The sequence below is a fragment of the Apodemus sylvaticus genome, chromosome X, assembly GCF_947179515.1.
Source record: "Apodemus sylvaticus chromosome X, mApoSyl1.1, whole genome shotgun sequence".
Taxonomy (NCBI): Eukaryota; Metazoa; Chordata; class Mammalia; order Rodentia; family Muridae; genus Apodemus; species Apodemus sylvaticus.
Window position 1 is genome coordinate 92,082,165 of NC_067495.1, and position 72,089 is coordinate 92,154,253.

General features: G+C 37.3%; 1 protein-coding gene across 2 annotated transcripts; it reads right to left on the reverse strand.

Moving 5' to 3' along the window:
* Positions 1–21,262: 21,262 nt before the first annotated feature.
* On the reverse strand, positions 21,263–58,753 carry Zmat1 (zinc finger matrin-type 1). 2 transcript variants are annotated; one of them, XM_052171552.1, is made up of 8 exons: positions 58,462–58,753; positions 44,598–44,704; positions 43,447–43,548; positions 43,186–43,360; positions 41,656–41,721; positions 28,471–28,570; positions 24,222–24,449; positions 21,263–23,835 (listed from the first exon to the last, which is right to left on the reverse strand). In XM_052171552.1, exons 1-8 carry the CDS (start codon positions 58,523–58,525, stop codon positions 22,512–22,514), a joined length of 2,166 nt encoding a protein of 721 aa, XP_052027512.1. In that variant the 5' UTR covers positions 58,526–58,753; the 3' UTR covers positions 21,263–22,511. The 2 variants fall into 2 exon arrangements, with proteins under 2 accessions (XP_052027512.1, XP_052027513.1); XM_052171553.1 differs by lacking the exon at positions 24,222–24,449.
* Between the last annotated feature and the right edge of the window lie 13,336 nt (positions 58,754–72,089).

The following is a 72,089-nucleotide window of genomic DNA, read 5'->3' on the forward strand; positions in this document are numbered from 1 at the left end:
ACCAACATCCTAAGCATGTCTAAACAAGAGAGAGGTAAATAGCAATTGTTCTGTCCCCCAAACTGCCAAATGAGATACTGTGAACAAGGGAACTTTATACCTAAGCATATCACCCTACTGATATGGGACTTAAATGTTAGTTCAATTGGGCATGCCTTTTACCCTGGATTTCATTTTTTCCTCTTAGCAAAAGCCAATTCCAGGGTCCAGGTCCTAACCACCCACATTCCTTGATTAGATGAGGCTGTCAGATACTCTGTCATCAAACTTACAGCTTTGAAAATTTTCCTCACAATATCCAAGCCATGTCTTTGGAAGCATTGTTAGATGCTCCTATAAAAATGACTCAAAATGATCCTATTTCCCTTTTGAATTGTCAATAAGATGCAGAGTTTTAACTGAATTCCTTTTCAAAACTTTCAAGTGCTTGTTTCTTATGCAGGAGTCTGACAGCTAGTTGCCTTATTCTTCTATAGAATTTGTGGTACTTGGTCAAGCCACTTTTACAATTGCACTTGACCATACTAAACAAAATTTATTTAATTTCGTGGTAAAATTTTCCTCATTGACTTTGACTTTTGTCAAATGTTTCCTACAAGATTGTACTGGTTTGTGTTCTGGACCTTTGGCATTTTCTACTAGCCCCTTGGCTTGACCCTTGTCTGAGGCACTCTACCTTCTGCCTTCTTTTATATTGCTTGTTTTGTTAGCTGGAAGCAGTTAGGCGAGATGGATGGCTCTAAACCCTTGAAAGCAGTTAGGGTGACCTCTGCTCAAAGACACAAGGACCAGACAAAAGTTCAGCTACAGGCCGTCTCCTATGTATGGGCTTCTGTGTCCCCCAGGCCCCACCCTGACTCAGGTTCCTCCCCTTGATCACTTCTTTAGTCCTTATTATCCTCACATTTAATATATCTATCCTGTCTTTTAGAGGTTTTACTTACTGAACTTCCCCCTATGCCCAAACAAAATAGTCTGTGTAAGCTCTCTTAATGGTTTTCCCAGCTCCACTTGTTCATTTGTCCCTGGTATGTCTGAAAAACAGAAGACCCTTTAGGATCAGTGGAGAAATTCTGGCTACCAGGGACTTGTTTCTCCTTCACCAGGGCTAGATACAATTTTTCTTTTTCTTTTTCTTTTTTTAATTAATAATGTGTAACGGCCCTCAGTTACATCAAACAGGTTACCTGGAAGGGAAGCTGGGGAGGTATGGGAAGGCAGCAAAAAGAGATGGAGACCCAAATAACACCTGCTATTCAAGGTTTCGAAGTTTAATGGAGAACTCCAAATATATATGCAGAAGAAAAAAAACCCTTTCTCCAAAGTTTGGAAACATCTCCACAGAACCAGTTCAGTTACTCCATAGGTAGCTAGTGTTTCTCAGGAAACTGCAGGTCCTTGAAGAACAATGGGCTTCATCTTGGTCTGAGCACTCCACCCTAGGTGGAGGGGATTATGGCTAACACAGGAGTTCCCAATCAAAGGCTGGGAGAGGAACGTCATATTGGTCAATGTCAACTTCCTGCCAGGTGGCATGGCAACTCAATAAGGCTCTCTACAATAACGAATAATTTTATTTTTTTCATTTTTCACACCAGATTTTATTCCACTCCTGGTCTACCCTCTAACTATTCTACATCCCATACCGCCTCCCAAACCCCTGTCTCCATGAGGATATCCCAACCCCATAAACCCTGTACTGGCTGGTTTTGAGTGTCAACTTGACACAGACTGGAGTTATCACAGAGAAAGGAGCTTCAGTTGGGGAAGTGCCTTCATGAGATCCAACTGTGAGGCATTTTCTCAATTAGTGATCAGGTGGGGAGGGCCCCTTTTGGGTGGTACCATCTCTGGGCTGTATTCTTGGGTTCTATAAGAGAATAGGCTGAGCAAGCCAATAAGAAACATCCCTCCATGGCCTCTGCATCAGCTCCCGCTTCCTGACCTGCTTGAGTTCCAGTCTTGACTTCCTTTAGTGATGAACTGCAACGTGGAAGTGTAAGCTGAATAAACCCTTTCCTCCCCAACTTGCTTCTTGGTCATGATGTTTGTGCAAGAATAGAAACCCTGACTAAGACAAACCCCAACCCCACCTGACCTCTAAACTCCCTGGGGCCACCAGTCTCTTGAGGGTTAGGTGCATCATCTCTGAATGAACATAGACCAGGCAGTCCTCTACTGTATATGTGTTGGGGGCCTCATATCAGCTGGTGTATGCTCTCTGTTTGGTGGCCCAGGGTTTAAGAGATCTCAGGGGTACAGATTAATTGAGACAGCTGGTCCTCCTACAGGGTTGCCCTCCTCCTCAGCTTCTTCCAGCTTTTCCCTAATTCACAGGTGTCAGTCACTTTTGTCCATTAGTTGGGTGCAAATATCTGCATCTGACTCTTTCAGCTGCTTGTTGGGTCTTTCAGAGGGCAGTCATGCTAAGTTCCTTTTTGTGAATGCTCCATAACCTCAGTAATAGTGTCAGACCTCCGAGCCTCCCCTTGAGCTGGATCCCACTTTGAGATTGTTGATGCACCTTCATTTCCTCAGGCTCCTCTTCATTTCCATCCCTGCATTTCTTTCAGGCAGGAACAATTCTGGGTCAGAGTTTTGACTATGGGGTAGCAACTCCATCCTTCATGCCCTGTCTTTCTGATGGAGGTGGGCGCTACAAGTTCCCTCTGCCCATCTAGGGTCCCTCCCTTTCTTTTATTTTTTCTTATTTTCTTTTTACTTTGTTATTAGATATATTCTTCATTTACATTTTAAATGTTCTCCCCTTTCCTGGAATCTTATTCCGAAAATCCCATAACCCAACTCCCCTCCCCCTGTTCCCCAATCAACCCTCTCCCGCTTACCTGTCCCATCATTTCCCCCACACTGCAGCATCAAACCTTTCCAGGACCAAGGGCCTCTCCTCCATTTGATGTCCAACAAGGCTATCCTCTGCTGCCTATGAGTCTGGAGACATTGGTAACTCCATGTGCACTCTCTGGTTGATGGTTTAGTCCCCGGGAGCTCTGGGAGTACTGGGTGGCTCATATTGTTGTTCCTCCTAAGGCGCTGAAAACCCCTTCAGCTCCTTGGGTCCTTTCTCTAGTTCCTCCATTGGGGACCCTGTGCTCAGTTCAATGGCTGGCTAAGAGTGTCCCCCTCTGTATTTGTCATGCACTAGAAAAATCTTCCATGTGATAGTTATATCTGGCTCCGGTCAGCAAGTCCTTGTGGGCATCGATAATAGTGTCTGGGTTTTGTAACTGTATATGGGATGGATCACTAGGTGGGGTAGTCTCGGGATGGTCCTCCCCTCAGACTTTGCTCCATACTTTATCTCTGTATCTCCTTATGTGGGAATTTTGTTTCCCCTTCTAAGAAGTACCAGAGTATCCATACATTGTTCTTCCTTCTTCTTGACCATCATTTGATGTGATTGTGTCTTGGGTATTCCAAGCTTCTGGGCTGATATCCGCTTATCAGTGAGTGCATACCATTTGTGTTCTTTTTTGATTGAGTTACCTCACTCAGGATGATATTTTCTAATTCTATTCATTTGTCTAAGAATTTCATGAATTCATTGTTTTTAATAGCTGAGTAGTATTCCATTGTGTAAATATACCACATTTTCTGCATCCATTCTTCCATTGAGGGACATCTTGGTTCTTTCCAGCTTCTGGCTATTATAAATAGGGCTGCTATGAACATAGTGGAGCATGTGTTCTTATTACATACTGGAGAATCCTCTGGGAATATGCCCAGGAGTGATATCACAGGGTCCTCCAGTAGAATTATGTCCAGTTTTCTGAGGAACCGCCAGACTGATTTCCAGAGTGGTTGTACCAGCTTGAAGTCCCACCAGCAGTGGAGGAGTGTTCCTCTTTCTCCACATCCTCACCAACACCTGCTGTCTCCTGAGTTTTTGATCTTAGCCATTCTGACTGATATGAGGTGAAATCTCAGGGTTGTATTGATTTGCATTTTCCTGATGTATAAAGATTTTGAACATTTCTTTAGGTGCTTTTCAGCCATTCGATATTCCTCAGGTGAAAATTCTTTGTTTAGCTCTGTACCCTACAACTGATAAACAACTTCATCAAAGTGGCTGGATATAAAATTAACTCAAACGAATCAGTAGCTTTCCTATACTCAAAGGATAAACAGACTGACAAAGAAATTAGGGAAATAACACCCTTCACAATAGTCACAAACAATATAAAGTATCTTGGTGTGACTCTAACCAAACAGGTGAAAGATCTGTATGACAAGAACTTCAAGTCTCTGAGGAAAGAAATCAAAGAAGACCTCAGAAGATGGAAAGATCTCCCATGCTCATGCATTGGCAGAATTAATATAGTAAAAATGGCCATCATGCCAAGAGCAATATACAGATTCAACACAATCCACATCAAAATCCCAACTCAATTCTTCACAGAGTTATAAAGAGCTATTCTCAAATTCATCTGAATAACGAAAAACCCTGGATATCTAAAACTATTCTCAACAGTAAAAGAACTTCACGGGGAATCAGTATCCCAGACCTCAAGCAGTACTACAGAGCAATAGTGTTAAAAATTGCATGGTATTGGTACAGTGACAGACAGGTAGATCAATGGAATAGGATTGAAGACCCAGAAATGAACCCACACACCTATGGACACTTGATCTTTGATAAAGGAGCTACAACCATCCAGTGGAAAAAAGGTAGCCTTTTCAACAAATGGTGATAGTTCAACTGGAGGTCAGCATGCAGAAGAATGCAAATCGATCCATTCTTATCTCTTTGTACTAAGCTCAAGTCCAAGTAGACCAAGGATCTCTACATAAAACCAGACACACTGAAACTAATAGAAAAGAAACTGGGAAAGAGCCTTGAACACTTGGGCACAGAGAAAATTTTCTGAATAGAACACCAACAGCTTATGCTCTAAGATCAAGAATTGACAAATGGGACTTCATAAAATTACAAAGTTTCTGTAAGGCAAAAGACACTGTCAAAAGGACAAAATGGCAAACAACAGATTTGGGAAAAGATCTTTACTAAATACATCCGACAGAGTGCTAATATCCAAGATATACACAGAACTCAAGAAGGTAGACTCCAGAGAGCCAAATAACCCTATTAAATGTGGGGTACAGAGCTAAACATTAGTCCTTTCTATTTTTCCCTTTCTTTATTCCTCTGTAGCTTCCTGCTGCTTCTGCTAGCTCATTTGGTTCTGCAATACTGGAAATGAGACTTGTCACTGTCACCTTGAATTAACTTTATCCCCACTTTCTCTCACCCCCTTTTTTCCTCTGTCCTTATATTCCCCTCCAATGCTAGATCAATCCTTTCCAGGATCAGGACCTTCTCCATATTTCTTCATGGGAGTCATTTGTTATGCGATTTGTGCCTTGGGTATTCAGGGCTTCTGGGCTAATTAATATCCACTTATCAGAGATTGCATTCCATGTATATTCTGTGATTGGGTTACCTCACTTAGGATGATATTTTCCAGATCAAACTATTTGTCTAAAAATTTTGTGAATTCATTGTTTCTAGTTGTTGAGTAGTATTCCATTGTGTAAATATACCACATTTTCTGTATCCATTCCTCCTTTGAGGGGCATCTGGGTTCTTTCCAGCTTCTGGCTATTATAAATAAGGCTGCTATGAACATAATGGACAATGTGTCTTTATTGCATGCTGGGGAATCCTTTGGGTATATGCCCAGGAGAGGTATAGCAGGGTCCTCTGGAAGTGTCATGTCCAGTTTTCTGATGAACCACCAGACGGATTTCCAAAGTGGTTGTACCATCTTACAGCCCCACCAGCAGTGGAGGAGTGTTCCTCTTTCTCCACATCCTTGCCAACACCTGCTGTCTCCTGAGTTTTTGACCTTAGCCATTCTGACTGGTGTAAATTGAAATCTCGGGGTTGTTTTGATTTGCATTTCCCTAATGACTAATGATGTTGAGCACTTCTTAAGGTGCCTCTTGGCCATCCGAATTTCTTCAGGTGAAAATTCTTTGTTTAGATCTGTACCCTATTTTTTAATAGGGTTATTTGGTTCCCTGGGGTATAACTTCTTGAGTTCGTTGTATATATTGGATATTAGCCCTCTACCAGATGTAGGGTTGGTGATTATCCTTTCCCAATTTGATGGTTGCCGTTTTGTCCTTTTAACAGTGTCCTTTGCCTTACAGAAACTTTGTAATTTTATGAGGTCCCATTTGTCAATTCTTGATCTTAGAGCATAAGCTATTGGTGATCTGTTCAGGAACTTTCCCCCCATGGCCATGCCCTAGGGTCTTCCCCAGTTTCTTTTCTATTAGTTTCAGTGTGTCTGGTTTTACATGGAGGTACATGATCCACTTGGAGTGAAGTTTAGTACAAGGAGATAAGAATGGATCAATTCGAATTCTTCTGCATGCTGACCTCCAATTGAACCAGCACCATTTGTTGAAAAGGCTATCTTTTTTCCACTGGATGTTTTTGGCTCCTTTGTCGAAGATCAAGTGACCATAGGTGTGTGGGTTCATTTCTGGATCTTCAATTCTATTCCATTGGTCCACTTGTCTGTCACTGTGCCAATACCATGCAGTTTTTAACCCTATTGCTCTGTAGTATTGCTTGAGGTCAGGGATACTGATTTCCCCAGAATTTCTTTTGTTGTTGAGAATAGTTTTAGCTATCCTGGGTTTTTTTGTTATTCCATATGAATTTGAGAATTGCTTTTTCTAACTCTGTGAAGAACTGAGTTGGGATTTTGATGGGGAGTGCATTGAATCTGTAGATTGCTTTTGGCAAGATGGCCATTTTAACTATATTAATCCTGCCGATCCACGAGCATGGCAGATTTTTCCATTTTCTGAGGTCTTCTTCGAATTCCTTCTTCAGAGACCTGAAGTTCTTGTCATATAGATCTTTCACTTGTTTGGTTAGAGTCACACCAAGATACTTTATATTGTTTGTGGCTATTGTGAAGGGGGTCATTTCCCTAATTTCTTTCTCAGCCTGCTTATCCTTTGAGTATAGGAAGGCAACTGATTTGCTTGAGTTGATTTTATAACCAGCCACTTTACTGAAGTTGTTTATCAGCTGTAGGAGTTCTCTAGTAGAGGTTTTCGGGTCACTTAAGTATACTATCATGTCATCTGCAAATAGTGATAATTTGACTTCTTTCTTTCCAACTTGTATCCCCTTGACCTCCTTATGTTGTCTAATTGCTCTAGCTAGAACTTCAAGTACTATATTGAAAAGATATGGAGAGAGAGGACAGCCTTGTCTAGCCCTGATTTTAGTGGGATTTCTTCAAGTTTATCTCCGTTTAGTTTGATGTTGGCTACCAGTCTGCTGTATATTGCTTTAAAGATGTTTAGGAATGGGCCTTGAATTCCTGTTCTTTCCAAGACTTTTAGCATGAAAGGGTGCTTAATTTTTTCAAATGCTTTTTCTGCATCTAATGAGATGATCATATGGTTTTTTTCTTTGAGTTTGTTTATGTAGTGGATAGCATTGATGGATTTCCTTATATTGAACCATCCCTGCATCCCTGGGATGAAGCCTACTTGATCATGGTGGATGATTGTTTTGATGTGTTCTTGGATTGGGTGTATGGCATCTCCATTTTCTTTTTGGAGGCACTCAGGGCTATGAGTTTTCCTCTTAGCACTGCTTTCATTGTGTCCCATAGATTTAGGTATGTTGTGTCTTTATTTTCATTAAATTCTAAAATGTCTTTGGTTTCTTTTTTTATTTCTTCCTTGACCAAGGTATCATTGAATAGAGTATTGTTCAGTTTCCATGTGTATGTGGGTTTTCTGTTGTTTTTGTTGAAATTGAAGACCACTTTTACTCCATAGTGATCTGATAGGAGGCATGGGATTATTTCGATCTTCTTATATTTGTTGAGATCTGTCTTGTGACCAATTATATGGTCGATTTTGGAGAAGGTACCATGAGGTGCTGAGAAAAAGGTATATTCTTTTGCTTTAGGATAGAATGTTCTATATATATCTGTTACATCTAATTGGTCCAAAGCTTCAATTAGTTTCATTGTGTCCCTGTTCAGTTTCTGTTTTCCTGATCGGTCCATTGAGGAAAGTGCAGTGTTGAAGTCACCCACAATTATTGTGTTAGGTGCAATGTGTGCTTTGAGCTTTAATAAAATTTCTTTTATGAATGAGGGTGCCCTTGCATTTGGAGCATAGATGTTCAGGATTGAGAGTTCTTCTTGTTGTATTTTTCCTTTGACCAGCAAGAAGTGTCCCTCAGAGTCTCTTTTGATGACTTTTGGTTGAAAGTCAATTTTATCTGATATTAGAATGGCTACTTCAGCTTGTTTCCTGAGATCATTTGCTTGTAAAATTGTTTTCCAGCCTTTTACTCTAAGGTAGTGTTTGTCTTTGACCCTGAGGTGTGTTTCCTGTATGCAGCAAAATGTAGGGTGCTGTTTACGTATCCAGTCAGTTAGTCTATGTCTTTTTATTGGGGCATCGAGTCCATTGATGTTAACAGATATTAAGGAATAGTGACTGTTTCCTGTCATTTTTTTCTTTTTTTCCCTTTTTTTCCTTTTTAAAATTCAATATATTTTTATTTACATTTCAAATGATTTCCCCTTTTCTAGCTGCCCACTCCCCGAAAGTCCCACAAGCCCCCTTCTCTCCCCCTGTCCTCCCACCCAGCCCTTCCCACTTCCCCGTTCTGGTTTTGCCAAATACTGCTTCACTGAGTCTTTCCAGAACAGGGGGCCACTCTTCGTTTCTTCTTGTACCTCATTCGATGTGGGGATTATGTTTTGGGTATTCCAATTTTCTAGGTTAATATCCACTTATTAGTGAGTGCATACCATGATTCACCTTTTGAGTCAGGGTTACCTCACTTAGTATGATGTTCTCTAGCTCCATTCATTTACCTAAGAATTTCATGAATTCATTGTTTCTAATGGCTGAATAGTACTCCATTGTGTAGATATACCACATTTTTTGCATCCACTCTTCTGTTGAGGGATACCTGGGTTCTTTCCAGCATCTGGCAATTATAAATAGGGCTGCTATGAACATAGTAGACCATGTATCCTTATTACATGGTGGGGAATCCTCTGGGTATATGCCCAGGAGTGGTATAGCAGGATCTTCTGGAAGTGAGGTGCCCAGTTTTCAGAGGAACCGCCAGACTGATTTCCAGAGTGGTTGTACCAATTTGCAACCCCACCAGCAGTGGAGGAGTGTTCCTCTTTCTCAACACCCTCTCCAACACCTGTTATCTCCTGAATTTTTAATCTCAGCCATTCTGACTGGTATAAGGTGAAATCTCAGGGTTGTTTTGATTTGCATTTCCCTAATGACTAATGAAGTTGAGCATTTTTTTAAGATGCTTCTCCACCTTCTGAAGTACTTCAGGTGAGAATTCTTTGTTTAACTCTGTACCCCATTTTTTAATAGGGTTGTTTGATTTTCTGGAGTCTAACTTCTTGAGTTCTTTATATATATTGGATATTAGCCCTCTATCTGATGTAGGATTGGTGAAGATCTTTTCCCAATTTGTTGGTTGCCGATTTGTCCTCTTGATGGTGTCCTTTGCCGTACAGAAACTTTGTAATTTTATGAGGTCCCATTTGTCAATTCTTGATCTTAGAGCATACGCTATTGGTGTTCTGTTCAGAAACTTTCTCCCTGTACCGATGTCCTCAAGGGTCTTCCCCAGTTTCTTTTCTATTAGCTTCAGAGTGTCTGGCTTTATGTAGAGGTCCTTGATCCATTTGGATTTGAGCTTAGTACAAGGAGACAAGGATGGATCAATTCGCATTCTTCTGCATGCTGACCTCCAGTTGAACCAGAACCATTTGTTGAAAAGGCTATCTTTTTTTCCATTGTTTTCAGCCCCTTTGTGGATCTTTGAGGATCAAGTGGCCATAGGTGTGTGGGTTCATTTCTGGATCTTCAATCCTGTTCCATTGATCCTCCTGCCTGTCACTGTACCAATACCATACAGTTTTTAACACTATTGCTCTGTAGTATTATTTGACGTCAGGGATACTGATTCTCCCAGAATTTCATTTGTTGCTGAGAATAGTTTTAGCTATCCTGGGTTTTTTGTTATTCCAGATGAATTTGAGAATTGCTCTTTCTAACTCTATGAAGAATTGAGTTGGGATTTTGATGGGTATTACATTGAATCTGTATTGCTTTTGGCAAAATGGCCATTTTAACTATATTGATTATGCCGATCCATGAGCATGGGAGGTTTTCCCATTTTTTGAAGTCTTCTTCCATTTCCTTCTTCAGAATCTTGAAGTTCTTGTCATACAGATCTTTCACATGTTTGGTAAGAGTCACCCCAAGATATTTTATACTGTTTGTGGCTATTGTGAAGGGGGTCATTTCCCTAATTTCTTTCTCAGCCTGCTTATCCTTTGAGTATAGGAAGGCCACTGATTTGCTAGAGTTGATTTTATAACCTGCCACTTTGCTGAAGTTGTTTATCAGCTGTAGGAGTTCTCTAGTGGAGTTTTTTTTTGGGGTCACTTAGCTAGACTATCATGTCATCTGCAAATAATGATAGTTTGACTTCTTCCTTTCCAATTTGTATCCCTTTGACCTCCTTATGTTGTCGAATTGCCTGAGCTAGTACCTCAAGTACAATATTGAAAAGATAAGGAGAAAGGGGGCAGCCCTGTCTAGTCCCTGATTTTAGTGGGATTGCTTCAAGTTTCTTTCCATTTCGTTTGATGCTGGCTACCGGTTTGCTGTATATTGCTTTTACTATGTTTAGGTATGGGCCTTGAATTCCTGTTCTTTCCAAGACTTTAAGCATGAAAGGATGCTAAATTTTGTCAAATGCTTTTTCTGCATCCAATGAAATGACCACGTGGTTTTTTTCGTTGAGTTTGTTTATGTAGTGGATTGCATTGATGGATTTCCGTATATTGAACCAACCCTGCATCCCTGGGATAAAGCCTATTTGATCATGGTGGATGATCGTTTTGATGTGTTCTTGGATTCGGTTGGCAAGAATTTCATTGAGTATTTTTGCATCGATGTTCATAAGGGAAATTGGTCTGAAGTTCTCTTTCTTTGTTGGATATTTGTGTGGTTTTGGTATCAGTGTAATTGTGGCTTCGTAGAAGGAATTGGGTAGTCTTCCTTCTGTTTCTATTTTGTGGAATAGTTTGAAGAGTATTGGTGTTAACTCTTCTTTGAAGGTCTGATAGAATTCTGCACTGAAACCATCTGGTCCTGTGCTTTTTTTGGTTGGAAGACTTTCTATGTCTCCTTCTATTTCTTTAGGCATTATGGGACTGTTTAGATGGTCTAGTTGGTCCTGATTAATTTTGGTATTTGGTATCTGTCAAGGAAATTGTCCATTTCCTCCAGATTCTCCAGTTGTGTTGAGTACAGACTCTTGTAGTAGGATCTGATGATTTTTTGGATTTCCTCAGTTTCTGTTGTTATATCTCCCTTTTCATTTCTAAGTTTGTTAATTTGGATACTTTCTCTGTGCCCTTTGGTCAGTCTGGCTAAGGGTTTATCTATCTTGTTGATTTTCTCAAAGAACCAGCTCCTGGTTTTGTTGATTTTTTGTATGGTTCTCTTTGTTTCTACTTGACTGATTTCGGCCCTGAGTTTGATGATTTCCTGCCTTCTATTCCTCCTGGGTGAAATAGCTTCTTTTTGTTCCAGGGCTTTCAGGGGTGTCATTAAGCTGGTAGTGTATGCTCTCTACATTTTCTTTTTGGAGGCACTCAGGGCTATGAGTTTTCCTCTTAGCACTGCTTTCATTGTGTCCCATAGATTTGGGTATGTTGTGTTTTCATTTTCATTGTGTTCTAAAAAGTCTTTAATTTCTTTCTTTTAATTTCTTTCTTTTAATTTCTTTCTTTTAATTTCTTTCTTTATTTCTTCCTTGACCAAGGTATCATTGAGTAGAATATTGTTCAGTTTCCACGTGTATGTGGGTTTTACTCCATAGTGATTTGATAGGAGGCATGGGATTATTTCGATCTTCTTATATTTGTTGAGGTCTGTCTTGTGACCAATTATATGGTCGATTTTGGAGAAGGTACCATGAGGTGCTGAGAAAAAGGTATGTTCTTTTGCTTTAGGGTGAAATGTTCTATAAATATCAGTCAAATCCAATTGGTCCAAAGCTTCAATTAGTTTTACTGTGTCCCTGTTTAGTTTCTGTTTTCCGGATCGGTCCATTGAAGAGAGTGGAGTGTTGAAGTCCCCCACAATTATTGTGTTAGGTGCAATGTGTGCTTTGAGCTTTAGTAAAGTTTCTTTTACGAATGAGGGTGCCCTTGCATTTGGCACATAGATGTTCAGAATTGAAAGTTCTTCTTGGTGAATTTTTCCATTAACCAGGAAGAAGTGTCCTTCTGTGTCTCTTTTGATGACTTTAGGTTGAAAGTCAATTTTATCTGATTTTAGAATGGCTACTCCTGCTCGTTTCCTGTTACCATTGGCTTGTAAGATTGTCTTCAAGCCTTTTACTCTAAAGTAGTTTTTATCTTTGACACTGAGGTGTGTCTCCTGTATGCAGCAAATTGTAGGGTCCTGTTTCCTTATCCAGTCTGTTAGTCTATGTCTTTTTATTGGGGAATTGGGACCATTGATGTTAAGAGATATTAGGGAATAGTGATTATTACTTCCTGTCATTTTTGATGTTATTTTTTAAATTTGATTGGTTAACTTCTTTTGGGTTTGATGAGAGAAGGTTACTATCTTGCTTTTTCCAGGGTGAAGATTCCCTCCTTGTGTTGGTGTTTTCCTCCTATTATCCTTTGTAGGGCTGGGTTTGTGGATAGATATTGGGTAAACTTGGTTTTGTCATGGAATATCTTAGTTTCTCCATCTATGGTGATTGTGAGTTTTGCTGTGTATAGTAGTTTTGGCTGGCAATTGTGTTCTCTTAGAGTCTGCATGAGATCTGCCCAGGATCTTCTAGCTTTCATAGTCTCAGGTGAAAAGTCTGCTGTGATTCTGATAGGTCTTCCTTTATATGTAACTTGGCCTTTTTCTCTTACTGCCTTTAATATTCTTTCTTTTTTTTTAGTACACTTGGGGTTTTGATTATTATGTGACGGGAGGTATTTGTATTCTGGTCCAGTCTGTTTGGAGTTCTGTAGGCTTCTTGTATATTCATGGGCATCTCTCTCTTTAGGTTAGGGAAGTTTTCTTCCATAATTTTATTGAAGATATTTGCTGGCCCTTTCAGTTGTAAATCTTCACTCTCATCTATGCCTATAATCCTTAGGTTTGGTCTTCTCATTGTGTCCTGGATTTCCTGGATATTTCGGGTTACAAGCTTTTTGCATTTTGCATTTTCTTTAACTGTTGAGTCAACGGTTTCTATGGTATCTTCAGCATCTGAGATTCTTTCTTCTATCTCTTGTATTCTGTTGTTGATATTTGCATCTCTGTCCCCTGATTTCTTCCCATGGCTTTCTATCTCCAAAGTTGTCTCCCTTTGAGTTTTCTTAGTTGTTTCTACTTCTGATTTTAGATCCTGGATGGTTTTGCTTAGCTCCTTCACTTGCTTGTTTGTTCTTTCCTGTAATTCTTTAAGAGCTTTTTGTGTTTCATCTTTCATGACCTCAGTCTGTTGACCAAAGTTCTCCTGTATTTCTTTTAGTGATTTTTGCATTTCCTCCTTATTGGCTTTTGTAGTCTCCTGAATTTCTTTCAATGGTTTTTGTGTTTCCCTTGTAAGGGCTTCTAACGTTTGATCCATTTTCTCCTGAATTTCTTTAAGTATGTCCTTCATGTGTTCCTGTACCAGCATCATGACCAGTAATTTTAAGTCCAAATCTTGTTTTACTGGTGTGATGGGGTATCCAGGACATGCTGTTAAAGGAGAATTGGGTTCAGATGCTGCCATATTGCCTTGATTTCTGTTAGTGACGTTCCTGCGTTTGCCTTTTGCCATCTAGTTCTCACTGATGTTAAGTTGGTCTTGTCAATGCTGAACTCACCAGTGCAAGCTGCCTCTTCCCAGGTGGCCTCTGGTGCACAGCTGATCTCCTGCAGTGCCTGGAGACAGGGTGCTGTGGCCCAGGCTGTTCAGATCCTGAAGCAGACACCTGAAGGCTCCCACAGGGCCCTGCTGGACTCACCAGAGCATACTGACTCCTCCCAGCCAGCCTCCCGGATGCCCCTCTTGCCTCTTGCAGGACCTGGAGATGTGGCATTGCAGCCCAGGCTGTTCTGGATCCTGAAGCAGAGATCTGAAGGCTCCTGTCAGAGGCTTCAGGACTGGATCCTAAGCTCTGTGCTGGAGCAAGCTGTGTGCTCCCAGTCTGCTTCCAGGTGCACACCAGGCCTCTTGTACTTCCTGGAGACTGAGTGCTGTGGCCCAGGTTGTTCAGATCCCAAAGCAGACACTTGAAAGCTCCCGCAGGGGCCTGCTGGACTCACCAGAGCACACTGACTCCTACCAGCCGGCCTCCCGGATGCCCCTCTTGCCTCTTGCAGGAACTGGAGATGTGGCCTTGCAGCCCAGGCTGCTCTGGATCCTGAAGAAGAGATCTGAAGGCTCCTGCCAGAGGCCTCAGGACTCGTTTCATGTCCTTTTTATGCTTCTGTTTTGACTTGTGCTTTGAGAACTTGGAAAAACTAGGATCCATATCTACTTGACTTCATCTTCATCTTCTCATCTTGTTTCTAAAGCTTGGCTCTGTCAGGTTGAGAGGGATGCTTTGTTTTTTTTTTTTAACTTTAGTTTCCATTTATTGGTAAAATGTAGGAACTGTAAAATGTTCATACCAAGTCTTTATTACAGGAGTTGCCCCCCCCCCAAATGTTACTCTTATCTGGATTGAGAGAGTATTTGGGAAATGCGGCAATGTGGTTTATATAAGAATTCCACATTACAAGTCAACTGGGGACCCTAACGGATTTGCCTTTGTGGAGTTTGAAACAAAAGAGCAAGCAGCAAAAGCCATTGAGCTGCTGTGGGACCCCGAAAGGTAAAGAAACAAGACACAGGATTAGCAAGAATAACCTGAATTTCGCAATCATTTCAGCTTCTGAATAATCCACCAGAAGAAGCACCTAGAAAGCCTGAAATATTCCCCAAGACAATGAAAAGCAAGCCCATCCCTTCCCTATGAGGAGCTGGTGAGTGCTTGCTTAGATTGGCCAAGTAAATAATATAATAAACTATGACTGTAAATAATAAACTGTGATGTCACTTCAGAAGAGAAGAAAAGAAGGAAAAGAAAAAAAGCAGAATAAAGAAGGAAGAGAGTGTGCAGGCCAAAGAGTCAGCTGTGGACAGCAGCAGCTCCAGATGTGTAAAGCCAGGAAGAGGACAAGGACTGTGTCCTAGGGCTCAGAAGCTCCAAAGCAACCTGCAAAGAAAAAGAAAAAGAAGGACAAGGTTGAAGCATCAAGCTTACCTGAAGGTCAGGGCAGAGAAGAGGAAGAGGAGTAGTGCCAAAAAGAAAACTGCCTCCCCCAAGGCCAAAAGCAAAGAAGAGGGCTCAGAAGAATGGCCTTGGGCAACCTGCTTCTGAAGTCTCTAAAGAGAGCAGAAGTACTGTGGCAGTAGGGTCACAGGAAAGTTTTAGCTACATCACAACAGTGGTCTTAGGGAATATCTTTTTTCTAGACTTAGAGTTCTGCTCTACTGAAGAGGAGAAGGAGATGGGAGACAGAAAAGGTGACTCTCTCTCAAAGTTGAAGAGGAAGCATAAGAAGAAATATAAGGAGAGACATAAGATGGGTGAGGAGGTTATCCCATTGAGAGTGCTGTCCTAAGCACTCCCCCACTACTCAGCTGTTAGAAACAATGAATTCATGAAATTCTTAGGCAAATGGATGAAACTAGAGAATATCATCCTTAGTGAGGTAACCCAGTCACAACAGAAGACACATGGTATACACTCACTGATAAGTGGATATTAGCCTAGAAGCTTGGAACACTCACGACACAATTCATATATCAAATGATGCTCAAGAAGAAGTAAGAAGAGGCCCCTGGTCCTGGAAAGGCTCAGTGCAGCAGTGTAGGGAATTACCAGGACAGGGAAGTGGGAGGGGGATGATTGGGGAACAGGTGGAGGGGAGAAGGCTTGTGGGACTTTCAGTGAGGGGGGATCCAGGAAAAGGAAAATCATTTGAAATGTAAATAAAGAATATATCTAATAAAAAGAAGATATAATAAAAAAGGAGAGAGTGCTGTCCATGTAAGTACCCGTTCTCTGTGGCCACCGTCACAACTCCGTGAATATTCTTATTCATCAGAACCAATGGTACTATATGAAATTCCTGAAAAACATTTCATGTATAGTAGACAAAAGTATGTATTCAGAATATTTTATGACTCTCCATTTAATCTAACATTCAGTACATTCAATTTAACTCTGATAGTTTGGTGGCTGGATAAATCTACTAATATTCTATTATACCCTATCTCCCACTTAAGGAATTTTAATGTTTTAAGTTTAATGAACACACACACACACACACACACACACACACACATATTCGCTTTTGCTGAATTGATCCATTTCATCATTATGGGGATGATTTTCTTAGTGGTAGACTACTTGTCGGGCATGAATGAGACCCTAGGTATAATTTGAGATAATATACCTAAAAGAAAAAAGTCCGCTATCATTTAATGACTTTCCTTGTTTGCTTTTATACTTTTAAGCTCAATTTATGAAAATGCATGGTATGTTTGATACCTTTGACTTTCAGTTTGCTGGAATATTTTATTCCATCCTTTTGATCTCAGATCAGCATAATTATAGGCAATGTGATTTCTGTATAAGAACCACTTTCTGCTGAGAAATACTCAATGACCCTGCCACATAGTCCATTTTGTTTTTTATAGCAGGATACCTGAGACTGGTCATATGTACGAAATGGCACATTTGCTATTTATGAGGACTTGTAAGGTGCTGGCATGTTTGGCATCTGTTAAGGGCCAAAACTCCATCTGCATGATGGTGTATTGAAATGCTGTATCTTCCAAGAGGATGAACATTCTCCTGCCAAAAGTGATGTCATTTTTACAAGCCTCATCTTAATACTGGAATTAATATATTTATGAGGGCAGGCCTCTCATGGTCTAAGCATATTCTATTAGGTTTCCATTTCCCAACACTATCATCTTGCAGATTAAATTTTAAGCACATGAATTTATTTGGGATAAAGGTCATTCAAACCATGATAAGATCTGACTAATAGCCTTTTTTTTCTTGTTACTACCTTTCAGGTCTGATCTCACCTGATCTTACCACCCATTCTCATATCCACTGCGAAAAATGCATCACATGAGATGCCCTTCTTTGTATGTATGTATACTCCCAATTCTTGATTACCCCTTTTTGCAGCTCACCTTAGAAGCTTCTAGACATTTTATCATCTCATCATAGATTATCTAACCTTGGATTTATGGTACCACCAAATCTCTTCCTAGTCCTTTATTTCCCTTAGAACAATGGGACTCAGCCTTCCTAATGCTGAGATCCTTTAATACAGTTCCTCATGTTGCAGTAACCCCACACTCACAAAAATATTTTGTTGCTACTTTATAACTGCAATTTTTACAGTTATGAATCAGAATGTAAATATTTTTGGAAATCAAGGTTTTCCAAAGGTGTTGTACCTCATAGTTTGAGAATCACTGTCTTACAATGTATATAGTCCCTCTTTTTCTGCATCATCAGAGTAGCACTTTGCAGACTGAGCTAGATTGTGATTTGATCATAGTTATTTCTCTGGTTACTAGCATGAGCAATAAGAATAAATTGTAGGGGAAAGGGCTTGCTATCAATCAAGATAATGTGTACTTACTTAGAAAAAATGTGATGCTTTATAGATTGAATATAAACTATCTCCTATATTCTCTTATGTTAAATCCTGTCAGTGTTATTTGAGGAGGTTCAAGATATTTTGGGAGATGAAGACTAGCTGAAGGGAGAAGAACACTGGAAGTGAGTTTTTGATGGAATTGTTTGTTCTTAGGCCCTTCCCATTTGTATTTATTTATTTATTTATTTATTTATTTATTTATTTATTTATCCATCGAGAAGTTAATGGTTTCATCCTCTTGGGGCTCCTGCCATGATATTATATCTTACCACATGATCAGAATTAAAATAACTGCAAACTATCAACCAAAATTTCAGAAGTCACCAGGTAAAATGAACCTTTTCACTTGCTTCTGTGAGATGAAAAGTTCAAGACAATTTAACACAAATTTGCAATAAGCAAATAATACAAAATACAACAAGACATACCCAGTTAAAATTGGAATTTAGATAAACAATGAATTATTTTTCAGTGTTGGTTTTGTCTCATATAGTACATGGAAACACAGTCATAGGAAAAAGACTGTATGAAGTTTAAATTTAACTGGGAAATTCTTGAGCTTATTTCACTGTGTTGTGAGGAGGTAGGATTAGGAATAAAGGTGAAAGTTCCTTAAATATGCTATCGGGAAAGTCTTCAGACTTCCATATTTTGTCTTACTTTGGTAACTATTTCAGCCTTTCATTTTTTCTCACCCCTCTTGCCTAACAAATTTATTGCTTGCTATTCACGCCAGACACTACCTACTTTGTTTCCTTTAACGTCATTTTCATTTCTTTAAATATTCAAGTTCAAGATTTATTTATTCTATGAAATTCTACCTTTAATAGATTTAGCACTCAGCTGAAGAAGTCAAAATATTTTTGGATCTTATATATGTATTTAAATGTGTTACTTTTAATATAATCTTGTGATCAGAAGCAGGTAATAGGAACAAAGCAAATGTGCCAAAGTTAGAATCTAGGTCCTTGTCACAGGCTTCAACCATACAGTTAAGTTTTCTGGATAATGCAACATATTGGGGAGCAAAAAACATGTATGTCCTAGAATCTCAGAAAATTCCTTTTCTAAAGCCAGCAACAGGTGACTTCCTTGAAATCAGTCAAGGAACTAATAATCAACACTGCAACCTTTTCCTTGTCTCCACTCACAATAAGATTTAAATGAATTTAATTTGTAAAATTTGCTGTTTTAGCCATATAGATAAAACGGTGACTAATTTTAATGCAAAATGAATCTATATATTTTGAAAAGATCACAGTAGTTCTCCACCTTAGTGAATGCTATGATAGTTTCTTTTTTCAAAAAAATTTAGCTCTTTTTTTGTCCTTTCATTCTTTCTAGTCCTCCACTGCCCACTTGCCCTCTTCCCTGGATCTACTCTTCCTGTTTCCCTTCACAAAAAGAAGCAGGCCTCCTAGGAATATGAATTGAACATTGCATAACAAGTTACAGGAGGGGATTTTTGGGTGGGTAGGGGCATACCAGGAAAGGGGATAACATTTGAATTGTAAATAAAGAATTTAATAAAAAAAAAAAAAACTAGGCACAAACCCTCATATCAAGGCTAGATGAGGTAACCCTGTAGGAGGAAAAGGGTCCCCCAAATAGGCAAAAGAGTCAGAGACAGTCACCACTGTTAGGAGTCCCATAAAAACACCCAACTTCATATCCATAAATATGTATGCAGAGGTTCTAGCTCGGACCCATACAGGGTCAAGATTGCTGCTTCAGTCTTTGTGATTCCCTACGAGTCCTGATTAGTTGATTTTGTGGGCCATATTCTCCCGGTGCTCTTGACCCCTGTGGCTCCTGAAATCCTTCCCTCCCCTTTCCTGTAGGGTTCCCTTGGCTTCACTAGTACTTGCTGGCCTGTGGGTCTCTGCATCAGCTGCCATCAGTTGCTAGATCGTGACCCTGGTGACAATTTGGTTGGGCACTGATCTATGAGTAAAGCAGAATATCATTAGGAATCATTTCATTGACTTCTTTGTCAGTCATGTTTGGTTCTATCCTGGGTCTCTGGGGTGCCCTAGCTTGGGTTCCTGGCCACCCAGGCAATGTCAGGTGTGGGACCCCTCTTGTGACATGGACCTTAAGTTAGACTGGTCATTAGTTGACCACATCTTGGAGGCAGGGAAGATTGTAGGCTGAAGGTTTGGTGGCTGGATTGGTGTTCACTGAAGTCTTGCCTGGTTACAGAAGACCTAATTAGGCTCCAAATCCATCCCCCATTACTAGAAGTCTTTGCTAGCATCACCCTGGTAGATTCCTGGGGGTTTCCATTGCACTAGGTTTCTACCTCACCTCCAAATACCTGTCCCCTCTAGTTCCAGCCGTCTCTCTGAGTACTCCCTCCCTCCACCTCTGATGTGATCCCTCCTGTTCCCATCTGTACCTGTGCCTTGTACTCTCACAAAATATGGAATAGTTTTAAATGTCTCCAATTTGAGCACAAAACGGACATCCAAAAACTTACCTATAAATTCTAAAAATCCTACCAAGTCAATTGATTTATAAAATTTTCTGGGAACAGTATATGTGTGTGTGTGTGTGTGTGTGTGTGTGTCTGTCTGTCTGTCTGTCTGTCTGTCTATCTGTGTATTCAAAAGATAATTTGTCAACATTGTGGATGGAAATTCAGTCTACTTTTTCTACCTGACTTACTGTTTTTTTTTCACCAGTATATCAAATGTTTCTTAAGAGAGAGTGTTAATACATTGGCAAAAATCTATCTACTAAAAGTTGCATGGATGAGGAATTGATTTTATGACAACCCAATATGCTTTGGATAAGATCACTTATCTAGGTAAAAAGCCAAACATCATTATGTTCTAGTATCTATCTGACATTAATTCAAACTTTGGAAAATATATAAAGTAGTTTGCCCTAATGAAGATGCATCACCATCATATTTGGCATGCTTTTTGATAGGACTGCCATATTCAGGGACTATTATACTTTGTATGTTTTTTTCCTGTACTACATATTTGATTCTGGCATAATCAAAGAGCAACTTGATGGTACAACTAAAATTCTAATCCTGAGATTTAGAATCTTAGGCCTTTATACTTCCTAGTGTAGCAGAGTAATACTCAAATGCTTTCAGAAAGTACTGATCATAAAACAGTGTACTAGCATAAAAAACTTAAAATCAAGCAACTTCAACTTAGCACACCTTCACAGTACTTTACCATTTACAACACTTTTCTCCTTCAGTTTCATACTGATGGTCTTTTTTCTAACCCAAAGTTAAGCTAAAACTGAATGCTAACTTCTACTAAGCAATCTGTGGAATAAGTGAAATTACAGCTTTAATGTGTGGTCTTCCTAGAGAATTAGTGGCCAACACCATTTCCTGTCCTTCCATGAGCAGAACAATGATCTTTTGATGGAAATAATCACAAAGCAGTATTTAGAAATTAAAACACTTTAATATAAACATTTTTCAGAATATAGACCGATTTATATCAGCCCTTTTGGAGATCATTTTAAAAGTATATATCATCTAATTTATTATACACTAATCTTCCACTTTCAGGACTAGAAAATACAAAAATACACTGCAAATTAGATTTAACAAAAAAAGTATATGTTGTTTCATACATTTTCATTGGAGAAAACAGAAATGTTAACACACAACAGTAGTAAAATACCACCAATACTAACACAAATTCTTAAAAGGAATGGATTCTGTGAAGTCTGGTCTCCCACAAGCATGACCATTCTTCCAAAATCAAACAGGATTGGGAAAATTCAGGGTGGTATGGCTGTAGACCGCTTTGTAATTTACCATTTTAAGTACATTATTTCCATGAACAACTCATTTTCATTACAACTTGGACGAAGTAGAAACACCTCTACTTTAAGAAAACCATATTATACATAAGCAATAGAGTAAGTTTTCTTTCTTACAAAGTCAAAGAAAGTGACTTTAAAAAGCATAATGAATAATTTTACTTCATCTGGCTTTTGTTACAGATTAACTGTATACATGTACAAATACACAAAGAACACAAATATCAGGAAACCAAAGTTTTCAACCTCTCTTCAACGTCAAGGTAACAAAAACTGTAAAGTAGAAAACACTGATTCTTCTGCTTTCTCTATAGCAGGTTTCTTCTCTGCTCATGCTTCCTAGTATTGCGTCCTTGCCTTTTGAAGGCTAGGTTTAGACTTTGTGGTTCTTCTTTCAATTACATTTTGAAAGGAAGGAGTGTCAGAAAAAGAGGCTTGGGGGGAAGTAGGTGAGAGGAGAGCAGAGCAGAGGACACATATATATGGTCACACACGTATATACAAGCACACATATATACATACACACTTATGCAGAGAGAGACTGTTTTCTTGAATGTGCACCGACTTTAACCCTTCTCTTCATCTGAAATACTCAAATTTTATCTAAAACTTTTCCACTTATTCCATCAGATTTTCCCCCACTGGTTTTCTTATTCACTCTTCTGTAAGTAAAACTAAAAGTTCAAATTCTTTGAGTAGGTTTACCTAAAAACAGTTCTTTGAATGCTGGATTTAGATGTCTTGTATATTGTTTTTCATGTTCAATTTCATTTTTTGCAAACAACAACAACAACAAAAAAAACCCAAAGGTTTTCTGTGCTGATTCTGTACCTTCAATTTTTTGATTTCTCCTCTTACTCCTGTCTTTATCTAAATCAGTATTGTTTTCTTTTAGCCCTTCTTTGTATACTATAGTTTCAGAACCCAAGAATTGACTCATCCCAAAGGATTTCTTCTTCTGTTCTTTCTTCAACAGATTTCTTTTTCTCTTTTTTGTGCTTACGTTCTTCTTTCTCTGAGGATGTTTCGTGTTTCCTTTTCTTTCTTCGATGCTTGATTTTTTTTGAGCTGCCTCGGGCTTTACCTTCCTCTCCTTTCCTTTGCTTAATACTCTTGTCTTTGTCTAAATCTTTATCCTGATAGGTTCTTTTTCTTTTATGCTTGGACTGTTCTTTCCCTGGCCTTTCTTTTCCTTCCTCCAGGTGTCGTCTTCTCTTCTGATGTCGCCTTTTATGACTTGTTTCATGGGAACTGGCCTCATCATTTGAGGACAGATGCTTGTAAATGTCATAGTCTACACTGTATGAGCTAGGGTTATTTTCTTGTTCACTAAGGCTCAGGGAAACAGGCATTTCTGAGAACTCGTCTGTGGTAGCCTGATAGTAGCTATCAGTGTCTAGGCTTGGTTGGTTCTCATAAGCTGGTAAGCAATGAGGTAACTTGTTTTCTACTGCTTGTGCACTGCTGTATGGATCTGTGTAAGTCTGGAAAGTCTCACATGGCTGTCTTTCCTCAAACATTCCATGTCTGGATCTTGGGTCCACCATTTCTCTGTAATTATGGGTTTCAAAAGAGCTATCAATTCTTCCAAAAGAAGTCTTTGGCTTGAATTCTCTATATTCCTGTACCTGGTTGTAATCATCAAATTCATTTTGGAAATCATCATTTCTCCTCTCTGAATGAGGTGGTAACCAGTGAGGAGATTGGCCCTCCACTGGGGAGCCACTGTATTCTTGCTGGTAGGTCTGTGGAGCCTCAAATGAAAACCTTTCCTCACATGGCCTCTGTCTGTGTCCAGAATCAACCCTTTCTCTGTACCTGTGATCCCTGTACCTATTGCTTTCTGACATCTGTCTAAAACTAATATTAGGATCAAGTCCTCTGGCCTTCTGCCCTTTGATGTAATCTTCAAGTTCATCTTGGAAAGAGTCATATGTCTTTGACTCTGCTGGCAAACAATGGGGCAACTGCTCTTCTACAGCTCTAGAATCATTGTATGGTCCTGGGTGTGCCCAGAAATTTTCAACTGGTAATTTTTGTTCAAGCATTTTATGTTTGGGTCTAGAATCAACCATTTCTCTGTATCCACAGGCTTCCATGTAATCATCCTCCATTTTCCTGAAATGAGCCTGGGGCTCTAGTTCTCTAGATTTATTCATTTGAATGTAATCTCCACATTCAGCTTGGTAAGACTCTTGCATTTTCTTTGAATTCCTCACTTGATTGATAACTTGAGATTCTCTACAAAGAAAATTATACAAGGTTTTGATTACTATGAGTATTTTCTTTACTCTAAAATATTAGTTTAAAGAAAATCTACAGAGGTTGAAATAAAAATTTAAAAGCTATAAATTAAAAAAGAGAATTTGATGCTCAAAAGGCATAGTACAGATAGTCAGATATCTCTGTAGAATTTCACAAGTTTTATACAAAAATATTTCTTAGAAGATAGCAGAGTGGAGACATCAATTTCTCCATGAAATTGAAATAACATCACAGGTACAGAGCTGCAGGGAGAGGGAATGCTGTGGAAAGATATACAAGTGCAATAAGAGACAAGAATAGAGTGAAATAAGGGAACACTGAGTGTTAGGCATATACGAGATTTAAATAGATAACCGTAATACCGAATGCTCAGCATTAAACTAGGGATGGGAAAGATGCCGCTCAATTGGTTTCTGTTCTGGCTGGTTTGGTGTGTCAACTTGACACAGGCTGGAGTTATCACAGAGAAAGGAGCTTCAGTTGGGGAAGTGCCTCCATGAGATCCAGCTGTGGGGCATTTTCTCAGTTGATGATCAAGGGGGGAGGGCCCCTTGTGGGTGGTACCATCTCTGGGCTGGTAGTCTTGGGTTCTATAAGAGAGCAAGCCGGGCAAGCCAGAGGAAGCAAGTCAGTAAGAAACATCCCTCCATGGCCTCTGAATCAGTTCTTGCTTCCTGACCTGCTTGAGTTCCAGTCCTGACTTCCTTTAGTGATGAACAGCAGTGTGGAAGTGTAAGTTGAATAAACCCTCTCCTCCCCAACTTCCTTCTTGGTCACGATGTGTGTGCAGGAAGATACCCCGACTAAGACAGGGGCTTTTAGCAGCAGAAGGAAAACGCTTGGTGTAATCAGAAGAAACTAGTGCCTTGCAAAAGTACACTTCAAGATAGAGACCTATGATTTATATTATTAAGCTGACCCCAAAGAAGTCTCCTGTATTCCTCAGATTAATTCACTGCTGCTGAAATGAAGGAACATTTTAAAAGTTTTCCTTGTCCAGTCTTTTTTTTCTGGATGAATAAACCCAAACATTTTAATATCTCCAAATCCCAAATGCCCCACTGATTCATAGAATATATGCATTGTCCAGACTATAAATATAAACCAAGGGATTTTAGAGGTAAACAACACCATAAATCAAATGGACTAAGCATACAGTATTTCATTCAACAGCTTCGAATACATATTGTTTTCAATAGCTTTTCTGAAATTTCATAGACACAGAAATAATAGAGAGAAAAGTTGCTCCCCAAATGGATTTGGGTATGCTTTGTAAGAGGGAAGCCTTATATACTATTGTAAACCCGCTCCAAAACCCATGGCAGAAGATGTCTTGGACCCTGGGAAGGTACTGTAAGATGGTTCAGCTGAATTAAAATAGCATCAAACTATCATCTAAATATCTATATTTATATCTAGAAAGGCTATTCTCTGCTTTAAATAGAAAGCCCTATCTATTGCAGATAAATGCAGAGACTCATGGCTGCACAATATGCTGAGAATAAAGGCTCAGTTCTAGACTAGACATATATGCTACCCACTTGAGATTCAAGAAATACTGTAGAAGATAGGTCAGAAAAGATTACTAAGTGCTGGTGAAGAGAAAAAGGGCCGAAAATGTCATCTTTTAAACACAACATAGATATGAAAAAAATGAACTTACAGGAGTTGTGTATACTGCCAATGGGTCCACAGATGTTGAACCCTCCTACCAGTCAGATATTAAGAGGAAAAGGACTCATAAAATCCTACTACATATCGTTGATCCTTGTTAACCAACAGATTCTTGGACAGGGGTAAGAATAATATCCAGATGTGTACCCAATGGTGAGTTCACAAGGTTCTTCTGATGGCTAGTTCCAAACTCAAGATCACATAGACATCCCTAATTAAACTCTGTGGAACACTAAACAGAACTAAAGCTTGTAAATAGGAGAGAGAGAGATTTATAGGAAAGGGGCTTAAAAAGTTGGAGGGAAACAGGAGAGGTAGGGAGAGTAAAAATAAAATACATAGTGCACACAAACAGAATTGTTAAAGAAAAAATTAAGTAATTAATAAAAGAAGAAAACAAAACACAAGAAAACAAATGATGAGAATGCAGAGAAAAATAAATATATATTTTTGTGGGAATTTAAATCAGTGTAGCCACTATGGAAATCTATATGGAGTTTCCTAAGAAACTAAATGTATAACTACCATATGATCTAACTATATTACTCCTAAACATATATCCAAAAGAATCCTAGGTACCCTACAAGAAGAGATGCCTACACAGCAATACTTGATTTAATACCATTTACAATCACCATGTTTTACAATAGTTTAGGTGACCATCAGCAGATAAAGAATGCATTGTGATGTGCAAAAAACACTGTTATGAAGAAAATTAAAAATCATATTGTTTGCTTAAAAATCCTGGAGATTATGATATTAAGATACACTTTAGACCTAGAAACTCAAATATTGACTGTTTTCTTTCATCCGTGAGATCTAGACATTTTGAAAATTTCCCATAACAGTAAAAGGGGGACAGTTAGGGAGGACCTTAGGATAATGGGAGGATGAATATGATCAACTGTGTTTTATAAATACATGAAAGTTTGTTGCCACGGAACTAATTATTTTATCTAAGGAATACATGCTAATTAAAAATAAGTCCTAGGATAAAATGTAGATGGACATAAGAGTGGAAATGTCCCATGCTACTGTAATATTACAAATGTTAATGCACGTTGGTATACTGTGGCTAAACAACATTAATAACTATTGCCATAATAAACTGTCTGAATGACATGTTTTTTTTAAAAATTAGTTATTTTGTAGTATGTGATAGGTTATTTATTTAAAATCCCAAAGTTTTATTTATAATGTATAAAGTGTGTTTTCATTTGCTGAGTCTGCCAATTTCACTCCTGTGGTAGACTGAATAAGAATGGCTTCAATAGGTTCATGTTTGAATACTTTGTCCCCAGTTGATGGAATTATTTTTTTTATTTGATATAATTTATTTACATTTCAAATGATTTCCCTTTTCTAGCCCCCCCCCACTCCCCGAAAGTCCCGTAAGCCCCCTTCTCTTCCCCTGTCCTCCCACCCACCCCTTCCCACTTCCCCGTTCTGGTTTTGCCGAATACTGTTTCACTGAGTCTTTCCAGAACCAGGGGCCACTCCTCCTTTCTTCTTGTACCTCATTTGATGTGTGGATTATGTTTTGGGGTATTCCAGTTTTCTAGGTTAAAAACCACTTATTAGTGAGTGCATACCATGATTCACCTTTTGAGTCTGGGTTACCTCACTTAGTATGATGTTCTCTAGCTCCATCCATTTGCCTAAGAATGTCATGAATTCATTGTTTCTAATGGCTGAATAGTACTCCATTATGTAGATATACCACATTTTTTGCATCCACTCTTCTGTTGAGGGATACCTGGGTTCTTTCCAGCATCTGGCAATTATAAATAGGGCTGCTATGAACATAGTAGAACATGTATCCTTATTACATGGTGGGGAGTCTTCTGGGTATATGCCCAGGAGTGGTATAGCAGGATCTTCTGGAAGTGAGGTGCCCAGTTTTCGGAGGAACCGCCAGACTGCTTCCGGATAGGAGCCATGGCCTTGTTGGATTAAGTGTAACTTTGCAGGAACAATTTAAGGTTCAAAAGACTCTGACAATTCCCAGTGGTCTTTCTCTGACTCCTACTTGCAGATCATGAACTCTCAGCTGTTCTATCACCAGACTTTTGTTTCATCATCATGGATTCTTATCTCTCTGAAACTGTTAAGCCCAATTAAATGCTTTATTTTATAAGTTACCTTGCTTTATTTTATAAAAACCATTTATAAGATAATGGTATTTTGTCATAGCAATATAAAAGTAACTAAGACAGCTCCTAAATAATCACATCCAAACACTATAAATATTTTCTTACAGGATAAAATGATAAATTTTATGTTTTGATTTCAAAATCAACAAACTAATTTATACAAAATATAAACGACCCTTTCCCCTACTACCAAAATTACTTTCCAATTGTCCACTAATTTCTCCTCTTATTAAAACCATATTGACTAAAAATGGCTCATGTCCTCTGTTTTTAATCATTATACTCCACTGTATTCAATTCCCAGCAACCACATGGTGGCTCACAACCATCTGTAATGAGATCCAATGCCCTCTTCTAGTGTGTCTGAAGACAGCTACAGTGTACTCATATAAAATAAATAAAATAAATCTTTCTTTTTTTAAAAAAAGTTAATGACTAGATCACAGAATCCTTGGAATTAAGAATACCATTTTGAGATGCTTCGAATTTACATGGCTTGCCTGAATAAATGATCTTTTAGCACATCTACAAAGAAAAAATGATGTTGTCTATTCAGAAGGTGTACTAATTTACCAGACAGATCTTTCAGTTCATTACTGTGATAAAATATCCTTGGCACTAGTATGGAGTATGGTACAAATACCACTTACCTTCTAGACTCAGGTCATAGGAAAATGACTATCTAGAAAGTTTGTAAAATATATTAAAGAGTATTTGACTGGAAGCTTTGGTCTTTGATAACATGAGAATACTTTACTTTTACAAGAAAAAAAGAACCGCTTACTTAATTTGATGTTCAGTTCCTTGCATGTGGGACCGGAACATATATAAAGATGTAAAGGTGATACTGCAGATATGGCATACGTAGGTTCTCATTCTATATGCTATAAAATGAGAGAATTTTCAAAGATCAATATGGAAACTCTTAGAATTAGATAATGTCAGTGATAGATAGGAATTTATTAGAAACCCTCTTCTTGAAGTTTCCCAAGAAAAATTGGTCCCAAAAAATAAAATAATTTGCTAGCAGTGATCGGAGCAAATAGAGTTAACATCTTGGAGCACAAGTCTCTAAATATAATGTCCAGAATTCTTCACACTATACACTATTTGTATAGTCTTTGTTTATTTCTTAATTATCTGCTACCTGTTTGCTCACTGTTACTATATATACTGTATATCAGGGACCTCAAACTTGACACGGCTAACTTAATATTCCTAGTTCTGCAACACACTTTTTGTTTGCTGTTAGTTATTTTACTACCCAACCAAATCCTGAAATGTCCCATAACTTTAATTTTAAAATTGTAAAATTTTACTTTTTCAACTTGTAATCATCATAGTTCACTAGTTATAAAAATAATTTCTGGTGGGGCAGTGGTGGCGCACTGGTGAGTGTTTAATCTCAGCACTTGGGAGGCAGAGACAGGTGGATTTCTGAGTTCCAAGCCAGCCTGGTCTACAGAGAGAGTTACAGGACAGCCAGGGCTACATAGAGAAACCCTGTCTCAAAAAAACCAAAAATTAAAGCACGCACACACACACACACACACACACACACACACACACACACACACAAATTTAAAAAAGAGAACCAGTGAGGCTCACACACAGGTTAGAACATGAAAGTAAAATTCTAAAATAATAGTTGCTATTTAAAATGAGTAAACTAAACTATAAAAAAAGAAGCTGTATAACAGCTACCTAACTATTCTGCTTTTACAGTTGGATTAGAAGCAGGAGATAAACTTATTACTAGATCCCATCATTCTTACCTTTTTTTCTTGATAAGAAGGAGGAGGAGGAAGAAGAAGAGGAGAAGGAGGAGAAGGAGAAGGAGGAGGAAAGAACTTGCACAAGACAAGTACAAAATCAGCACTCTTCCAGATACAAGGCAATAAATTGGAATCATATAGATTTTAAGAACAACCAGAATCACCTTGTAAATCAAGCAGCAGATTAATCACTTATAGGAAGATTAATTATAATAAAGTGTATTGAAATTTGCTGAACAATAATTATTTCCAGAAACAAGAGACTGCTTACAGGGTAAAATAAAAATAATGACATTGACTAACATGTTCACTATTAATATCAGTAATCAACAGGTTACAATAAAATTTGAATGAATGTTTTCATAACGGTACTTAGAACATTCTTCAGACAGAGAACAGTCTTTTGGATATATGGTGTTAGGGAAATTGATTATCTACATAAAATGTAGGTAGATTTCTGCTTTACCTGCTGATCAACTCAAATGGACTAAAACCTTAAATTTTAACATTGGTATAAAGGCAAATACATACACGCAGCTGATAACAATTTTTGAAAAAGAGGTCATGAATTTCAAAGCGAGTGGGGAGGGGTATATTGGAGGGCTTGGAGAGAGGAAAGGGAAAGGAGATATGCTATAATTATAATACAATCTAAAAAACAAGCAGAAACAAATAGAATTACTAGAAGAAAATACAGGTAAAATGTTTCAGGACACTGTAATACATGAGGACTTTTTGGACAAAGCTCCTAAAATTCAGAAAGCAATTGCAAATACAGACAAATGAGAGTCCACAAAATGTTAAAGCTCCTGAACAACAAAGGAAATTCACAAAGGAGTTAACAGTCAATCTATAAATGGGTGAAATTATTTACAATATATACATTCACACATGTATATATACACACATATATAAGTATATGTACACACACATATATATAAGTTTATATGTATACATATATATGTAATGCATATATATAAACATATGTACATACATATGTACACATGCACAAGCAACTGATATCCAGAATATATAAGGATCCCCAAAAGTACAATAACAAAAAAACCTTCTAGTCATTTCTCAAAAGGAGACATCCCAATGTCCAACAAGTACATAAAAATACAGAATATTACTAATCATCAGGTAAATGCAAACTGAAAGAACAAGGAGATTCCATCACACCCCAAGAAGTATAGCTAATACAAAAAAGCTTAAGAATAGGAAATGCTGGTGAGGATGTGAAGAAAATGTTGGTAGAAACATCAATTAGTATAGCCATTCAAATATGGACGATACTTAAAAATTAAGAAAAGAATTACCATATATTCTTATAAATACAGTATTAATGTACATTCAAAGCAAATGAAATCAGTATGTGAGAGACATGTACATTCCCATGTTTATTACATCATTATTCACAATATATAAGAAATGTGCTCAACAATTTCTGAATGAATAAAATATGGTACATACAATGGAATATTACTCTGTAATAAAAAATACTAAAATCCTGATAGGGTCAAGATGATTTGGGGTATTAGTTCATTGTATACCAATAACAGATATCAATTATATTCGATATATTCCAAAAGTCTAGGAATAGGATTTTTAAAAAACTCATTACAAAAATCATAAATGTCTTAGGATATAAATGTGTTTGACTTGTCTTAGATATTACACAAAATACACTTATATCAAACATTATATGATAGTCTAATTAGTACCCACAGCTTTAATGTTTTTGTGTCTTTGAAAACTTTGAATGAAAGATTACTTAAAAATCATCCTCTATCTCTCTTTCCTGGAGGATATGTTCAGTTTCTGGAATGATTTGGAAATTAGTTTTTAAAACTAATACTGAAAGTGAATTATAAGAGATGTTGGATGAAGCCTAGTTGATTGTGGTAAATGATGGTTTTGGTATGTTTTTGGATTCAGTTTGCAAGAATTTTATTGAGTATTTTTATATCGATATTCATAAGCGAGATTGGTCTGTAGTTCTCTTTTTTAGTTGGGTCCTTTTGTGGTTTAGGTATCAGACTAATTGTGGTTTCAGAGAACAAGTTAAGTAGTGTTCCATCTCTTTCTATTTTATGGAATAATTTGAGGAATATTGGTTTCAAGTCTTCTTTGAAGGTCTGGTAGAATTCTGCCCTAAATCCATCTGACCCTAGGCTTTTTTGGGGGGGGGAGTTGGGAGTTTTTTAATGACTTCTATTTCCTTATGGGATATGGGCCTGTTTAGATAGTTTTCCTGCTCCTGATTTAACTTTGGTACGTGGTAACTGTCTAGAAAACCATCCATTTCATCTAGATTTTCTAGTTTTGTTGAGTATAGGCTTTTATAGTAGGATCTGATGGGTCTTTTTGACTTTTCTCCTTTTCTGTTGTGACGTCTCCCTTTGCATTTCTGATTTTGTTAATTTGGATACTGTCTCTGAGCCCTTTAGTTTGGCTAGGGGTTTATCTACCTTGTTGATTCTCTCAAAGAACCAGCTTTTGATTTTGTTGATTCTTTGTATTGCCCCAGGAATGAGAGGTTGGTTCAATATATGACGATCCATTAATGTAATCCACTATATAAACACACTCAAAGAAAAAAAATAACATGATCATCTCCTTAGATGCAGAAAAAGCATTTGACAAAATACAACACTCCTTCATGTTAAAAGTATTGGAGAGATCAGGAATTCAAGGCCCATACCTAAATATAATAAAAGCAATATACAGCAAACCAATAGCCAATATCAAATTAAATGGAGACATACTTGAAGCAATCCCACTAAAATTGGGTACAAGATAGGGCTGCCCATTCTCCCCGTATCTATTCAATATAGTACTCGAAACACTAGCTAGAACAATAAATCAACAAAAAGAGATCAAGGGGATACAAATTGGCAAAGAAGAAATAAAGGTATCACTATTTGCAGATGGATGATAGTATACATAAGTGACCCCCAAACTCTACCAGAGAATATCTCCAGCTGATAAACATTTTCAGCAAAGTGGCTAGATATAAAATTAACTCAAATAAACAGTAGCCTTCCTTTATACAAATGATAAACAGGCTGAGAAAGAAATTAGAGAAACAACTCCCTTCATAATAGCCACAAATAATATAAAATATCTTGGGGTAACTCTATCCAAACAAATGAAAGATCTGTATGACAATAACCTCAAGCCTCTCAAGAAAGAAATCGAAGAAGATCTCAGAAAATAGAGAGATCTCCCATAATGGGATTGGCAGAATTAACATAAAAAATGCCCATCCTACCAAAGGCAATCTACAGATTCCATGAAATCTCCATCGAAATCCCAACACAAGTCTTCAAAGATATGGAAAGAGCAATTCTCAAATTTGGAAAGGCAAAGAACACAGAAGAGTGAAAACAATACTTAACAATAAAAGAACAGCTGGGGGAATCACCATCCCTGACCTCAAGCTCTACTACAGAGCAATAGTGATAAAAACCATATTGCATGGTATTGGAGGCAGACAGGTTGATCAATGGAATAGAATTGAAGACCCAAAAAATACAACCACACACTTACAGGTACTTGATCTTTGACAAAGAAGCAAAACATATACAATGGATAAAAGAAAGCATCTTCAACAAATGGTGCTGGTCTAACTGACTGTCTATATGTAGATAAATTAAAATAGACTCATATTTGACACCTTGCACAAAGCTCAAGTCCAAGTGGATCAAGGACCTTGACATTGAACCTGATACACTGAATTTAATAGAATAGAAAGTGGGAAAGAGCCTTGAACTCATTGGAACAGGGGGAAATTTCCTAAATAGAACTTCAATGGCTCATGCTCTAAGATCAAGAATTGATGATTGGGACCTCGTGAAACTGGAAAGCTTCTGTAAGGCAAATGACATAGCCAATAAGACAAATCAGCAACCTACAGATTGGGGAAAAAATTCTTCATTAACCCCATATCTGACAGAGGGCAAATATCCAAAATATATAAAGAACTCAAGAAGCTAAGCCCTCCCCCCAAAAAAGCCAATCAAAACATGGGATATAGAAATAAACAGAGAATTCACAATAGAGGAACCTCTAATGGCTGTGAAACACCTAAAGAAAATTTCAAAGTCCTTAGTAATCAGAGAAATGCAAATCAAAAGGACCCTGAGATTCTACCTTACACCAATCAGAATGACTAAGATCAAAACCACAGGGGACAGCACACGTTGTTGAGGAGGTGGAGAAAACACTCTTCCATTGCTTGTGGGATTGCAAACTGGTTCAACCACTCTGGAAATCAATCTAGAGGTTCCTCAAAAAAATTGGAAATAGATTTACCTGAAGATGCAGCAATACCTCTCTTGGGAATATACCCAAAAGATGCCCCACTATGCCACATGGGCTCGTGTTCCACCATGTTCATAGTGGCTTTGTTTGTGATAGCCAGAAACTGGAAACAACCCAGATGTCCCATTACTGAAGAATGGATACAGAAAATGTGGTTCATTTACAGAATGGAATACTACTCAGCTATTAAGAATGAGGACACGCTGAGTTTTGCAGGCAAATGGATAGAACTAGAAAATATCTTCCTGAGTGAGATAACTCAGACCCAAAAGGACATGTATCATATGTACTCACTGATAAGTGGATATTAATCAAAAGAAAAAAAGCTGCTGAACAATGTCTGCACATGGTCAATCATTGTTAGCCATTAGCACAGTTACATTGAGCATGTTTATGATACTATGGGGGTGGTTCTCCTTCAAGAGATTAGATCAGTGACTTTGAACTCTTACATATTTCATAGTAGGGAACCCATACTCCTTTTACTTTAGCTTTACTTTTAAGAATTCAAATTCTCAAGATGGTATTCTCTTTGTTTTCAAGAGAACCAGCTATTGATCTCTTCTCAGACTTACAAAGAGAAAGATCCCTAACTCTCTCTCACAAGGGAATAGCAGATGAAGATCGGCTACTACTGATCCAGATATACATAGCTGGATATAGCAATGTTTCTTTCTCTGCAAATGAATGGCAGTTTACAACACTTAAAAATTTTTTACTCTTCCAAACAAGTCTATATTATATATTATTTACTGATATATGTGACTTAAACAATATGCACAGAAATTTTAATCAAGTTTTACATGCAGCTAATAAGAGTAAAAGGTAACCTATGATCTCAGATAGTATATCCTGAACTCACCACCTGACTGAGTGGCTCTGGGTCTATAAGATGGTTGAGAGGAGGGCTTAAGGATACTATCACTAGATCCCAGGAACGGATGGTGAAAACCAGCCTGGCTGAGTCTTCTGCTCTTCAGAGTTATTGCTGGGAGAAGTCACTGTTATTAACAAGATTAGCCCAGCTTTTGCAGCCAAGATTGTGTGTGCAAATAATGCACTATTTGTTCAAACAATATTTATTGCATAGCTACTCTGTGCTGATACTGTAGCTCTGTCACATACTTTCTGTGTCTGAAGCAACTTTCTTTATCTCTCTGAGCTTGGTGTTTTTCTATTAGTAGTGGAAATAGTAATATGTACTTCTATCCCTGGATTGATGAGTGAATCAAAGTGTTTTTATAAAGCATTAGTATTATGCCTGAAGTATTGTTAAGTATTTTTTTCTTATAAACCATGAAAAGTTTTTCCAGAAATGGTTATTCTGTATTTTTTCAATGTACATATCCTGTATTATTGGTATATGGTAAAATAAAATTGAAGCTAATTTTAAAATATAAAAAAGTGCCAAATATCCAAGATACAACCCACAAAACTCAAAAAGGTCAACAAGCTGAAGGGTCCAAGTGAGGATGCCTCAGTACCACTTGGGAGGGAGAGGAAAGCAACCACAAGGGTGAGGGAGGGACTTGGGAGGGAAAGGGGATGGGGGTTGCAGAGAGGGGAACATAATCTTGTATTGGGTGTGGGGGAAAGGATTAAAATCCCTGAAGGCTAGCAGAAAGAATGGAAAACAGGAAACCTTAGGAGACAGGAGGTTGGGGAGACCCTCCAGAATGTACTAGAGACCTGGGAGGTGAGAGACTCTCAAGACACAAAGAGAGGGACCTTAGATAAAATGCCCTACAGTGGGGAGAGGGAACTTGTAGAGCCCATCTCCAGCAGAAAGACAGGACATCAAGTGAGGAGTGGGGTTGCCATACCATAGTTACAACTCTGACCCAAAATTGTTCTTGTCTGAAAGAACTGCAGGGATGGAAATGGAGAAGAGTCTGAGGAAAAGAAGGTCCAGCGACAGGTCCAAAGTGGGATCCAGCGCAAGGGGAGGCCCCCAAGGCCTGACAGTGTTATTGAGGCTATGGAGTGTTCACAATAAGGGACCTAGCATGACTGCACTTTGGAAGACCCAACAAGCAGCTGAAAGAGTCAGATCCAGACATTTGTAGCCAGCCAATGGACAGAAGCTGCTGACCCCTGTGGTGGAATTAGGGAAAAGTGGAAAGACGCTGAGGAGGAGGGCGACTTTGTAGGAGAACCAGCAGTCTCAATTAACCTGGACCCCTGTGATCTCTCAGACACTGGACCACCAAACAGGCAGCACACACCAGCTGATACAAGACCCCTAATACACATACAACAGAGGACTGCTAGGTCTCGCTTCAGTCAGAGAAGATGCACTTAGCCTCAAGAGACTGGAGGCCACAGGGAGTGGGGAGGTCTGCTGAGACAGAGGGTTGGGGGTGAGGACATCCTTGTGGAGACAGGGGCCTGGGGAGAAGGTATGGGATATGGAACAGTTGGAGGGTGGACTGGGAGGGGAATAAAATCTGGAGTTAAAAATAAATAAATAAACAAACAAATAAATAAATAAAAGTTTTTTTTCGTTTTGTTTTTGGTTTTTGGTTTTTGGTTTTTTGAGACAGGGTTTCTCTATGTGGTCCTGGATGTCCTGGACTCACTCTGTAGACCAGGCTGGCCTCGAACTCAGAAATTTGCCTGCCTCTGCCTCTGTCTCCCAAGTGCTGGGATTACAGGTGTGCGCCACCATGCCCGGCTAAAGAAAGAGATGTTGAAGGGAAAAGTTTTCCAATTCCTTGTCTATGTATTTTCCTAATTCAAGTTTGTGGTTTGGTGTTTGTGAGTCTATGGTTTAACAATGATTAACAGTGAAGTCTATTGATTTTCTATAAAATGGACTGGCTACTTAGTAAGTGTGGGTCTTTATAGCAACCTTATTGCCATCTTTATTTATAGATGTGAAAACCAAACTGGAGGTGACCTTGGTCAACAGCATGTATACTGAGTATACCTAAGTAATGCAGGATAAAAAAAACCTCCCAATTTTCTCTAGATTCATGGTTTTCAACGCTGGTTATACAAACAGTCATGTGGCAAATGTTCATGTTACCTTAGCCTTTGGATTTTCTATATACTGATAATTGTCATCTTTTTCTAGGATAATTATGCCAGTCCCATTCACATAAGACCAATAAAATCTGAGTCTCCATGGGTAAAAAAGAACTCTTCTACTTCCAAGAAAGCTTTCTAGATAATTTTACTATGCATTCACTATTGATGCTATCCCTAGATTATTGAGTCTTCTATGTGATTAAAACATCTCATTAAACTTGGGTATTTATGTATTTCTTTAGTATTTATAAAGGTTACTGCATAGTTTTCTGTTTTCTGTTTAGCTCTTCTTCCTTTGTTTCTGCACAAAGTCTATCAGTATTAAGATTCCAGTAGTGGAAATATAGGAGTTTAGAAGGGTTTCTAGCCTCATGTCAAGTGTCTAGAGACAGTTCTAGAACTACGTTTACCTTGGCTCTTGGATTTCCATATGCTGATACTACCACTTTCTGGAATAATGTATAACTCAGAAGAGAGTAGGTAAAAATACACAAACCCTTTATACATAGATAGGAAGCCTATTAACTGGCCCAGTTGTGAGACTTCTTGGCCTAATATTTTAAAATGATCTTAAAATATATTTTGTGTGTGCATATATATGATGTGTATGTGTATGTACGTATGTGCGTGCATGTGTCATGGTATACACATGGAGGTTAGAAGGCAACTTTGGGGAGTTAGTTCTCTACTTAAGCCAGGTGTGTTTCAGAAACAGAGCTCAAGTTGTTAGGCTTAGCAACACGCATCTGCCTGATGAGCTATCTTATATAACTCCTGGCCTAATCTTATAATCTGTCTCTAATGTTTCTTACATTCTCCTTATATTAGAGACTGCACCTTGAGCCTATTTAGCTCTGCTAAACAGACATTTGCTTTATTTGCATCTTTAAAAAAATCTTACTTTAATTTTTAATTACCATATACAAAGCTGTTTAAAAGGGAGAAGACATCCATAGACTGCTGGTTCCAAAAGTGCTAACATGTGAAGAGATGGTAATAGAAATGTAATGAAAGTACAGAAAAGAGAAATAGAAGATTTGATGATACTTGCTTATAGAAAGCATATAGGGAATTAAGCGGTTAATAAAGGTTCAAGTATAGGTGCCTAATAAATAACAGTAATCCTGGCAAAGACAAAGGTTTTGTGATTTAAGTTGGATTTAGAGTCTTTAATTTTAGATGTGTTGAGTTACAAGTAAGGTTGAAGCATCTAAGTGCAATATTAGAGCTAGAATTAGTAAGATAAGTAAAACAAACATAATATTTAAAAATACATATATACCTCAGTTCTCTATTAGTACTGTAGCCAAGCATGAGCTTTAAGAGCTGAGCTACATTAGGAACTTAAGCAAGCAGTGATAATGATAAAGAAAAATGTTAAATAGGGAGAGACATTCACAAAACAGCAGACGAATAGAGGCAATAACAGACAAGAGAAAATGAAAATAGCAGAATACTTAAAATGACATATTGTATTAAGTTGCCCTTTTCCTTTTAAAATTTTATGCAGTGGATGTTTTGTTTGCATGTATGTCTGTATACAATGTATATGCAGTGCCCATCCAATCGGGGGCCAGAGAGAATGTGTTGAGATCCCTTGGAAATGGAGTTATAGATGGTCATGAGTTGCAGTGTAGATGCTGGAAATGAAAATCAGATCCTCTATAAGAGCAGCCATGGCTCTTAACTGCTGGGTTATCTCTATAGTTACATAATTGCCTTAAAACAAAAACAATAACAAAATACTGGCTCACTTGTAATATGGAATTCTTTTGTTATTCTTCTCTGAAATTCACATTAGCTAATTTAAATCTCCTAGCTATGTTTTTTTTTTTTATGTTGATGGCTTTCTTTTGGTTGTTCTTGTTTGAGAAAGGGTTTTGCTATACAGCCCTGGCTGGCATGGAACTCATTATGTAGTCCAGACTAGCTTCAAACATATAGTATACAGTAATCTTTCTTCCTCTTCCTCCTGAGTACTGACATTATAGAGATGAATCACTATCTCAACTGAACTAGTTGTTTTCATAACACTCAAATGTTTACTACTTGGGAGACAGGAATTACAATAGGGCATCTATTCTTTAAGCATTAGCTTCAGAGATTAGTGTAAAATGCTTTCTTCCAATAATTAGACTAAATTATACATATGATCTCATGATCAGATCAGAACTTCACCAAAATTATTTTTGCTGGTAAGATTTTTGTCAACTTGGCATAAGCTAGGTTCATCTAGGATAAGGGAACCTCACCTGAGAAAACTGATTAGATTTGACTGTGAGCCCTGGACAAGTGGTCCTATTTGCTATAAGACAGCAGAATGAGTCAGCCATGGCAAATAAGCCAGTAACTGATGTTCTTTCATGCTATCACCCTCAGTTATTGCCTCTGGATTCCTACCCTGAATCCCCTTCATGGTTGACTGTGAATGGTAAGCTTTTCTACAAAAATTGCTTTTGGGCATGGTGGTTATCACAGAAAGCCAACTAAGACATTCTTCTTCCCTCATTCTGATAACCTTGACATTTTAGAGTGCCATCTCCCAGAGTAGCAACAAGAGTCCAAACACTTCTCATTTAGACTCAGTCCAAATTTACTCAGACACCACATATTTCAGATACCCTCAGCTTACCAGTAGGAAAAATATCCAACAAATGGCAATTCAACATTTCTTCAGATGTTTACTTTTAAAATCATCTACCATCTCTACTTAATACCATGCTTACTTAAATCATCAGTCTTTAAATTCTATGTAAAACTATATGTCCCTACAAAATGGTTTAGTACTTCAAACCACACTGTGTAGGAAACTGAAATAGTACAAAGGAAAAGCACTTGAGATAAAGATTCATTAGCAGTTCATTGATATAGACATTAAACTAAACTGAGGTGTGAACAATTCTATGTTGGTTTTGATATCTAGCACTATAAACAGACACGACATTTCCTCCCTTAAAGACCATAAACTGAAATAGGAGAAAAAGCACAAAGAGAGGCAACAGACACACAAGTAAGTAGACTTGAGGGAAGCAAAGAGTCTTCCAGGCAGCACTGGTATGTTTAAGAGTGAGTATGAGTTTAGTCAGAAAACAGGAAAAACAGTGACAAATATTCAAGTTAAGACAGTGTCATAGAAATATTTGTATTTTGAATGAGATACCCTAATAATTAAACTGAGGATGCTTTTGTGGAGACAAATCCAGTGGGAGGGAAAATATGTAGAAGGCTATGACTCTGTGTCTTCTAATTTCTAAGTATGAAGCATTTACATGTCTTACTAAAGAAGCAAATCAGATTTTTAAGCAGGGCTGAATTCATTTTGCCAATATGCTCTCAAAAGATACCGACCCTGCCAGTCCATACCTCACAGTCTGACTACCAAAGCCCTAGGAATATGTGAAGACCTACAGTGGTGTAGGAAGAATAGGGGCAGAGTTAAGTGGACAGTAACAATTCAGGAGGGAAGACAATCACAGCTTGGCATTTCATTAGCTTTAGAAACTGAGGATGATGTAGTATTGGGGAGCTGACAGTTAACTATAGGTTTTTATGTTGGAAGAGTATTGATTTAAACTCTGAGGTATCCAAGTGAAATAAGATCTACCATTTTGACATGTAATCTAAAGTTTGGTGGAAAGGTTATGGGAATACAGATGACAGGTAAAACCAGGGGAATACAAAGACTTGGGTTTGTAGAGTCAGGTCAATAATGAAACCTGGGAACACCTAAATTTCGGCAATGAACAGACAGCTGATGTTTGAAAGCAACGAAAAATAAAGAACAAGACTATGAGGAATTGTCCAAGAAAAGAATAGAATTTTAAGAAGTCAGGAGTAATGAACATTTTCACATAGAACAGAAAGTCTATCTAGAAAGAATAGGCAAAATACAATGAGGTGAGGAAATGAAGGTAGAAGAGAGAAGATGAAGGAGCTGTAAGACACAGCAGTAGTTAGAAGGACACAGCAGTAGTGAGAAGGATACAGGAGTAGTGAGAAGGTGCTTGTATATGGATGAAAAGCACTACCGAAGAGCAGATAGATATATTGCTCGAGTTGAGGCTAGTCTCTATGTTGTACCTGAAGTTTTGCTACCCTTTCTTATCTCTAAACCATCTGGTCTTTTTTTTTTTTAACTTTTCAACTTCTATCAATCAAGATCATAGAAATCTGTGAACTATGATGTTTCATTTTCTTTGTTAGCAAAATATGTGCATAAAATATACCTGTAGTATTTTGCAATGAGGTATTATTAACTAGTTTACATATTTTCTTTAGGGAAGAAGAAATAAGAACTATATTCCTATTTATACTACCAATAATTACTAGCTTAATACCACAAATGAATATCAATATATCGTAGTAATCTGAAGTATTTCCTTAAAATAACACTGAGTCACACCACATATACATACTCATATATGATTTTTGAAATTAAGAAACATAAAAGACTTTCTGGCCATCATTTTCTATAAAAACAAATAAAAGTAAATGGACTTGATTATTTGACCACTACCAGTTTCTTTTAAAAAATAAAAGAAAGTAGTTTATAAATAAACAAGTAAGTTTTATATAAAATACAAACTTCCTATGAAAGAGATTAGAATACATTTCCTGTTTGCCATTTGTATTTCATTTTGCTGGAAGACATTTCTGTTTTTCAGTTATAAATATCTTTCTAATATCATTTCTTTTTGTCCCTACTATATGTTACAGAACATTAGCAGATTATTTAAAGAAGGAGGAAAGAGCTTACAATATCTGCTTGGATTATTTAGATCCAAAGGGATGCCAGAGGACAAGGGGGTACGCAGGGGGTATTCTGTCTTTATTCCTACCTGGAGGAGGCTTCACAATAACAGACTTCAGGAAGGTTGGAGGTGCAGGAGTAGTATTGGGTTTATCTGTAGAAATAATTGTAATGGAAAATTATCAACATGTGTTCACATATTAGAACAGCATCCATTGTGGATTATTAAAGAATTCTCTAAAACTACTATCTTTCCACTTTTTTTCAGGACAGGGCTTCTGGATAAAGGAATTTGTCATAAAGGCTCTTTTGAGAGATAAATGTGACCTAATTTGTTCATTAAAGACATGGGACTGGAGGAATATTTTACACCTAGTATTGTTTGAGCATATTCATTTAAGGGAACAATAGAAGCATGGGAGCCATTTCAAGATGAGTCTTTGTAATTCACAGGGTAAATCAGATGGCATGAACTTCTAAGTTGATATTCTTTTTGAATCACACATCTGTAATGTCTTCATTTGTGATATTTACACCAGAATGAACTGTTGGCAATTAATAACTTGAAACTATATGTTTATTTTCTGTCTTTTCCAATTACTCTCCTTCTTGAAGCCAATAAAATGATTTTGGGGATTGTAGATAAGTCATTTACAAAATGGTTTCTTTTGTAAGGCATAATGAATCTGTCTCTCTTCAAGCCAATAGATAAATTTAAAAAAGCAATAATAGTTTAGTGTATTAAGAAAAAAATAAATTCTAATACTTTGCAGAGGTAATGAATTTGCTCTGAACAATATTTACATGCTGTATGACACATGCCATACCTATATTATATATGACATAAATGCTGATTGATTTTTTCAGGAATGAATGCCCAATGACATAGTGTTAAGGCTCTTACAAATGTGTTAAATTATTCCAGCAAATCAATCATCATTTTTGTGGTAGCATGCAAGTTTTTCAAAATATGAACTATGTTTTTTAAAATGTACTCTGTCAGTGAGAGCTCCTTCATTTGTTCATTTGAACATTACTAGAAGGAACAAAGAGACAATGTTCTATAATTCTCTACACTTTTTGGATTTAGAATACTCTCATTATTTGCTGGTACTTCATATTTATGGAAATAAAACAATGTATTGTTAGGATTGGAAGAGATTCAGCAATTTAGTTTGTTTCTTAAAGCTGTGATTATAAATACACTATACACTATATGAAGTATAGTATATAGCTATACTATAGTGAAGACATTGATCTGAACGGACAAGTGAAGCTAAGTTTTAGATCATAATACATCAAAAAAGGATGACAATGGGGAACATAATAAATCTAAGGTTTTTTATTTCTCTAGCTGCTTATTATTATTAATAACATACAGCAATCACATGCTTATGTTTGGATTTAGTAAACTGAATAGTGGTCATAATCTTTCTTAAAATTCACTTAGTCATTATTTCTACAGACAAGGACACAGACAGGCACTTACTAATCAGAAGAACAACTAAGTTGTCTAAACTGCTGTAAAAATTTGTTCTCCAAAAAGGATGGTACAGTGTGGGAAAAAAGATACATTAGGCATCTGAGATCTGAGATAAAGAGATGAGTAGGGTCTTACCCATCTTTGGTGGGCATGTGGATGGAGATACTTGAACAGTTTCTTCCAGTAATTGACTCTGAGTTTGAGAATGGCTCTTTCCCACATAATGAGATGGAGCAGAAGCTGCAGCATCAAAACTCATGTTGCAGAGACCAGTTAATTTGTTTCTGTTCACTTCCCCACTTGAGTACACCTGTAAAAAGCACAGTCTTTTTTTATATTTTTGAAAGATTCAAAACTTTACAGTTCACAATTATGACATGCAGGCAGAAAACTCACCTGAGAATTTCCAACATGTGTGTTCATTCTCCTACCAGGCACTTCATTTTGATCTCCACACATTTGAAAAAAGAACTTAACATTTTGAGCATGTATTTCACTCTGAAAAAAATTATGACTTTGTTTATTTAACAGCAATGACACCTAAAATGTAGACCTTTCTGCATGTGAGGGCAGGAGACATGCGTTTTAGCACTTTACATTAACTTTTTCTTTTGAAACCTGGGCCTTAAACAGGCTAAGCAAATGACATATTGTTGAGCTGCAGCTTTTACCCTTGACTGCAAGAACTATGAAAGAGTTTCACTCCTTTTAAATCTCCAAATCTCAGTTAAAATTAAAATAGAAATGGTTCTATAAATTAAAAGTCAGTACTTTTATTATTTTATTATCATGTTAGCTATATATTTAATGGGTTTCATTATGACATTTTCATACGTGTATATTTTAATTATATTACCATTATTGGTTATTTTTTCTCCAGTGCCTGCTAATTCTATCTCTTTCCAATTCACTACCTCTTGTACTTTGAGGTTGTTTTATGTGTGATACAATGGCCATCATTAGGATTGCTTACATGAAGATGGGTAAAAGATATTTATGGGACTGTGAGCAATTTATCAGGAACTACATCACTGCAGAAGAATCTCTCTTCCCCAGTAACCATTAATTGTTAATATATCCACAGGGAGTGATAAGGCCTCATGATCTCCTGCCACCTAGCAACTGTTTGTCAATAGGTCTGGGGGTGGTGGAGCTCATAAGCCTCTCTCACCTCAATGACAGGAGGAGGGCAGCCAAATTTATAGTCTACATTTATAGTCCTATAAAAGAAGACTCTAGGAGTTCTATAGTATCTCTCAAACTTGCTAATTCATTATATTTACTATATATAGTAACAGTGAACATAAAGGGAGGCAGAATGGTATGAAGAAAAGAAACTGTAGTCAAAAATCAGAATTTAATCTAGATTCCCTAAACTTATATTTGTATGTGACTATCATTTTCTGAGTCAATATTCTCATCTGTCAAATAGAAATGATACCATGTTTCAGATTCTTATACTAATCAAGTAAGATGACTTATATGAAGTTGACTGCTAGGCTTAAAAATGTGATTTCTCATCCTTATTCCCACTGAATTCAACCGACCTCAAAATGTGAAATCTTTTCTGATTCATGCTGTAGAACAACTCCACATGGTTTACAAAAATTATCTGTAAAATACGCAGATCGTTCTTGTCTGTCACAGGTGGGATCTATCAACAAAGTAAAGAAAAAATCTATTATATCAATGAAGCTTGAATTAATCTAATTTTTATGTTTTGAGGGTATGTAGTAAAAGTTTTTCCTCAAATACATCATTCAATATGCACATAACACACACTCAAACACACAATAATAACCAACTTAAAATGGTTAAGTCTAGGAAATAACATTCTAAAGGAATAGTTAAATGGATACAAGTAAATTGATGAACTTCAAAAATGATTTAAGTAGTCAGTAATGAAAGGCTGAATTTAAAAAATACCTTTGATGTTTTGTTTAACAGAAGACAATCCTAAGAAATAGAAGAAAATCCTAAGATATCTATGTAAGACTGTCATATACTTTGAGATACAGTCCCAGTATTACCTAAACATCATTGTCTATGATGGTCAAATCTCTCCTATTGTTCCAAAAATACTAGCTCACTTATTTGTACACAGAGATCTCACATATGTTTCCCTCTCAATATATAAAGTTATGTTCATCTACTACAATCAAAAAATGTATGTTGTAGTACCTATGTCTGTAATAAATAGTACATACCAAATAGTTTTATATCTATTTACACTTTATGTCCAAAATTATATCTAATGTCCTTAATAGCATCACTGTATTCTGCTTTTGATGTTTATTAGTTTATCTATAGGTTATTAATAAAAATCATCAAACTTTTGCTTATTATTTGGCTAAATGAGTAAGTTTGTATAGCATACTTTCATGGGTGATATACTAAATAAATGAAAGTTTTATTAAAATACCATATACCCAATTTCTAACAATGTTAATATGAGATATATATATATATATATATATATGCACATAGAAAGTTACAGAATGATATAAATTTATATCATATAATAGTTACAGAATGATACAGATAGAGAAAGTTACAGAATGATATAAATTTATATACTATTTTCATTATAAAATTATAATTATATAAATATAATAATGGTATAAAATAATGATTAAATTTTAACATATTTACCTCTTGAAAGTGGGGCAGACAAGAGATGACTACTTAATCTTTTACTTACTATAATTTTTGTTTTGTAAAAAACATGTAGACATTTTTTGTTTTGGTTTGGTTTTGGTTTTGGTTTTTTGTTTTGTTTTGTTTTGTTTTTTGTTTGTTTTTTGAGACAGGGTTTCTCTGTGTAGCCCTGGATGTCCTGGAACTTAAACCAGGCTGGCCTTGAACTCAGAAATCCGCCTGCCTCTACCTCCCAAGTGCTGGGATTAATGGCATGTGCCGCCAACGCCTGGCTACACGTAGACATTTCTATATATAGTAAAAATAGATACCAGCACAGTGGTAGGACCTCAATTCAAATAATTACCCATTCATAAAATACCTTTGCAGGAATTGATGAAATCAGCCTGTAGATTACAGTACCTGGGTGAATTTCATAAATAAAGTATATTATATATATATAACCTTTGCAGGAATTGATGAAATCAGCCTGTAGATTACAGTACCTGGGTGAATTTCGTAAATAAAGTATATTATATAGCATAATATGGAAACATTTGTTTAACCTGTATCATTCCTTCTCAAATCCTAGAAGGTACAGAATAAGAAACATATTTTTATGTGTAAGTGAAGTGTTTTACTTTGAACCCTAATAGTTAATACATTTTGTTAAAAGCTATCACCTAGCAGGTTCCCCAAAGCTCTAGACCTAAGGTGGTGGTCTCCGGATTGGGTCTCCAAGCCAGCTCTGGAAACTGGAACCTGGCATCTCAAGCTCTAGGAATATCATTCTGCAGCTTCCCCAGAACCAGACTGACACCAACAGCCTTGGGTTTCAGCTAGCCTGACAATCATACTGATTCCTCTATGTCCTGCTCCTTCAAGAAGCCTTACATACATGTCAAACCTCTACACCAGCTATTGTGGATACAAGCTTGTACTTATAGACAAAAACTTTAATTTGCCACAATCCCAACTAGGACCTTATACCTCTAGGCTAACACTTGCAGGGTCACCCTCCATGCTAGAATGTGCAGTCATGCTCTAGAAGATTAGTGTTCAGGTATGTCCCACTAGTTCTTAGTGCTGGGTATCTCTGAAAAGACCTACCAGCATCACTCTTGTAAAAACAGTACTCTGAAGCTCTAAGACCTAGACTAAGCCCTTATTTACTTATTCAGTCCCCAGGAACTGAAATCCCCAGACTTTAGACTGGTCAGTGCAAGTCCAATATCTAGACTATCCTTGTGGACCCAGGCTCTAGGTCCATCCCCAAGTAACTCACCAGTAAGTCTATTGGATTCAGACTTCAGGACAATCCTGAGAACTTGAGCATGCCCATTAGCTGACCTAAGCAGAAAAGCCTGTGCAGGGACAATGAGCAATGAGCCTTTTTGAGGACCACATCATATGGCCTGTCACAAATTTTGGAGCAGGCAATCTTTTAGTGGCAAAGTACCATTAGAAGAAACAGTCATTCCCCATCTGGGAGCTTCTTCCAGTCTTAGGAGTTGTCACTTTTCCTTAATAAATCTATGTTTACTTCACTATATTTTTTCCTTTAAAATAGTACTGCTAAAAGTTGCTGTCTTTAATTTATTTCCATTTATTGATTGTTAACTATCAATATTACTATATATATTTTAAAATTAATAAAAATACTTCTTTACATCTAATTAATGAAAATAATAGAAGCATTCAGGATAGGCAAGAATATAAATAATAATGGAAAGCTTAGAATGATACCAAATAATGACAGTTTATATTAAATAGAGAGAAACAAGTGGCTCAACATGGATAGATAGGAACAAAAACCCCATGGGTATCTCAATTAGTTGTAGATGTCAGTTGTAGGCTTGAGGCTTGAACCAGAAGTGGCTATAGATATATAAAGAAAAGGTTCATCGCTCAAAAGCAAAGGGCATTAAAAGCTGAGCTTAGCATTTGCTATCAATGTGGGAAACATTTAGATCTATTACAGTTAAGCTTAAGTAATCCTATTCCTGATAAGAGGTGGAGATTCAACCTTACCATCTACAGTTATATCACTGGCAAATTCTCTTTATTAGTATATCATGCAAGTGTTGAAGTCATGAGTTTAGTGTATAAAGTTGAAATACATGAAAATGAGAAATTATAAAAGATGAGTGATGGTCCAATCTTGAAGTATTGCTTAACATGCCACGTCTTTGTTATACTCACAAAGCAATTATACCCAGAGAAATTTGTATATCCCTGTTTTTATAGCAATAGTCACACTAGTCAAGTTACCTAACTTGTCATGATGCCCATCAACAGATAAATGGATATAGTGTTTATACACAATGAAGAGATCCATTCATACACAAGAGTGAAATTTTTTCCACTGCAGGAAAATGAATTGGGCATGGTAAGTAAAATTAGCTAGATTCTGACAAATATTATGTTTTCTATGAATAATCCAGATTACATATAATTAAATATATATGTTAGATATTGGTTTTTTGTTTTGTTTGTTTTGTTTGTCAAGACAGGGTCTCTTTGTGTAGCTTTGGCTACCCTGGTACTTGCTCTGCAGATAAGTCTGGCCTTGAACTCTCAGAGCCTCTGCCTCCTGAGTGTTGGGTTCAAAGTTACGCACCACTACCACCTAATTATATATCTAATTTTTATTAAAGACCTATGTAAAATCATTAATTTTCCTCTATTTAATTTAGAATTAAATGAATCCTATCATTATTTGTTCTATTTATATATTTTTATATATTTATATATTTTATATATTTGCGTTAAATACTTTTATTCTATATTTCTTACTTAACATGATATATTTAATTGTTTATGTACATATGACATGAAAGCCAGACCATGTGAAGGAAAGAAGGGGTTTAAAGGGGGATAACAAGAAGAGAATAAAAGAGATTAATGGGGGAGAGAACTACAAATATTAAATACATATTTGGCAGAAAGAAAGGCAGAAAGAGAAAAGAAGAGCTAAGAGCCAAGGGGGGAGAAGAGGAGGGAAGTATGAATAAATCACAACAGTATGTTTGTATTAAGATGTCATAAAGAGATCCATTATTTTGTATTCTAACTAAAAAATACAAATATCAATGAAAAGTCAAACAAAAATATACTTAGGGTTTACTTTATCTAAATAGCAAGTTGTCTTAATCAATTTAAATATAATTGAATCTCAAAATTTTGGAACACCTTCTTATGCATCATTATTGTTATAACAGGGTTTCAGGATTGGAAAATGGCACTCATCTGGAAGAGTATATAATGTCTTGGGTTCAAGTACTCAGAAAGTAGAGAGATATTAAGAACTAGCACTAAAACCCATGCCTAGAATTTCTGATTCAGTGGTTCTGGATTGGGGCTCATGCTACAAATTACTCACAAACTCTATAATACTGCCAATGGTGCTGGTACAGGAACAATACTTTGAATACTTCTTAGAACTTCCACTGGATCTACTTTGCACGCAGTTAAGTATAAATTTCCTTTTGTCTAGTATACAATTCCTTCAATATTTACAATTATTATGTTTTTTATTTCCCTTTTTCTTTACTTCTTTTGTGAATTAACTGCAGTTATTTTATATGGTGTGTAGCTTAACCACAATCTCCTTAACAATGTCATAAGAATAATAATGATCAGTAAAAGGGATCATCCTTTTGCTGTTGGTTTTAGGTTTTGAGAGGGTGTCTCATTATGTAACTCAGGCTGGCCTTGACTTTATATCCTCAGCCTCCTAAGTGGCTATTATTACATGAGAGGCCATTGTACTCTGCTTCATCTTCTTTTTTATTTTTAATTCTGAAAAAATATAACATTTAGCATTATAACCACTTTGAATACATGTTTTAACCATGCAGTACTATGTATAGTTATACCCTTATTTTGAATACACATTTTATTCTGTTAACATAGCCCAAGAAAATGTCATACCATATTGCTGACTCATGCTTCAGCTGATTTCTGACAAACACATGGTTTTATTCCACCTGGAGTTGACTAAATTGTACTCTTTGAGAATACAATAATAAAGACAGAAATGTTTCTGGACTCCCAAACACAGCTAACATGTATTTATAATTCATTTATATTTTGCCTTGCTATATTGAACTAATTACTTCAGCCTTTGAAGATCTCTTGGGCTGGTGAGAAGGTATAGTGGATAATGGTGCTTGCTGCCAGGTCTAAAAATTCCCAGAAAACCCATATGGTGGGAGGACAGAACTTATTTCTATTAGCTATTCTCTGACTACCACGTTCATGCTGTGGCATATGTCAACATGCACCATATTCCACAAATTAAAAACAATGTTTTTAACTCTTAAATTTATTATCAGGAGTATTGTGGAAGTCTGATTTCCATTGAGACCAAATTTATTGCTTCTTAGGGACCATTCTATGCAATATACTTTCCCTCCAAGCTGCATGTCCCCTACATTTATCATGAATGTGAATATATCTATTCAAAGTGAAATATGAAGCTTGGAGAGATTAGTAATCTTCTCAAAGTCATACATCTATTATGGTTTAGATCTAGGATTCAAATCCAATTCTGCCCAATAGTTCCCTGAGAGCTAGTTATTAAAAAGGTTGCAGTGTGATTGCAACCCCATAAACTCCCAGAGCTCCCAGTGTCTAAACCACCAATCAAGGAGTACACATGGAGGGGTCCATGGCTAAGACTGCATATGTAGCAGAGGAAAGCCTTGTCAGGCATCAATGGGAAGGAAGCCCCTTGGTCCTGTGAAGGCTCGATGCCCAAGTATAGGAGAATACCTGGGTGGTAAGGTGAGAAAGGGTAGGTGTGTGGGGGGGCACACCTTCATAGAAGCAGGGGAAAGGGGGAATGGGATAGGGGGTTTGCAGAGGGGAAACCGGGAAAGGGGATAACATTTGAAATGTAAATAAATAAAATAATCAATAAAAAGGTTGCAGTATTGAATGAGACTTCTTTAGGCTGGACATTTGTAAGAAACAAATATGTCTTGAAAGAAAATCTATTTTGGCTGAGGCTTTTCGCATCTGATAGCTGCTGGGAAAGGGAGAATCAATTTGCTTGATGTGACCCAAGTGACTAGCACTGCCTACTACAAAAGACTTCCTTTCAAAGAACTAGCTCCCAGAGAACTCTTGAGCCCTTAAAATGAAGTGTTTGCCAAAGAACTGGTATGTAGGAAGTGAGGCCTAGCTGAAGAAACCCGAGGAATGCATATCTTCCTTTCTTTCCCGTTTTTATACTCTTCCCATTTTCTTCTTCCTTATTAATATAAAAAAATAAACACTGTATTCGTTGGTGGGTAAATATGAACTTTAAAAAGCTACCTAATTTCAAAAGAAATGAGTTAGTTGTCAAAAGCATCAGACAGACCAGGGCTAGAGAGACAGTTCCTGAGTTCCATTCCCAGTACCCACATGGTGGCTCACAACTATCTATAAGAGGATCTGATGCCCTCTTCTAGGATGTATGTGTACATGCAGATCATTCATACATAGAAAAACTACTAAAATTAAAAAAGTAATACAAAGAAACAACGACAGTGTCAGAGCAAGAGAAACAGCTGGTTTCATTCTGCTACTATGTACTTATTTGTTTACGAAGGTTAACCTTTCAGATTTCCATTTCTAAAGTTTATACTTTACTTGACAAACTTTTGTTTTGATGGCATGATGTCAGTGATACTTTCTTGCACAGTTAGGAGGATTACTTGAAATGAAACAGTAGTTTTGTGACAAATTATAAACAGTATGGAATAAGAGAATTTATTCAATATAATGTATTTTTGCTTAAGTGTAGCTTCAGTCTTTGGTTGGAGAATGGATCAACACTATTTTCCTATAAATAAAAATACTTTAGTGAGGTCTGGTAGCTCATGCCTTGAATCCCAGCCCTGAGGAGGCAGGCAAATCTCTGTGAGTTTGAGGCGAACCTGATGTACAAAGAGGGTTCTAGGCCAACTAGAGAAACATAGTAAGCCCCCACCTTAAAACGATGTTTTACTGTTTTATTTCCTTCTTATATGGAAGGTTTATGTAATTTGAGGAAAATATAGCTTTCATAATAATTTGCAACGAGGTTAGGGACTTTGATCTGTAGTATTAGGTAACAGGAAAAAGATAAAAATGCCATATTATTAAAAAAACTTAAAACCTTGAGTAAATCATTTAACTATTCTAAACTATTTTCTAACAAATAATATAGAAATATAATGTATAATTTTTAAGTCCCAAGATCTGACAAACATAAAAAGGTGTTTATTTCAAAATGTTCAACAAATGTTGCAAACTCAATAAAAGTATGATTATTTACTCATCTAGAAGCTTAAAAATTTTTATTTACTAGTAGATAAAATTACCCTAGTGCTATTTCAGTGTTATTTAAGAGATCATCTATTCCATAATTTTCAACCTTGACACTATAGTCACTTTGGGTCACATAAAATTGTAGAAAGGCTAGCCTATGCATTGCAGGTATTTAGCAGTATCCCTGGCTTCTGACCAGTAAGCTAAGAGTAGCATTCTCTAGTATGAAAACCAAATATATCTGAAAACATTGTCAAATGTTCTTTGTGGGGTAAAAGCACCTACACTTTAGAACCAATCCAATCTATGACTTGACTTCATAAAAGAAACATCTAGGGATCATAGAAGAAATAAAGGATTGGGAGAGGTAAAATTTTAAACTTGTGTTTGTAAGTTTATGTGGATTTGGTTTAAAAATAATCGCAGAACTCTAGGGAAAGAAAATAGTAATAGCAGGAAAATGCTTTTATGTGATTTATAATTATGAATATTAATATTGGCAACATTCTATACTTACGATTTAGAATTCCCCATATTGACTCATACTTTCATTTAGTTTACATCATAATATATGCTTTAATAAAATAAAAATTAATTCATTCTACAAAAACTTATTTTTTCTGTTGGATTGTGCCTTTGGCAAATAGTTGTCATGTTAGAGTAAAATAACTGCCTTATGAAATAAAATATAATGCAACTGTATGTGAAATCTAAATGATTATATTTCTCTGCATACTACATACCAGGAAATTTAAGATGAAATACATTTTTTGTAACAAAACGTTAACACTTACGGCAGAAATCAGAAAAGAATAATAGTTTTTGCTCCAATTTGACTTATAGAGTTATAAACCATAGAATCTTTCTGAAGAAAGGAAATGGAAGGTTACATTTCTTCAGGTCTGGAAATGAGAATTTTCTTTGTTTACTGTAATGAAATGTTTTTTGGTTAGTCTGATAAATTTAAACTTTTGCAAACTAGGTGATTCTAGATATAATTGGCTATATATAATAAAATAAGTCTTGTATTTCTCAAATGAATATTTGATTTTGTTGTATAAAATATCAAAATTTTATCCTTAGGATAACCCAGATGTTTATAAAATCACTTAATATTAGCTATTAGTGTTTTGCTGAATTGTGAGTTTCAGAGTCTACATGATCTTGATGTAAAGAAATACAGCATTGTAAAAAGCACATATATTCTGCTTTAATAGTGACAAAGTAGAGAAAACTCCCAAAAGAGTGAACTGCAGTACTATATACACAAATCTCATTGTTATTCACAGAAATTCTGTGAAATACTAATTTTGCTTTTGCAAAGAACATATATGCAATATTTTCTGTGAATAGACCTTTAGAGAGAATCTTTATCAAACATTCTTCATTAAATAGGATTTTTGGCAAGAGTTGACTTGACTTTTGTATTCCTTTAATAGCATTGTAATCATAGAAAAAATAATCAGCAGAGCATAGTCCTGGGGTAAAAGAAAATGAGGAGGTATGCTAAACTTGCCACATCATTTTTAACACTATTTTCTGTCTAGTGCCACATTCCATTCAAAGAATACTCAGAAATTTCAACTTTACTAGTAGTGTGACTATGTACATGTCAGCATGACAAACACTCATAGCTCTAGTGCTATTTTGCATCCTTAGTTTTAAGGTGATTAAAATAGCTTCTGGCTTATGACTTTGGCAGGTTCTTGCAATTTTACATAGGTCATCACAGTCAGTGCAGGTGTTTCCAAGGTACCACAACAATAACAAAATAAAACAGAATTAAAATGACTGGGAATACTGTATTTATGATGAATATCTGTGCTATCTTTATGCATAGTGAGTATTTGACCATTGTAACGATAAGTGTTTGTGACTAGGGAGCTCAGTAGTCATGCTTTTAAAGCCAGAAATATAGCTTAGGCCCTGTATAATCTTAATTTCCTTGATCCCATGACAGCTGCCTTATATCAGACAGCCACTACATATGTTACTCATTCCAACAGTTTAATACATGTGAATGAATGTTAAATATTGTTACAGATGGAAAATATTAAAGCTCTATCTTAGCATATATGAAATGTATAGGTAGGCTAAGAATATGCTTAGTGCTTATTTTTACATACTGATATAATTCAGGAGGCCCAAATACCAAAAAATGGCCATTCATCATGCTCTAGACATCTCCAATGGGCCAAATGTATAAAACAGAATTTTAATCCTGTTTACTAATTATTTTGGCTGACAGCAATATTAGGCTCACAATATAATGTGCTTTGGTGTGTCTATAGTACCTAAGATACCACAAAAGCAGATTCATAAACACTGAGTGGTACTGCTATCTCAGGAGTCTGTCCAGTTATATTCAAAACTATTCTTTTCCCACTTTTATATTTGTGTTATAATTTTACAACTCAATACTACCAAGCTCTTTTTCTTTTTTTATTAGGCGTCTGTGTGTACAGTGGTATATATGCATGTGCATATGGGGGCCAGATGACCACCTTTGGTATCTTCCTCAGGAAAGCCATCTATGTCCTTTGACACACGGACCTTCACTGACCTGTCGCTCACCAATCAGGATAGACTGGCTGGCTAATGAGCCTCAGTCGTCCTCCTGCAGCTGCCTCTTCAGTGCTGGGATCACAAGTATGCACCACCATACATGGTTTTACATGGGTTCTGAGGGATAGAACTCAGATCCTTATGCTTTTGAAACAAACACTTACCAAATTAGTTATGTCCACAGACAATTACTGAGTTCTCTGCATAGCTGTTTGAGACTTATTTTTATTATTTTTATTAGTTTTTGTATGTATGTGCATAAACGTATGCCATGTGCATGCATTAGTGGGCATCAGATGCTCTGGAATTGGAGTTACAGACAGTAATAGGTTTCCTGATGTGGGTGCTGGTAACTGAACTTGGGTCCTCTGGAAAAACATTTAGAGCCCTTAACCATTAAGTCATCTGCCCAAGCCCATTGCAGATAGTTCTAATTCATTTGTAGGTTCAACCTTAGCACTACCCAGACTGTCTCACACACACTGGCATTCAGTGATTACTTAGTAAATGAAAGAAAGACCATTAACTAGATTTTTTTTGTTGGAGGACTTAGTGACATATGACCCAAAGTTTTACTGAACAAGAGGGAGACAAAGGAAAGTGTTTTGTAATTGCTATGAGAAAGGTAATTGCCATGGGAACCATTTAACAATCAAACTGAAGTCTACAATGTTTTCCAATCTAAAATACAGACTCAGGGGGCTGGAGAGATGGCTCAGTGGTTAGGAGCACTGACTGCTCTTCCAAAGGTCCTGAGTTCAATTCCCAGCAACCACATGGTGGCTCACAACCATCTGCAATTGATCTGAAGCCCTTTTCTGGGGTGCTGAAGACAGATACAGTGTACTCCTACAGAAAATAAATAAACAAACAAACAAACAAATAAATAAATCTTAAAAAAAATAAAATAAAATACAGACTCAGAATTCTTTAAAGGGAAAAGCAAGTATGCAAGGAACTATAAATATATGTAGCATGACAACTGGATCAGACTTCATTTTGTCATAAATAGTTTTGAATAACTTCACTTAATGAGATATGGAGCATCCTAAAAAGCCACCCAGCTCCCCTTATCATTTGTAGGTATGTCTTTTTGCATATTATTTTCTTGGCATTTCTTTTGCTTGTTTTAAGTTTGTTGTTCAATATCCCAGTAAAAAAATTGCTCATCATTGTGGATGTTGGCTACAAATTGAAAATGGGCCAGCTAATGCTTTTTCAAACCACTGTTAATGATTTTATCAGGAGTGATCTTGTAATAATGGTGACCCTGACAATAGTCTGACATATTTCAGAGATATCTTAATTAGAATTTAGAAAAATAAAAGTATATTGGCAGACAACTAAACAAGACATTTTCCTTGCCTTTTGTACATTATAGCTAGAAAAATAGTGTTTTATAAATAAAATTCTGAGGCCTAATAGTGTCTTGAATATTATGTTAACCATCTACCAGTTTTATGTGAAAATGTAAGGGGTTTTTAGTTTGGACTTCAGAGTTAATGAAGAATACTTAACTAAAATGAAAGGACAGACACTGAGATTACAGTTACATCTCTTTTTTCATATCCTAGTAAAGTTTTTCAACAGTATTTCAACACAGATTTCACTACTCAGTCAAGTGGTAACTACCATCAAGGTTTCTTATTATTTATGAATTATTACTTTTGTAGACAGCCACCAAATTCCACCAAAAAATAACACTGTAAATTCCAAAATCATCAACCATATTTTCAGGTCATAGATTAATCTAAGAGTTTGTCTGCTCCAAGTCCCTTGCTTCAGACATGGACATTTGGGAACAATTCAGAATCACAAAGTCTAGTAGTTTTATGAATATCATAATCTGTATTTGCTGTGCCAGACTCCAGATATTGTTTTGACTTTATTAAATTATGTTTTTGTTTTCATTTTGTGAGTGCACATGTGCCACTGTGTGTGTGTGTGTGTGTGTGTGTGTGTGTGTGTGTGTATGTTTGTGTGCGAGTGCGTGTGTAGGTCAGAGGACAACTTGCAGGAGTTAGTTCTGAAGCTTGGCATAGACTCCTTTTCCCACTGTGCAATCATGCAGGCCCCTGAAATTCTCTCTCTTATAATGCTTTTATTATTTTCAGGTATTCAAAGACACTGTAACCAAAGCAGTTACATAGTGAGGCAAAAAGCCATTTTTTTTTAATGAAACAATGTTTTTAAACTTTACTATGAACTGGTCACCAGAGCCAAAACTGTTCAATGCCTATGAAACTACTCTCACCTATTTGCTGGCTATGGACAAAGTTTGTTATACAAGTTAAAACTAGGAGTGGTGGCACAAACCTGTAGTCCCAGCATTCAGGAAGTGGAGACTGGAGGTTCAGTTCACAGTGAGTTTGAGGCAAGTGTTGAAGTACATAGGACCATGTTTCAAAATGAATCAAAAAAAAAAAAAGGAAAAAGGAAAAAACAACCACAAAGTCCCCTTGAAAATGTAAAAGCCTTGGAGTTTACAAACAATGGTATAATTCATGGCTGATTGAAGATATTACTCTTTCAAAAATTGTCTTCAGTTAGACTGTTAATAAAGCATGATCATATCACAGTGGATTCCCAATTTCCATATTTAGTAAATGGCATTAATATAATGTGTCCATTGCAAATATTATAGGAGATTTAAAAAATGTTTTGCCATTCCACCAAAGTGAAAGATGTGAAATATTATGGAGTTGAATACAAGGGTATATAATGTATAATTCAGAAGAAATTATTTATGAAGTTAATTTTAATACGTGTCTTTGTCCAGGAAAAAGGAATCTAAACTGTTTCCTCTAGTTTTACATTCACAATCTTTTACTTTGGATGTACAGGAACAAGATAAGGTAATCCAGAAAATATTTTACAGTAATTATTAAATCTGAGTGCTTCTGCAGCAGAATCAGTCTTAACCATTTAAGAACATCTCCAAAACTGCTTTAAAACACATTGCAATGGCAAATTTCACAGTCTAATAGTATGCTGCTTACAGATACATAATAGCCTGTTTGAAGGGTTGTTTATATTCAAACAGTCAAGAGATAGCTCTCCATGTTTGGCATAGTAAGTGCTAGCAGGTACTACAGCACTTACTTGAACCCAAAGAAATGTTAAAGATGGGCCCTTAAACCCTGGTTTACTAGGCCTTAACTTCAAATACCAAAGAAAAGTCTCCAAATGATTTCTGAAATTTGGGCTTCTGCCAGTTTCTCTTCAGTACAGGCCTCATGGCCTGAGAGAAACCTATGACCCTAGTATCCAACAAATTCTACTTTAAATCTCAAGTACGCATGCTAACCTGCCCAAATTGCTAACTCCATCTCTGAAAATACCGCACTGCCGAATTTATTCCCTGAGTTTCTACACTGCTAGATGTTGAATCTCACCAGGGTGGGTGGGTGTGTGTGGGGGTCCTGTTAAATTTCCGATAGTCCCTCTTTGCTCTCTCCCTTTCCTTTTCCGGGCTCTGTAGATCCACAGCACTTCTGCTGTGCCTCCTCTTCCCAAGTTGTACATCAGCATCCTACTTCACACTAAAGCGTCTAGCTCAGACAAAAATGATGTTTATTTTCTTTCCCTTCAAACTCCTGCCTTAAGAGTATCTGCCATTCCTTTGCTTGGGGGCCTTAGGGGCAGGGGAAGTTAAGGATGCCCTTAGCAGCTTCAGTTCTTCTGACACCCTAGGGCCTAATAAGGGAGGGGATGGGGTGGGGTAGGGTGGGGTGGGACAGGACCAAGCCCAGCGGAGCGGGGCGGGACGGGGCGGGGCGAGCTTGGCCTTTACTGCGCCACAGCAGGTGGGGGTGGGGCGGTGTCGAACCGCACCCAGTTGGGGTTTCAGGCTGCAGACTGGAGGCAAAGGCGAACAGGCCGCCTTCGCGTCCCGGGACGGGAACTCACCTTCTCTGAGGCAAGGGCAGGTGTCTACTTTAAAACTACTGTCCCCCCTCCCCGCCGCCGCCATAGTGGAGCTGCCAAAGCTGCCGCCGCCTTCTCCACAGCACCAGCAAGTGAGCAGGCAGGGATGGAGGTGGCAGAGGAGGGAGGCACCGGCAAGGCCACCGCCGCTGCCGCCCCGTAGGCGGCGGCGGAGGCGACAGATTAGGGAGCTTCCCGGGAGGGAAGATCTCGCCAGCTGAGCTACAGCTTTCTGCGACGCCGCCGCTGCAGCCTGGCGCGCACTATTGCACTGGCGTCTGGATTCCGTTAGGCTTTTTCTAGCACCGCCTTCTCCTAAGCTCCGCCTCCCGTCCCTCCCTTCCTCTTTTGCCACTAGAGCCTCGCTCTGGCTCCCGGCTTCTGCCAATAGGAGAGCCGTGTACCCGCACCGTGCCTCCCCCTTCCCCCGCGGCTCTGCAGAACTGACCTCCCTCCCGAGAGGAAGAAACTATGGCCAAGGGCGAAGGGCAAAAAGCGCGGGATGTAAAAACAAATGTCCTTATATGGTGGAGACTGCCGCACTAATCTAACAGCATCTTTTTTTTTTTTTTTTTAAAAATGTCAGGCAATCTCTTGATTCCACCTCCAAAATCTCTCTAAAAGACATTTTCCCCTCTTTTGAAATAAGCAGGAGCCGGTCCTTCAGTATAAATGGCCCCTTAAACAACAGCTTAGCCATCTAAATTACCTAAAATCTGGTGCTCAGTGGAAGAACGGAACTATTACTCAGCATTTCATTCTCATCACTTTTACCCAAACCCCTTAGAACTCCAATATTTTATGTTCATTTCCCTGCCTTTAAAACACACTAATTGTCACATAGATGTATACTTAAATATTGTTATTTTGTTATAATAAAAATACACATTTAAAACCAGCTATTGCAAAACAATTTTTTGCTTTGAAAATTTTATATAATTAGATATTTAATTGAAATAATCTAATTGTCTTGCCTGTTGTGAAGCATTATTTGTATTTTCAAATTGCCCTACATTGCAGTTTGTTGATCCCAAGCATTAAATTTTAAGGATTTTGCAAAATGATTGCATATGCCAATACACAGTATTTAAAAGTAAATGCAATTATAATTATTTTTCTAAAGGAATTGTTTTAAATATAGACCAAGTAAACTTAATTTTTTTATTTTTAACATAAAATTTGTTTTGGACTTCAAATAATGCTTACTACCATACCTAAATTAAATTTGAAAGAGGCCAAGCTGTTATCCAGCAATAAAATTTATTTTTAATTTAAAAATTATTTATTTAATTTTATGTGTACATGTGTGTGTGCTTTAGTGTGTGTAAGTACACTGTAGTTCATGCAGGAGATAAAGGAGATTAGAAGAGGTATCGTTACCTGGAACTAAAGCTGACTGTTAGGAAGTACCACATGGGTGCAAGGCACTAAACTCAAGTCCTTTGCAAGAGCAGTTAAGTACTCTTAACAGCTAAGCCATCTCTCCAGACCCCAAAAATTAAATTTAAAGGAAACAATTTGATCCTTGGTAGTTAGACTCTTTCTGTAGGCAGAGTGTTTTTGTATACTTTGTAAACTTTATCCTTGTGTTATTCAAAAGCTGATTTCTGTGGCCTGACACATTGTTTCAATCTGGACAACACATTGTAATGCTTATACTAAGAATCTCCTGTCTCAAGTTTGTTTAAACAATTCTTACCATTTATTCTCTGCCTTGTCAATAAATGCTGATTGATCAATGGCAGGACAGAATAGAGAGTAGGGCAGGACTTCTGCCAACCAGAGGACTGAGAGAGGAGAGAGATTCAGATTAGCAAGGAGGATGGAGGATTTGGAGCCATCAGGCATCCAGAGAGAAGTCATGAAAACACACATGAAACTCAAAGAACCAGGTCAATAATAATATGCAAGAATCAAGGGTTGGTGCTGGGAAGTAGCCAGATTAGCATAGAAAATAAAGATAGATCATTTAATTGCTCAGCTATTGAGGTGTAATTTTAAATAAATCTTGGTGTCTCTGTGTGGTTATTGGGGACTAACATAAGGTAAAGAAATACAGCTACCAGATTAATTTACTGCTACATTTATATTAAAGAAATTCATTTTCACTTCAAGTGAATTATTTTTTATATTCTATTAGATAGTCCCATCAGTTGTTCATAAACTCTGTAAGAGTTCTTACATTAAAACACTCTTTTAAAGCCAGGCAGTGGTGGTGTGTGCTTTTAATCCCAGCACTCAGGAGGCAGAGGCAGGTGAATCTTCGAGACCAGCTTGGCCAACAGCAGGACAACCAGGGCTGTTATACAGAGGAAACCCTGTCTCAAAAAACAAACAAACAAACAAGCATCCGTTTTAAAAGGAAACATATTCTGTATTGTAAATCTCCCCAAGGATTCATGGCTGGGGAGTTCACTGGCCCCAGGGGGTGAACTTGCTACTATTTTGCTAAATGGATGTAATAGCAAACTGCCCTCTAAATTCCTGTCACTAAATCCACAGTTTAAAGCAGCTCTCAGACATGAAGGAAGTTTCTTTGTGTAGTAAATAACTGGATATTAATGAAGACACTTGCAAGTAGTCAAAAGTGCAGAAGTGTCTGTGGAATGCTCAGCCACATATGGAACATCTGTATCACATTTCCTCCTGGCAAGGCTTAGGAATCATGGCAGAAGAGGGGATGGTAGGATTGTGAGAGCCAGAGGTCAGATACAACAGGGCCATTGCTTACATGAACTCATAACCTTCACAGGATCTGTACAAGATGAAGATAATTACATTCCAGCATTCTTGAAGGGGCTTTTAGGGGCCCCAACCCCAGCTGAGTAGCTACTGGTAAGTTGAAAGCTTTGGGAGATAGGAAGGTCAGTTTTCTTTAAGACTGTGGTCTCTGGTAGGTCTACCATACTCTAGCAGATGGTCCCACAACTGTGAATGTATGAGCAGCACAAATTGGACTCATTGGGTTGTTTAAAAACAAACAAAAAAGGACATAAGATTGGAAGAGGGTAGGAAGAAGGTAGCACATCTGGAAGAACTCAGAGGAGGAATAAGAAATAAATATAAATATGAAATTCTCATACGGTTAAAAAAATACTGTATTTTAAAACTTTTAAGGCCCTTTGAAAATACTAAAGTTGGTCTGCAATTTTAAAAGTTCTTGGCAAAAGTAATTAAGATTTTTAGAAGACTTTTCTAGTATTGCTAACAGCCTGTGAGTCCAGGAAAGCAGCAATGAAGTTACTTTTCAAACACCAGAGACAAATATTAAAATTTGAATTTTAAAATTTGAGAGCTATAAATATGAAGGTTATTGCCAGATTCTAGGATGGACTATATTTACTATTATAAATGACTATTCCAGGAGTGGGAAACGAAGGAGTACAGAGTATTTTATCACCCAGTGTGAGAAGGAGGCCAGGGAATGGGCCTCTGTGCCTTTTTTTTTTAATATTTTTATTTTCTATATTCTTTGTTTACATTCCAAATGATTTCCCATTTCCCGGATCCCCCCTCCCCATATGTCCCACATCTATGGTGATGGCGATTATCACTGAAACCTGTTTCCCATGATTCTCTAATATCTCAGAAGTCTAAATTCAGGGACAGTTCAAACAATTTGGTGCACAGCAGAGTACTTTGGTTCATAAAATTCCCACAAGTCCCTCTATCTTGATATCTTGATTGTTCTGGTATTGATACAGACATTAAGTGGACTCCAGGGATCTTAGCAAAAACTAGGTAATAACATGAAAGGCAGTTGAGTCCCTATAAAGAGAACTGCCAAGCATGTGCGTGAGGCTATTTATTGAGCAAGAAATATATCTATTGCTTTGTGGTACTAGAATTTGGTGTTTATTTGCTGTAGCATTTTGTTTACCTAGATCTGTTCTCTCAAGCAGTGTATGTACATTAACCATAGGGAGAAGAACTCTTCTACTAAAGTTTAAATAAAGCTTAAAACTATTGAGGTTTAAACACAATAGTTTAAGCTCATGATGTGTGCCCTCCCTCCAGCCTTTTTTTTTTAATTGAAGAATTTATTGAAAAATAATAATGGTGAAATAATAAATGTACAAAATATATCCTTATTAATTGGCCAAGCACAAAGAACTATTTTTTTTGATGAAAGGTTTGAATCTTCTTTATTTTTTTAATTCGATATATTTTTATTTACATTTCAAATGATTTCCCCTTTTCTAGCCCCCCACTCCCCGAAAGTCCCATAAGCCCCCTTCTCTCTTCCTGTCCTCCCACCTAACCTAGAAAATTGGAATACCCAAAACATAATCCCTCCAGCCTTTTTGAGCAGGAGTTTCAGAACTGTGCTAGTCACTGCTTCCCACCTAGGGCGGAGCACTCAAACCAAGGTGAAACCCATTGTTCTCCAAGGACACCAGCTGCCACCAGCCTCCAGCCTCCTGCAGGGCAAGCAGAACCAGTTCTGCAGACCTGTTTCCAGCCTTTGGGGGAAGGGTCTTCCCTCTCCTATATATTTGGAGACCCCTAATACACTTTGAGTCTTGAGCAGGAAAAAAAAAGTAATTAAGAATATAATGTAACCATCTTTACATTGTTAATGAAGAGTATTCTTTAGTTTAATTATAAAATTCCTCAAATTTTGGAACTCTCTTTAGATATAATTCTGGGACTTTGCTCATTTAGTTAACATTTTTGTTTTTAAGTTATATCCATGTTGCTACTTGACGTTATAGTTATTCACTGGGAATAGTGGACAAACTCCTATTTCCTTGTTAAGAGACAAACTCAGCAGACATCTTTTGTGTTTGCTCTCCTTTCCAGTCACATCTTCCCTGCTTATTTCAGAGCTCTGGCATCTGCGCCCCTGATCATGTTTCCTCTTGTGTCCATCCCTCCAACCTATTTGCACAGGGCTGTCAATCATCACTAGTGTTCCTTGGCTTGCTTAGACAAAGTTAGAGACATGGTTTTATATTACTAATGTTCTCATCCCCTTCTTTGTCCTTACCTCTTCTCTCTTTTACTAAAGGAATGAACAATACTACATCTTATAGATTCCTGTGGAGCCATGTATTTCACAATGTGTTGGGTTTTTTTTAATTTTTTCACTTATTGAAATGAATCAGGTCCTCCTAGTAAAGTCTACACACCCCTTTAAACGTAGATAATAGTGCATTTCTTCCAGGTAACCTATCCTATTTCTCTTTAGTTAATACTGCCCTCTCCTATACATCACCTGGTGCTTTTGCAGTGAATTTGGGTTCAGGTCCCAGGACCCACAACACAGCTCACAGCCATCTATAACTCTAATGCCAGGGGAATATCACTGACTCTGACGTCTGTAGGAGCCAGACATACATTTGGTGCACAGACATGCATGTGAGCAAAACATTCATACACATAGCATAACTAAACACAGTCTGGAGAGATGTCTAAGCCATTAAAGACCACAGCACAAAATTAAAAAGACAAAAATGGAAAAAAAAAACAAAAATGATTGTGACTGGATAAAACAGAAATGCTTAATTTTATCAACAAGTCATTCAAGTGTAGTGATAGAAGCATGTAAATTTGTTCAATAACATTGGAAATAAGTCAAGTAGACATATTAAGACATACAAATGAAAATGCATAAAATGGCATATATATTTATGCTGTTAAATAATTTACAAAACAATGTGTAACCTGAGTGTAATGACTCAGGTTTGAAATCCTAGATCTTAGGAGGCTGAGGCATGAGAATTGCTAATCTACATACAGTGTGATATCCTGCCTCAAAAGAAAGGAAGCAAAGAAGGAAATTTTTTTTCCTTATTTTTCTAAAGGCTGGGATTTCTAGATCAAGAAACTGATATTTGGTGTCTTGCCAGGCAGATATAATGAAAGAGGGTTAAAGAATGGATGCTATGTCCTCACAGTAAAGAACAGAAGATGATGAGTTCCTTCAAGGCCTTTACAATTTCATATATGCATGTGTGTGTGTGTGTGTATACATGCACACATACATATATGCTATATATATACATACATATATGCATGTGTGTATGGTGTATATGTGTACATGTGAACATGCATATGTACATATATATGTATATATGTGTATATATATGCATGTGTGTATGGTATATATGTGTACATGTGCACATGCATTATTTTTGTATGTTATCATAATTTAATTACCTTCTAAAGGTGCTTCTTCTTTTATAAAACTAAAACACAATATTTTATATATGTGTTTTGCCTACATATCTGAACACCATGTGTGTGGTACCTATTGAAGACAAAGGAGGACATTGATTGGATACCTGAGAATTGAAATTATAGGTCATAATTGGGTTCTGGGAATTGAACTCAGGTCATTTGGAAAAACAGGTCGTTTTTTCCTGCTGAGCCATCTCTCCAGCCCACAGTGCCACTTCTTAGTACTATCACATTGTCAATTGTTTCAACATATGACTTTGGGTGGAGGGCAGTTAGACCTAGCATTAAGTATAACATGATTTAGCATTAAACAACAACAACAACAACAAAAAGAACTACAGGTATACCATTTGAATTACATGCACAAAAATATATCTAAAAGTAAAGAAAAATATATGGTAAGTTACAGTTCAGAAGAAAATAGAGAAAAATCAATTCCCACCTTTATTCAGTTTGAAAAATAATTTTATTGTTAATAGATAAAAGCATGGTATCATAGGATGTACCTGGGGTTCATGGCCAGCACCCACATGGCGGCTCACAACCACCTGTAACTCTAGTTCCCAGGGATCTAACTCCCTCCTCTGGCATGCACAGGCACAAGGGGCATATGTGGTGCACAGACATTCATAGGCAAAATAGTTTTAAAAAGTAAGTTAGTTGTATAGTGCTTTTTTGTGTATATGGGAGCATATGTGTGCACACATGTACAGAGGCCAGAGGCCAACCTCAGGTATTCTTCCTCAGGTATATTCACCATTTTTTATTAAAGAATTGGTGTCTCACTAGCCAGGAGCTCACGGAGAAGGATAGGCTGGTTAAGCCGTAGGGATCCACTAATCTCTATCTCCTTACTGCTGGACTGAACAGTAGATACTACCATGCCTGGCTGGTTTTGTTTTGTTTTGTTTTGTTTTTGGTATGTGGATTCTGGGTATCAAACTCAGGTTCTCATGATAATGTGGCAAACACTTTGCCAACTTAAGCATCTTGATACAGAGTATCTACTGTAGCTGCAACCCAATAGAGAACTTTTTATAAAAATATGTCTTCATAAGCGAAATTGGTCTGAAGTTCTCTTTGTTGGGTTCATTTACACAATGGGATACTATTCAGCTATTAAAAATGAGGACTTCATGAATTTTACAGGCAAATAGATGGAACTAGAAAATATCATCTTGAGTGAGGTTAACCCAGACCCCAAAGGACATGCATGGTATGTGCTCACTGATAAGCAGATATTGTACAAAAATCCCAAAGTACAGAAAATCCCATGATACAACACACAGACCATATGAAGTTTAACAAGAAGGAAGGCCCAAGTGAGGATGCTTCAAACTCACTTAGAAGGGGGAACAAAATAATCACAGGAGGCAAAGGGAAGAAAGGGACCTAGGTGGGAGAGAGAAGAGGAAGGGAAAAGAGGGGAAAGATTAGGTATGGGAGGAGACAGGAGAGAAGACCAAAGGACCAGGAGAATGAATGGAAATATGTAGCTGTGGGGTTGCAGGGGAAGCAGGAAGAACCTCTAGCAAGTCCAAGAGATCTGGAGTGAGAGGCTCCCAGGACTTAATGGGGATGACCTTAGCTGAAATACCCAACAATGAGGAAATGGAACCTGCAGAGACCACCTCCAGTAGATAGTGGAGGGATGGGACCACCCTCCCATCTTAAAAATATCTGACTTAGAATTGTTCTTGTCTAAAGGAAATGCAGTGACAAAAATGGAGCAGAGACTGAAGGAAAGGGCATCCATTAACCAGCCCAACTTGGAATCCATCCTACGCTCAGGCACCAAACTCTGACACTATTACCAAAGCCATGTTGTGCTTGCAGAAAAGAGACTAGCATGGCCATCCTCTAAGAGTCTCTACTAAGCTGACTGAGACAGATGCAGATAATTACAGCCCTCATTGGACTAAGGTCAGGACCCCTATGGAAGAGTTAGGGGAAGGACTGAAGGAGTTGAAGAGGATGGCAACCCCATAGGAAGACCAACAGTGTCAACCAACCTGAACACTTCAGAGCTCCCACAGACTAAGCCACCAACCAAAGAGCATACATGGGCTGGTTCATGGCCCCCAGGCACATATGTTGCAGAGAACTGCTTTGTTTGGCCTCAGTGGGAGAGGGTACGCCAAATCCTGTAATGACTTGATACCCCAGGGAAGGGGAAACAGGGTGCCGTTGGGGTGGGGTGGGTGAATGGGGAAGCACCCTCTCAGAGGCAAAGGGTAGTGGGCATGGGGTGAAGAACTCTGGAAAAGGAGTCCAGGAAGGGGGGCAACATTTGGAATGTAAATGAATAAAATAATTTCATATACACATGTCAGATTTAGAGAAAAGTCTTAACATGTTTAATATATAAATCTATTTCAAAATTTCCCCATGTTTATAAACATCACAAAATTTGCAGAAAATTGTACTGTGTAATTCTGTGTGTATGGAATACTTTCCTTTAACCTAAGTGTTCCTGTGCTGAGAATCTGTAGAGCAGTGTTCTTTAATTTCTGTTGCTGTGACAAATTCCCTGACAAAAATCAGCTTAGGGGAGGAAGGGCACAATTTTCTTACAATTCTAGGTTATAGTCCATTATGGTGTGAAAGATAAGGAAGAAAATTAAAGGACCATATCCACTGTCAAGAACATGGAAAGAAAAAATTCATGGGTGCTTGCTTGACTACTTTCTAAATGTATACAGTTCAGGGCCAAGCCTAGGAAATGGTGCTGCCAATTTTGGACTGTGTCTGCATATATCAAGTAACATTCAAGATGGTCCCCCAGAGACATGCCCACAGGCCAACCTGATCTAGATAATTCTTTATTAAGACTCTTCCCAAGTGATTCTAGGTTGCATCAGGTTGACAGTTAATGCCTTAATCTGTGAAGAAAAATTTGTTCTGATTCTGGGGATATCACTAAGTGGAAATTGTCAAGATGCTACTGTAGCCAAGACAGTAAAACAAACAGCAATATCAAACACCTATACAAAATTATGTGGAGAACAAAAGAAATCTGCCATCCTTAAAGAGTTGATGATGCATAGGAAATGATGCCAATTATTTTCTTATTTAGTTAGCCAGTCTAGGCCATAAAAATAATCCCATGTTTTTATGAGAAAGGAGAAAATTACCAAAAACTCAAAACAACTACCTTGTCTGTACTAGATGTTGGCATCTATGCTAAAAGATATTAACATGATTTCAGATACAAGGTATGTAGCCACCAATCTAATGAAATTATTTCCCATGAAATACAAACAGGAGTAGATTACATTTGCATTACTTAGACAACATAAATAATTGATGGCTCTTCCCAGGTATATATTAACACTCCTACTTTGTTATAAAGATGTAGATCATATGGATATTCTGAAGGGTAGTTTGATCCTCTATTTGATCCAGTATGCAGATAACAGCAATAATTGGATCAAGTGAGAAATAATTGTTACACTCAAGTACTGCTACATGTGAGGAAGACAACTATTAGAAATGCATGTCAGTCAAATTTGGATGTGTCCAGTAGTTTTGAAAATATACTGGGACAACTATGAAAAATCACAGGAGCTGGGCAGTGGTGGCGCACGCCTGTAATCCCAGCACTTGGGAAACAGAGGCAGGCGTATTTCTGAGTTCAAGGCCAGCCTGGTCTACAGAGTGAGTTCCAGGACAGCCAGGGCTACACAGAGAAACCCTGTCACAAAAAAACAAAAACAAAAACAAATACAAAAACAAAAAAATCACAGGGCATATTATAACATTTTAGTGTTTTCCACCACTAAGTAGGAAACACCACACCTAGGCCTTTTTTTTTTTGTGAAAGTAAAATATTGAAAGTTGGAATTGTTATCCTTATACACTGACTGAGTGAGTGGCATGCAAATATTCTAGCTTGGATTAAGTACAAAATCAGGAAGAGACCTTGTAGAGGACCAAATTAGGATGAAGTAACCCTGCTATTTGGACCATATAATTTAATGTAGGGGTCCTCACAGTTTTTGATACTATGACCCTTCAATACAGTTCCTCATGTTGTATTGACCTTCAACCATAAAAGTATTTCATGATTACTTCAAAACTGTAATTTTGCTATTATGAATCATAATGTAAATATGATATGCAGGACATCTGATTATGCAACCCGTGGGAAAGGGTAGTTCAACCTCCAAAGGGGTTTGACCCACAGGTGGAGAACCATTGATTTAAAGGCTCTTATAGTAGAATATATGCGGAGGGAAAAGATTCCACATGCAATTTGTGATAAATATCACAGGAAATTTACAACATAATCTTTGATGGTCTGGAACAAGGGCATGCTATCTGCAGTAAAGAATTAGACATAAGTTAGGAGTCTCTGGTATTTTATTAGGCCTTGGTAGAGACATTTGATCCTTTAGCAAAAATTAGTATAGGGCAGAAAACTACCACCATAAATTGAATCCTTTTTAAGCTCACGATATTATCTGTTTGCAAGAGCCCAATGAAAACTTATTGTAAGTTTTTTCTAAGATAGGCATATGCAGCATTGGAATGTGCAAGGAAGCCTAGGGGGCAGGGTGTTCCAGATTCCCACATTATCAATGCTTACACTGGAGCCCGAGGTCTCAGTGAATAAAGAATGAAAATGACCAAACCTGATTTATAGTTGGCTTTGCTTAGCATGAGGATGCAAGATGAGGGCCAGAGCATCTGGACATTTTCTTTTGTTTCAAAGTAAAATGTTTGTAAACTCACAGGTAGTGGAAAATGACTTATCAAAATGATTTGAGTACTGCAGAGGGAATGACTTGGCTATCAAGTCTAGGTAGTGGGAGAGAAGGCATGGGACTAGATGAATAGGGGTGATAGGGGTCAGTAAACACTGACATTATTTGTTTTGTGTACTAATACTCACTAGAGTACATCTACTACAAAAGGCAAAAGGTAACACGTGAATAGAAAGAATAATGCAATCAGTTGACACCATCCAGTTATTATTATGTGTCTACTAAAGTACAAAAATGTAATACCCAAGGACACAAAGCAAATCACCAGTCACAGTCACTATGGAGGTCATGGCTGAGTAAAAACAGCATGAGTTTCTTGGATGCATTTATCTGTCTAAGAAGTCTAGCATTGTGCTATAGTCTTTTGCACTATCATCTTTTACTTTTGGAACACAACAGGAAAACTTCTACTAAATAACAATAAGCGCTGAGGTTTGAAAAACACAAGAAAAGAGTTTTAAATATATCATTTTCCTCTATACCAAATCTAGTAACGTATCCTGAAACTGCTGAATTTTGAAAATGTGACATGCTACTGTCTCTCCTGTTTAGAGAATTTTGCTGAAATGTGAGATAGGGCTTAGCAAAGAACAAGTATGCTGACTCCTGAGAGGCCCCTAATGTAAATAAGGACGCCTTATTGATAGGCCCAACCCATGAACTTTAACAACCCTTTATAAACCTGAACAATCACCTATCTCCTTTACCTCACATACCAGCAAGTTTTCATCTACTTTGTTTCTCAAATACCTATAATTGCACAGAAATGTAATGTGGGGTTTAGGTGAATTATCTTGACTAAATACCATCTGCTTCATGATATAGAACCATACTGGCACCAAGAAGTACCCAGTGTTAATTATTAGCAGGAGTTAAGACCTAATTTGGTTATGTTACTGGTTTCACCTTTTTGAGATGTGTGTTAAAATAGTGCACCATGAATTAAAGTTATTACTTTACTACAAAATGGAATACAGATTAACATAACACTCATTCACAGTTAAACCAAGTCTCCATCAAACCAAAATGTATCCATTGCTTAAGGACACTAACCACTCTCCTATTGTACATGTGTATATGTCCATATACTTATAACTGGGGCCCCTTTTCTATACTCAAATAACAATGAAGTAATGAGTTGTATTTTTATCTTTCCTCACAGTACTAGAGTGTAAAATATAAACCAGCTGAATTTCCAAATAGACCTCCACAATCAAGAGTCCTGTTAAGTAAAGCTGTAATTGATAAAGATATTTATAACAAGATAAACAATGTGTCACTTTCACAATACTACCGGGGTTACAAGAGCTCAGCTGACACACTCAGTCTTTCTTTCCAACTGTTTCTGTAACAAAAAATCAAGCCACATTTTTATTTTCCAGAATCCACTGTATTTAAAAACACCACATTTATCCACATCTATCTATCTATCTATCTATCTATCTATCTATCTATCTATCTATCTATCTATCTATCTATCTTCCTTCCTTCCTTCCTTTCTTTCCTTCCTTCCTTTCTTCTTTTCATTTGTTTGTTTTTGAGAGGGTATCCCTCTATGTAGTCCTGACTGTCCTGGAAATATCTATGTAGACCAGGCTGACTTCAAATTCATGTAGCCCCATGCCTCTGCCTCCAGAGTGCTGTCATTAAAGGTCCATGCCACTATGGCAAGGTCAAATACATAGTTCAGGTTGGCCTCAATCTCATGATCTTCCTGCCTCCCCCTCCTTCAGTAAACCCTACTGGAATACACCACGCTCCTTATTTATTAATAATCCTCCATATTAAACATTCAAATACACGGTATAGATGACTTTTGTAGTCAGTTCCAATATTTATACTAGGGATTAATGAACAATCCTAAAGGCAGTAAGATTAGCTATAATGTCAATACGACATGGATTGCAATATAAATCTTTCAATATAGTTACTACATTACCCAAGACTGCCATCTAGTGAATAGAAATAACACCGTTCATCAAAGTTGTAGAAGATAATTGAAATAAGTTTTTCAAGGAACAAGCATAGAACATGGCACAGAGTCAGCCAGCACCCCTGGAGTTCCCATAGCACAATCACTATACTTTATTCAATTCTTAGAAAGACCAATGGAAACAATAATGGTAACCAAACAATTTTAAGGTAATATTATGTGTGTATTTCTTATGAGAAATTAGTAGGATAAAAGGGTGAATGTTACAAAGATAAAAAAACGAAGTATGTTGCCAAAAATTATGTCCACAAATTCTTCACCATTTGCTTTAGTTTGAATGTTTGTGTTCCCCCAAATTAATACCCTAAAACTGAATTCTCATTGATATTAAAGGGTGGGATTTTTGCAAGCAACCAGATGATATTAGTGTCCTTATAAAAGAGGCTTGATATAGCTTTTGCCCCCCTTTTCCCTTCTGCCTCGTGAAGACATAGCTGGAAGGTGGACTCAGTGCTGCATGAGACTTCATTAAATCGACCAAATCTACCAAAGCTACTGGCACATTCATCTGAGAATTCCTGGGGCTCTTTCTCCTTATCTTTTCAATATTGTACTTGAGGTACTAGCTCGGGCAATTAGACAACATAAGGAGGTCTAAGGGATACAAATTGGAAAGGAAGAAGTCAAACTATCATTATTTGCAGATGATATGATAGTCCACCTAAGTG

Bases quoted from the DNA above. Each gene is read 5' to 3' on its own strand.
- Zmat1 (XM_052171552.1), bottom strand. From the start codon at position 58,525: ATGGCGGCGGCGGGGAGGGGGGACAGTAGTTTTAAAGTAGACACCTGC. The intron at 44,705-58,461 runs GTGAGTTCCCGT...CTTTGTTGATAG, and splicing joins CTGCCCTTGCCTCAGAGAAG to ATCCCACCTGTGACAGACAA. The intron at 41,722-43,185 runs GTAAGACCCTAC...TTATTTCTACAG, and splicing joins CACATGCCCACCAAAGATGG to ATAAACCCAATACTACTCCT.